The following is a 57199-nucleotide window of genomic DNA, read 5'->3' as shown; positions in this document are numbered from 1 at the left end:
TCGCAGCAATCAGAAATCATACACATTTTTGTTGGGAGTGTAAAATGAATGAGTCACTTTGGGGAAAGATCTGGAAGTTTCTTAAATAGTTAAATACACATCAAGCATTTCTTTCTTTCTCTCTCTCTCTTTTTTTTTTTTTTGAGGAAGATTAGCCCTGAGCTAACTGCTGCCGATCCTCCTCTTTTTGCTGAGGAAGACTGGCCCTGAGCTAACATCCATGCCCATCTTCCTCTACTTTATATATGGGATGCCTACCACAGCATGGCTTGACAAGTGGTGCCAGGTCCACACCTGGGATCCAAACCAGCAAACCCTCGGGCCACCAAAGCAGAACGTGCACACTTAACCGCTGTGCCACTAGGTTGGCCCCACATCAAGCATTTCTAAACCTAGGTACTTATTCCAGTAAAAAAGAAAGCGTATGCCCACAACAGGAGTTTTATGAGTATTTTACAGAAGCCTTATTCACAATAGCTAAAAAATGTAAACAGGTATCCATTGTGACTTATTCAAGCCGTCGAACATCACACAATAATAAAAAGGATCAGATGACTGATACGTGCATCAGCATGGATGGGTCTGAAAAACACTGTGCTCGGTTAAAGAGTCGCAATGCAAAAGAGTACTTACTATGTGCTTCCATATAATTGACGTTCTAAAATTAATGTACGGTGAAAAATATCAGAGCAGAGGTTGCTACTGGACAAAGGGGTAGAGATTGACTGGGAAGAGGAAACTTTCTGGGGTGATGTTAACATTCTGTATCTTAACATAGCTCAGAGTTGGACAAATAAGCGATAGGTAAGATGGCCAGGCGGATAGCTAAGAAATTAGTATTTCTAATTTTAGAATCTAGGCTGTGAGTATATGGGTGAACACTGCATAATTCTTCCAACTGTTCTTCACTTTAAAAAGTTTCATGTAAAATATTGGGGAAAAACAGCTTTGAGTGAAAAATTTTGAGTGAGTTTTTCAAGAAAAATTTCAAGAGTTCAAGATTGTATATATATATGCACATATATTCATATATATAAATTAATTATATATGCACAGAAAATTTCACACATTTTTCCAGAAACACATACAAACAAATGGCACAGAGAGAACACACCAGCATGGCTACCAGTGGGGCAAGAGAAAGAATAAGTGAATAGTAGGGGGTAGGATTGAATAAGTAAATTAAATGTTATTTTTATTTTCACATTTATTTGGCATTTCTATGTAATTAGGGTCTGTGGAAGCTCTGTCTGCTTTGTTGCCAGAGGCCTATAATATTTCTTGGAGAAAATTTTCCAAACACAATGTATAACTTAGGGTCCACTGAATAGATAGCAACCACACTAGTTATTTGAAAAAAGAGAATTATGACATTACAGAGTTGGTTGCTAAATCACTGAAAGGGCAGAAAGAGGTATGATGGAGGGAGAAACTACACCAAGCAGCCACCACCCCAAGGTCTGGGGAACAAAGTGGAGAGGTGGTGATTATTAAAACTTAGAAGCTTGGTGGAAGAGCCTCTGTCCCGGAACTCAGTCCTCTGAGGAGGGGGAGGTCCAGCTGGTTCTGGTGGCCCTGAGCTGGGAGGCAGGGCCCTGGAGCTCTAGGACTTGGACGTCTGAGGAACAGGCTTTGGGAAGCTGTTTGACAATGTCTCTGAGGAGCCGTGATGAAGCTGGTTATTCAAGCGTTGGAAAACCTGCAAATTAGATTGGGCCGCTGCTACAAGAAGGAAATGCCACTGCCCGGAAGCCCACAGGAAGTGGCAAGGCTCTTCCTCCTCCTCCAGCCGTGCAGAATCCCTCTACCCGCAGAGCCTAATGTAGAACCACATGGCAAAGCAGAAAGATGGGCTGCACATTTCCCATTCCAGCTCCATAAAGCTGAGCAAAGAAGGGTGGCTTCGGAGCAAAGAGATAATAATTTATTAAATGCACACACGGGAATCTTTAAAGTACCTTTTGGTTATTGATTTCTGGCTGAATTTCATTGTATTCATTAAAAAATGGTATTATTTCAGTATTTTGAAATTTGTGGTCATTGCATTATGGCCTACCATATGGTCCCTTTGTGTAAATATGTCAGGTGTGATTGAAAAGATGTGTATTTCATAGGTCTTGCCAGAACCTTTTGTTGCCCCAGCCTCACATGGGTACCAAGAGTGCTGCAAGCTTTTAGGCTTTCCAGCTTATTGACTAGACCATCACCCCCAGGAGAAAAGTCGCCCCAAATGCGTGACTCCCCCAACTTTGTCTGAATTTTAGCCCACTAATTCTCCCTTATCTTGTCTCTTGCTGCCTTCCTACACCTTTAAAAAATATGTCCATCTTTCATCTCCCAGATGTTTGTTCTAGAGTACCTCTTTTATTATTACCGGAAGCGGAAGCATACAAAACATTATTTTGTCTATTGTATATTTTAATTTTCCTGTCATTTTATCCAAAAACTCACCTATCATCAGATCTATCCTCTTTAAAATATAAACTATTAGATAATTATTTTTTAAAACATTTCCTTTTGGGAGGGGTTGTTAAAGAATCACATGGTGTAATTTCTTAAAATGGTTCCCTTCCTTTAAACCATTGACCATTTTCACATAATGGCTGTTATGTCATTTTTCTCTTACTCCTCAGTGAGGATACTTGGCCAGCATTTGAGGAGGTTTCAGTTGGACATTGTATGGGACCTTGTTCAGCTATTTTCAGCACCACATTTTCCTTATTCTTGCCAAAAAACTAGACTTTAACTTGTAGTTTACAGAAAATATTGAAGTTTCAGGATAATAAATGTCAGATCAAGAAAGCCATCAGACAGCTCCAGAAGGTGAGCAATCCTACATGACAACTGACCTAGTTACTTCAGCAGGTCAGGGACATGCAAAAAGGGGGAGGGGAACTGTTCTAGATTACAAGAGGCTCAAGTGACATAACATCAAATACAATGAATGTACCAGTATAAAGGAAAACAATATATATTTCTTCCCCAGGAGAAGAGTGGGCATTTAAACTTTCTCTTCTCTTCTCTCTTTCTGCTGAAGTTTTCTGGATTAAGCCATTACCTCCATCCCGCCACCTCCCTGAATCACCAAGTCCTCCAGAAGACAACTCGTAGTATTTATGATATCAAGAGCAGGGTGAAAATAGGTCATGTGGTACTAAAAGCTCAAAGAAGAAATTTCAAGATTTTATAAAGGGTTTATCCCTTCTTATAACGTTTTGTCTATCAAGACAGCTCCTTCCATTTGCCTTACAACCCACATTTCACAACCAGCGATCAAAGCCAAGGAAATGTGAGAACAATGTGCTGCTTTGGCTTTACGGCCCGATCAATGGTTGCCTTTGTTTCTTGTAGATTCTTGGCATCCACGTCCATTCCTGTGGACCTTGGAATGTACTGCTCATGGTAGGCAGCGCTGTCAGAGTTCTAGATGCGTTCACGCCCACATACAATAAAAAAGACAATCCAGTCAAAGTAAGGTTGAGGTCCTGGATTCCTTCCATTTGGTGCTCAGTGCAGGTCAGCACAATTTCCTTTCAGTATTTGCATTTTTTGCCCACACATCACTTCCTTTCTATAATCTGCTTTTTCTTCCTTCTTTCGCTTTCTTCAAGCTTCTCCAGCCTGTCTCTATGGGGCAGTTTCTTGGAATAAGTAGGTAGTCTGCTTTCATTTTTGTCACGTTGGGAAGAAAAGATTTCAAGAAGAAAAAAAGGAGGGGGAGGAGGTGGCCAAGCTCGATTAACAGTATAGAATTAATTCAGACCGACTATCCAATACTATCAGAACAAGACAGTAATGGATCTTTTTCCAATACTATCCAACTATCCAAATACTATGAGAAAGAGAAAGGGCTGCCTTGCAGAAAGGGCTGCCCGCAGGAGATTCTGGGAATTGTAGTCAGAAGATCCACAGCATCAAAAGACAGTGACGCTCCCGAAAAGGCGCCTGTAATGCAGGGTCTGCTGGAGAAAATGCAGAAGCATCCAATATAGCTGTCTGGTCGCACACACTTGGGCTCCAGGAAGGCGAGGTTACGGAATTCACTCCCAGACCCCTGCTACAACACACAATCCAGATTCTCCGGGTAGCAGAGGGCACTTCCGCCCCAGGAAGGCACCGAAGTGGCCTGGGAATTCTGGGAAGTGTAGTCCAGGAGCCCTGTAGTTGGATAACTTCCGCTACGGGAGGCTGCGGCTGTGTCCCCGCTCCCGGCGGGAATTCTGGGAAGCGTAGTCCAGGAGGTCTCTGCAGGCAGAGCGACTTCCGCTCCAGGTACGCGAGGCCGCGGCCTTCATTCTTCGTAGAAAGGTGAGCCGTGCCCTGCCCGGGGCCCTCTCCCCGCGTCCACACGGACCCTTCTTCGCTTTGCTGTGGGCCAGTAGCGACCAGGCCCTCGACCTGGGGGAAGAGGATCCGCCTGCGGCGAAGCGCGGGGTTTGCGTCCCCTGAATGAGCATCTGGAGCGCGGGGCGGTGGAGCATCCCGGCTCCGGGCCGGGCCGGGGTCGCGCGCCGCCGGGAGGGAGGGTCTCCCGGGGTCGGACCGTTCCAGCCCTCGCCCCGCCCACCGACCCCGCCGCCGCCCGGCGCTCCGGGATCCGGGGAGCATCCTCGCGTCCCTGCCTCCGTTTCCTCTTTAAGCTGGTTCCAGCGTGTACCTAATAGTTATTTGGAGAGTTCGATGAGAATGGAGAAGTCAGAGCTTTAGAACGGAGCCTGGCTGTGGTCAAAAATAGGTCTCCTGTTACTTCTACTTTTTTAATTTTCAGAGAAGCTCTCAATTCCCTGAAAGCTTCAGCGAACCCGGGATGGGGTCCCACCTCCTGTTGCAGGGTCCCTGCCCCTTCTGTGATCCCTGAAGGAAGCGGGGCTGTACCCAGATTCCTAGTATTTTCTTTTAATTTTAATTTTATTTCAAGGAGGGGATACTCCTGGGTGTTGTCTGAGATGTCCCCTGTAATTTATGCGGAGTTCTGTTAAATTCTGATTTTTCTCAACCTCTTTTTCCTTCCCCAGCCTTGACTTCCTGAGAAAGGCTGCGGGGAGGAGGGAGTGATCCTTTGGCTTCTGGCAGCAGAGCGGTCACCTGAATAGGACTTAGTATTTTTTTTCCTCTTATGTTCTCTCTTCTCGGGGAAAAAGATGTTTCATTCACTCATGGGCAAGTTCTTCTGCTGTGAAGATACCCTGATATTTGTTGAATAAATACGGGAAGGGATGGGGGAGGTACTTGGGCATCAGGAATAGCCGTCCTATTTAAACATTTAGTGCTGAACATTATTCTAGGCGTTTTATATGAATTAACATATTTAATCCTCACAGGAGCCCTCTGGGGGTTGAGGGTACTGTTATTCCCATATTGAAGATGAGGAATCTGAGACGAGAAGAGCAAAAGATCTTTATCCTAGGTCACACGGCTAGGAAGAGGCTGAGCTGACATTTGAGTTTAGGCCTTCAGTCTGTTGCCTTAGTTCTTAACGTGGTTAATGTCAGGTTGAGAAGGCACGTTTCGGATTTTTATGGAGGGCTGTGAAAGCCATCAGTGAGCTTCGGGTTTTTGATAAGATTTTTTTAGACATCTGCAATTTAATTGTGTTTTATTTGAAATAATTTTTGTAGTTCCTATTCCAATTATAGAAATAACGATTGCATATTGTAGAGAATGAAGAAAATATATGAGGTATAAAGAAAAAATTTCATCAGCCGTCACCACAGGATGTAGAGAGAACCATGTGAACATTTTAATGTTTTCTTGTTCGGTAGATTTATTTTTGGATTTTCTCTTCAATTTTATAAAATAGGTATCATAGGTTTTGTTTTCCCCTTAAGTTTTTACTATGGAAATTTACTATGTTTATGGAAATAAACATAGCCGAATGTAATAAGAATAAAATAATGACCCAGTGGAACCGTCATCCAACTTCAACTCTTGTTAACATTTGTCAGTCTTATATCAACCCCCTCTCCAATTTTCTTTGTTTTTGTATTTTAAAGCAAATCTCCAACATTGAGTGGGTATGATAGTGATTGGTTGGTTGTCATAATTGCCAAAATTTGATTATCAAACATCGTTCATATCCAAGGTGTTAGCAGCTACGGCAGGGTTTTCATTCTTTGCAGCTTGGAGAATGGGACTGACTTCGGCAAACTAGAGGCCACGAGAGCACAGCCCATTGGAGAGGGACGGCGGTGAATTTTGGTTTCCCACATAGCCTGACTTACCTATGTCTTGTAGCTCTTTGTTTCTTAGCGCTCTGTTTCCATACACTGAAACTTTTTGTTTCGCTGGGGCCATGTCATCTTTCTCTGTGTGCCCAGCACACCGTACAAGGTTGGTGAGGGTTTGTAGTTAGAGTAGCTCCTCAGCAGACAGCTGGCCTCAAGGGTTTGCAGTGCAGAATTCCTGAAACGGGAATTAAGGAGCAAAACAGGATAAAAATAACCCATGGAGATGTTCCTTAATCTCCCTTCATATCGGTGGGCTATTGAATCCACTGACTATTTCAGAGTATTATGAAAAGTTGTTGAGCAGTTATTTTGATGATCTAAAACAAATTTCCTAAGAAACACCTTGGGAGAAATGATCATAGCTAACATTTATAGGCTGTATGTTATGAGTGAGGCAGGGTTTCCCATGGTTTACAGATATTAACTTACTTCTCATAACAAACCTATTATTGCTGTCATTTTACAGAGCAGAAAACAGGTTTTTTTAAAAACAATTATCTTACAGTCAAATTGAGTCTGTTTTTCCTTTTGGGGTACAATTCTGTTAATTTTAACACAGGTATAGATGTGTATAATCACCACTGTCATCAGATAGAAAATTGTTCCATCACCCCAAAAACTCCCCTCCTGGTTACCCTTTACAATGACCCCTCAACACACCTCTAACCACCGGCAACCACTCTAACTCTATAGTTTTGTCTTTTTGAAAGTATATAAATGGACTTGTACATATATAACCTTTTGAGGCTGGATTCTCTCACTCAGCATAATCCGTTTGACATTCATCCAAGTTGTTGTATGTATCACTACATTATTTTTTATTGCTGGTTAATATTACATTTATGGATGTATTATAGTTGATCCCTTCCCCCATTGAAGCGTATTTGGGTTGTTTCCAGTTTTCGACAGTTATGAATAAGCTGCTATAAAAGTTTGTGAACAGGTTTTTGTGCTTATTTCTCTGGGGTACATAACCAGGAATGGGATTCCTGAGTCATATGGAAAGTGTATGTTTAACTTTATAAGAAACAGCCAAACTATTCCCCAGAGTGTCTACCATTTTACATCCTGCTAATGACCTATGAAAGTTCCAGTTGCTCCATGTCCTTGTCAGCATTTAGTATTGTCTGATTCTTTAATTTTAGCCATTCTAATAGGTGTGTATTGGTATCTCATTGGGACTTTAATTTACATTTCCCTAATGATTAATGATGTTCAATAGATATATCTTTTCTACAGCACATTTGACATTCTTATATCTTCTTTGCTAAAGTGTTTGTATGTTTTGCCCAGTTTTAAATTGGTAACTGGGTTGTGTTTTCCTTATTGATTTTTGAAAGTTATTTATATATTCTGAATACACTCTTTCGTCAGATATGTGATTTGCAAATATTTCTTTTCAACCTATAGCTTGTCTTTTCATTCACTTAACACTGCCTTTTGAAGAGCAAAAGTTTTTAATTTCGGTGAAGTCTGATTTATCAGTGTTTTCTTTTATGGATTGTGCTTTGTCATGTCTAAGAATTCTAGCTAACCCCAGGTCACAAAGATTCTCTCTCACATTTTCTTCTAAAAGTTTTATAGTTTTACGTTTGAATCTATGATCCATTTTGAGTTAACTTTTTTGTAATGTAGGGGTTAGGCTGAGATTCCTTTCTTTACATATGAATGACAGCTATCCCAACACCATTTGTTTGGGTTTATTTCCGAGCTATCTTCTGTCAAATTGATCTACACATATGTCCCTTCATCATTACCAAGCTGTCTTAGTTACTGTAGCTTCATCGTAAGTACTGAAATTGTATAGTTTGATTCCTCCAACTTTATTCTGCTTTTTCAAAATAGTTTTACCTTTTGTAGTTTCTTTGCCTTTCCATGTACACTTTAGAACAGCTTGACTATATCTACAAAACAATTCAGCTAGGGTTTTCATTTGCGTGATGTTAAATGTGTAGCCCTGTCTTTGCTATGTTGAGTCCTGCAGTCCCTGAATATGGTATGTCTCTCTGTTTATTGAAGTATTTGTTACTTTCTTACGTCAGCGTTTTGTAGTTTTGTGCATACAGATCCTAATACATGTTTTGTTTAGACTTATTCCTAAGTATATCATTTATTCTTTTGGAGCTCTTGTAAGTTGTATTGTTTTTAAATTTTGGTTTCTGACTGTACATTGCCAGCATATTAGAACAACACATGACTTTTGTGTGTTAACCTTGGATTCTGCGATTTGCTCAACTCACTAGACGTTTTGTTTTTTGGTGAATGCCTTAGGATTTTCCACGTAGACACACATTTTGTGTGTAAGTAGGGTCAGTTTTATTTCCTTTCTAATCTGTATACTTTTGTTTCTTTTTTCTTGCCTCATTGCATTGGCTGATTTTCAGAACAACGTCAAATAGAAGTGGTGAGAATGGACTTCTCTGCCTTGTTCCCAATTGAAGGGGGGACAGCATTGTATAAGTTCCCTTATATTTTCATTTCATGAAAGTTTTATCACAAATGGATGTTGTATTTTGTCAAATGCTTCTCTTTTTTGATATGATTTTGTTTTATTCTTTAGGCTGTTAACATGGTGGATTAGATTGGTTAATTTCCAAAGATTGAAGCAGCCTTTCATTCCCAGCATAAATCTCACTTGTCAGTGGTGTACTGTTCTTTTCCTGTATCATTTGATTTGATTTGCTGACGTTTTTGTTAAGGATTTTTGCAATTATGTTCATGAGGGATATTGGTCTGTAGTTTCATTTTTTGACCTGTCTTGGTCTAGTATCAATAATTCTGGCCTGATAAAATGAGTTGGAAAGTGTTCCCTTTTCTTCTGTATTCAGGAAGAGATTGTACAGAATTAGTGTTATTTCTTTGTTAAATGTTTGGTAGAATTAACTAGTGAAATCATTTGACTTGGGGATTATATATTTGGAAGGTTTTTAACTGAATTTAATTTAATAACTATTTATGTTGTCTATTTGATCTTCAGTATGTTTTGTAGTTTGTAATTTTCAAGAAATTGATCCATTTCATCTGAGTTTTCAAATTTAGGTGTGTAGAATTGTTCGTAGTATTCACTTAGTGTTCTTTTAATGTCTTCCAGGTCTATAGTGACATCTCCTCTTCATTCCTATATTGGTAATTTTTGTCATCTCTTTTATTCTTTGACATGCTAGAGTTTTTATTATTGTAAGAAAACTACAGGGTTTCATTGATTTTCTCTATTACATAGGTGTTTTCAGTTTTGTCGATTTCTACTTTTACCTTTATTATTTCCTTTCTTTTGCTTGATTTCGGTCTATTTTGCTTCTCTTTTGGTATCTTAAGTGTACTTTCTAGGTTTCTTTTAAGAAGTTGAGCAAATCCCAAACAGGATAGACTTTGAGCAGTCCAGGCCCATACAGATCACAATCAAACTGCTGAAAACTGGAGACGGGAGAGAAGCTTGAAAGCAGCCAGAGAAAAATAATATATTCCCGTTATGCCCAAGGGTCATATATAGCATGCGGCTACTTTGAAAACCCCACCATTGTTATCATTTTTGCTTCCAACAGTGAAACATATTGTAAAGAACTCAAGAGAAGAATCATGTATGATATTTTCCCAGAGATTTACCATTCTGTTGCTTGATGATCCATATTTCTTTCTCTCTCATTTCCTTTGAAGAGTTTCCTTTACCAGTCTTTTTAGAGCAAGTCTGCTGGCTGTGAATTTTCTTAGTTTCTCTGGGAACATCTTTATTTCGCCTTCATCCCTGAATATTTTTCTAAACTATATCCTGAGTATACATTTCTGCATTGACGGTTCTTTTCTCTCACTACTATAAAAGTATCGTGCCACTTCCTTCTGGCCTCCATGGTTTCTGATAAGAAATCTGGGTTCGTTCGAATCATTGTACTCCTGTAGGTGACACATTGTTTTTCTCTGGCTGCTTTCAAGCAGAATTATCACCCGGGAGCTCTATACAAAGACAGATCCTTGGGTCCAGTCCCAAACCCACTTATTTAGAATTTTGAGGGGGTGGGACCAAGGATCTTCATTTTCACAGAAACCTCAGGTGATTGGTATGCACTCTAAGGTTTGACAAGTGCTTGTCATTTAGTTTTTCAACAATTATTGTTTAACCTACACACAGTGGAGTTATTTTTGGTGTACAATTCTGTGAGTCTCGACAATTGCAATGTACTACAAATTTGGTGGGAATGGAGATCTTGCTTGTTTCAACTTTTGACAGCTTTGGAAATTTATAAAGCAGCTTGCCATTACTTGTGAATCAGACAAAATTAGCTGTCATTGAAATGGCTTGACTACAGTATACATACTGTTTTGCCTCCTACTTTTAGGTTGAATTCATTAAGAAACATCATCGAGCCTGCAGCTAAAACTGATTTCCAAAGCCATTCAATATTTGCGAATAGCAGTTGAGAGCAGTTTCTTCACTCAGAAATCCTGAGATTAAAAAAAAAAATTACAATAAAACTTTACTGCTGCTCAACCATTGACATGCCGTGTGGTGAGGCAAGTCAGGATATTCAGCTTCTGTTTCTGACTAAATTCAGGAAACTGATGATGGCTCAGTCCAGGAGAGTGAGTGGAGTTCATTATTGATGCTATTGGTCCAATAGCACATGATCTATTAAAATATTTTCTGCAGAGTATCTGCTGATGAATAGTACAATGAATAACCATAGGCTTTAAACACTTACATTTTTACAAGCTTTATAAATTTGTAATCAGTTTTCATGCATCCCAGCAGATCACACTTCATGTTATACTGAATTAGCATCTTTTCAACTTCTTTGAAAATATTTTCACCTGTAGTTGTTCCACTCAGACTATACCTAGAGGCCAGTTAAGTCACTTCCAACTTGGCGTTGATTCGTTTTATAAACAACTACTGACCAGCATCACTGACATATGTTGAGTTATCAAGAGCCAGATAAAATTTGTCAGAATCATTTCTCTTATATTTTAATTGACTATAATGTTGTTCCCATTGTGTTCAGCTCTTCAAGCAACTGTTCTTGCCCAAAGTCTAATAATCTTAAACAAATATATTTTCTCTGGACACCCTTCTTTGGCTGCTACAATCAAACATGATTTACCTAACTCATAATTGGTACCTTACTTTATTTGCTTGGGTCAGAAATAGAAGCTGAATATCTGAATATCCAAAACTTACTTTGGTTGCAACCTCGTTTTCATTTTTTTGTGTGTGAAGAAATTCTGCTCTGGCGAGACATTTGATTTCAGATTTTCTAATTTTTCTGACCATTGCTTTACTGTGAACTGAGGATATTTGTGGTAAGTGCTTAGCCTGATAAGGTTGACATATATTATATTCTTTTAGGTAGCTGTGTTGCCACCACATAGTAAGCAAAAGATTTTGCCATCTACTTCAATAACAAAATTATTTCACTTCCAGTGTGCCTTTTTGAAGTGTGTCACACTTCCAATGCGACATTTAAAGTCTGTTTTGCTCTTGTTTTGACATGATGAGTATGAACTGGTAATGAAAAATTAAAATGTTGTGGTACAGCAATACATGTGGTAGTTGAAGTGCTCTTCAGTCATAACTGGGTTGCTGTGATTTGTATGGTGTTTACTACCAGTGCAGTGAAATGAGAGGTGCACACATGCTGTCTGTTGCAGCTACACAGCTCTGCTGCTGTAGGACAAAATGACCCAAAGGCAGCACATAAACAGGAGCATTGGGGCCGGCCTGGTGGCGCAGCGGTTAAGTGCGCACATTCCAGTTTGGGCGGCCTGGGGTTCGCTGGTTTGGATCCTGGGTGTGGACATGGCGCTGCTTGGCAAGCCATGCTGTGGTAGGCGTCCCACATATAAAGTAGAGGAAGATGGGCACGGATGTTAGCTCAGGGCCAGTCTTCCTCAGCAAAAAGAGGAGGATTGGCAGCAGATGTTAGCTCAGGGCTAATCTTCCTCAAAAAAAATAAATAACTGCAGATTTCTCATGGGAAACCATGGAGTCCAGAAAATGTTGGAACAACACCTTTAAGATGCTTAAAGAAAGAAATCGCCAACTCAAAATTCTCTATCCAGTGAAAATTCCCTTCAGGAATGAAGCAGGGAAAATGTCACATATACGCTAAAAAGGAGGCTAAGGGAAGTTCTTTAGGCTGAATAGAAATGATACCAAATGGAAAGCAGAAACTTCAGAAATGAAGAAAGAGCAACAGAAATAGTAAGTTTTTCAGTAGATATAAAATACGGTTTTTCTCCTCTTAAAAATATACATGACTGTGCGAAGTAAAAATGATCACTTTCCTGGCTAGAGCATCGCATAGAGAGTAATACGTACAACAGCTGGAAGTTGAGGAGAGGAGGGTTGAGGGAACTATTTGATGGTAAGCCTTCTGCTTTTTTTTTTGTTGTTGTTAAGATTTTATGTTTTCCTTTTTCTCCCCAAAGCCCCCCGTACATAGTTGTATATTCTTCGTTGTGGGTCCTTCTGGCATGTGGGACGCTGCCTCAGTGTGGTTTGATGAGCAGTGCCATGTCCGGGCCCAGGATTCAAACCAGTGAAACACTGGGCTGCCTGCAGCGGAGCGCGCGAACTAAACCACTCGGTCACGGGGCCAGCCCCAAGCCTTCTGCTTTTTATAGGAAATCGTAAAATAGTGACACTAAGTACATTGTGAAAGATTAGAGCTGTATATATATCGCATCTGTAGAGGAAAAACAAAACAAAATAAAACAGGAGATAGAGCCAGAAGCTAATAGATGCATTAAAATAAATAGAATACTAAAAAAAAGTTTTTTTAAATAACCCAAAACAAGGCAGAAAAGGGGAATAGAGAAACAAAATCAGGGAGGACAAACAGGAAAAAACATAAAATGATAGACTTAAATCCAACCAGATCAAAAATTACATAAAATACTAATGGTCTGAATACATCAATTAGAAGAGATTGTGAGATTGGTTAAAAAATAAGAAGCAAGTATATGCTGCCTAGAAGAACCCCACTTTAGATACAAAAAAATGGATAGATTAAAATTTAAAAGGATAGGGGCCGGCCCCGTGGCCGAGTGGTTAAGTTCGCGCGCTCCGCTGCAGGCGGCCCAGTGTTTCCTTGGTCGAGTCCTGGGTGCGGACATGGCACTGCTCATCAAACCACGCTGAGGCAGCGTCCCACATGCCACAACTAGAAGGACCCACAACGAAGAATATACAACTATGTACCGGGGGGCTTTGGGGAGAAAAAGAAAAAAAATAAAATCTTTAAAAAAAAAAAAAGAAAAGTTAAATGGATTAAAAAAAAATGTATACGTGTAAACATCAACCAAAAGAAAACTAGAGTGGCTGTATTAATACCAGACAAAGTAGACCTCAGACCAAGGACTGTTACCAGGGATAAAGAGGGACACGACACCGAGGGTCTGTTCACCAAGTAGACATCACAGTGATCCTAAGTATGTGTTCACAAAGTGGTAGAGCTTCAAGCCATATGAAGAAAACCTGACAGAACTGAAAGAAGAAACAGAGAAATCCACAATTGCATATGGAGGTTTCGGTGCTCGTTTCTCCATAGTCAACAAAACAAGTAGACTGAAAATCAGTAAGAATACAAAAGACCTGGACAATACTGTTAACCAACTTGACCTCATTGTCACTTCTAGAACGTGCCGTGGAAATCAACACACTGCACATTATTTTCATGAGCTTCAGTTTCAATGCTTTCGGTTGACCTGTCTTTGAGTTCACCGATGTTTCTGCTCCGTCTCTCCCTCAGCGGCAGATTTCTGTGTAGTGGGGACTGTGTCGGTTTTCAGATGCCTGTTGCTGAGTATAAGGATTGGCAGAGAGGAGTTATCCCGTCCCTGTTTGTGGTCGGGGTAGCTTCCCAACAGGCCACAGGAAATAGGGTCCTTCAGCTCAGTGGGATTGTATTTGGATTTTCCAATAATGGATGTGGGAGAAATAAACGAAGTAAATATTCCCCATCCTTTATCTTAAGCAATTTTGGTTGGATGCATAAGCCACCAGCTTTTTCAGAATATCTGAAGGGTGATACACACTGATAATTACTGGCCTAAAATAAATATACTTAGAAGCAGACTGAGGCTGATGCATAGCTTCTGTATTTATCTCATGGTGACAATAATGAGGATGATACTAACAATAGCTAACATTTGTTGGGTGCTTATTATGAACCACACTGACTTGCTAATGTTTGATGTATTCACTCATTTATCCCTCGTAATAACCCTGCTTTTATCTCCATTTTACAGTTGAAGAAAGAGAGGCATCGGGAGGTTGATTAACTTGCACAAGTTTATTCTGCCCATGAGTGGCAGAATCAGGGTTGAAACCTGGCAGCCTCATTCGACAGCCTGGTCTCTTGGCCAAGGCACTCTGTTTTCATTAGACCAGCAAAGTGGGTTTAGGAGTTCGTGAGGCTGCTCAACCTGTTAAAAGGCACCCTGGACCGGGGGACGCAGAAGCTGAGTGTTAAAAGCTAAGAGGGTCTAGGACGCAGGTGGGCAAACCGCTGCCCACGGCTGGTCTAATCCCTTCTTCCTCCCCAGCTATGAACAGTTTTTACATTTCAAGGGTTGTAAAAAGAAAAAAAAAAAGAATAGTATTTGTCAGCGATTGTGTGTGGCCCGCAAAGCCCAAAATATTTGCTGTCTGTCCCTTTGTGAGAAACAGTTTGCCAGCCCCTGGTCTGGGTGAGAAGGGAAGGGGGACAGACAGAAGGAACAGCACATGCGAAAGCCTGCAGACTTTTCTGTGAGATCAAGTGATTGACACGCTGGAGATCACAGAGAAGAGGGGCTTTGGAGAAAAAATGAGCAAACAGACACAGATGATTCCTCTCTGTGTGGCTTGATAAGAATCTGGACTTCATCCCAAGGCACTGGGCAGCCATGCACTTGTTTTAACCAAGAAAGGAGCATAGTCAGACTTTAACTCTGTCAAACATATGAAGAAACAAGAACATTCTATAGGGCGACCGCCGTTTAAATGTGTATTTAACATGAAGTGCCTTATATTCCAAATTCTCAGAGTCCCTTGGATGATGAGTGACCCCTATTGCTCGATGAAGCTGACCGGGCAGGTCCAAACTGGAAGCCGGTCTTCATGCTGAGGATGGAGAGATAACCACAACTCACAGTGCTGCCCTTTCGTCCCAGAGACAGCCCCAGGAGCACCTGTAATGGGAGCGGTGGGGAGCTGGGAGTCAGAAGGCCTGAGGCCCAGGCCCTGCCCTGCTCCTGGCTTGCGTGTTCTCCAGTCATTTCCTTTACTCACTGAGAGGCTGAATGGCCTAGTGGTTAATTGCGTGGGCTCAGCTTACAGGCCGTCTGTATTCATCTCATAGTCTGTGGTTCACAACCCTCTGCAAACTGTCGTCACCTGGGGCGAGAGGGGTTTCATAAAAACTCTTCCTCACTGATGCTCATTTCTAGATCTCGGACTGGGATCTGGGCATTGGGATTGTTTTTTTAACCTTCCCAGTGATAGCAGGGAGCTGGCAGATAGAGAGCCCCTGTGCTAGTAACTAAGGACAGACTCCGGGCTTGTCACCCTGGCTGCTCTGCTGACTAAATGGATAATCACGAGCAAAGAATGTAAAAACCTTGATGCTTTAATGTTCTCAACTGTCAAAATTATCCCAACTTCTTGAGTTGTTGTGACAGTTAAACAAGGCAGTTACTCTAAAGAACGCCATTTGGCTGTTGACTTCCAGTCTGGGTTTGGGGCCCTTCCGTGTTCTCCTAAAGGACGCTGTTTAAACTCTGCTCTGGCATCTGTGTGTGTGTGTGGTATAATTGCGGATTTCCTAGTTGGTCTCCCATGCTGGGCTGTGAGCAACCGAGATCTGGGAACTGTCTCCTTTTTAGAAGATGATCCGTGAATGCGCGAGTGAAAGAGAACAGCTCTTCCACTGCTAATCATGCAGCTAGGTGAATGCTCGTTCCTGGTAGCTGGGCGTGCAGTCTGTGGAGTCCACAGCAGTGGCCCATGGGGACGGGCATTTGGGAAGAAGAGGGCAGAAGACCTCTCTAAGGGGGTCCTAAAAGGCTCTGCCTTATTCACAGCCCACAAATAGCCCTTTTTGAGTTCTTTCTCTTCCACAGATGACTGAAGTTGCTTGAGAATGGTAAATAAGGTAAATAACAGTAAATGGCTATTGAGAACAGTAAATAACCTTGAGGAGGGACCCAAGAAATTAAACTCCTGGTCTCCAGACCCTCCCAGGGGTCAAGCGCTGAGCCAACACTTGACAGAGATCTGAGCAATACGGTAGCATCGCAGGCTTCATGCATCGTTCATCGCATCCAGGCGGGAGGAGGGCGCTGCCGTTTGCGCCTCCTCCGGCTTCAGGAAGGATCTTCACCAGCCGTTCAACTTTCCAGAGTCTAAAATGGTGTCAGTGTCTAAACAAAAGTGATTACTGGGGCAGCACATTGTTAAGTAAGAAGCCATGATCCCTGCCACCAGATGTCTTACAAGACGCATTTCCAAGGACAGTTTTGTCATATAGAACAGTACCTGCTTCTCTGCAGCCACAAGATGATAGGAAACATTGGTGTATTTCCAGCAGTTCCATGCTACTCACATATATAATCCTAACAACAACCTTATAATGTCAGTACTCTTACAATCCTAATGTTGCAGATAATAGAAATGACGCATAGAGAGGTTTATGGACTTAACTATGGTTAAATATACATAGCAGATATATAGCCCTGCCAACCTATAGCAGAGGTACAGCACATATATAGCAATGCCAGGTTTTGAAAACAAATTTTGTCCCCAGAGTACGCTTTGAGCCAGTACACTCCATGCCTCTCCCTCCCTACGTTTCCTGGGATGAGAATGAGCACCTTGGGAGCAGGGAGCTGGGCCCTGCTGTGCAGGCGGTCCCTCCCACGCGTGCGGGCCGTCGTCCTGCGGGACACGTGGTGGAGCTGGAATCCGGCGGAGGGCTGTGTAGCCACGTCTGCCTGTGGGGAGGGACACCTTTTTCTAATTTCACAGAGATCCGTCTCCCTTTCTCTCATGGCTCTTTCTTATTCTGCCCCCTCAGGTCTCTGCCTTTCCCCAGGAAAAGGAGGAGAAAATGATCAAGGTTCAGGTGAGCTGGATTTTCGTTTCTGTCGCTTAACATGTTCTCTCATCTCAGTAAGTGGACGCCTGCTTTCTCTTCCTTGACAAGGGTGAAGAGTGACAGCAGACATTTAATACCATTTATGTGCCATGCTCGTTTATTTCCTTTTTAAAATTTCCTTTCAGTTTTTATTTATTATCACTTCATTTTATAAATAGTAGTGTAAAAGAGAATAGAAATCAAAAACATGAAAAAACCCGCACATTATTACCCTGCTTGCAAATCGCCTGTTTTTTCCAGAGTTATTTTTAATATGTATTCACAGCTATACTTGCAATAATACATAGAATTTTGATTTGGTTTTATTTTTCACTTAAAAGTATAGCACAATTTTTTTTCTTTTTTTACTGAGGAAGATGGGCCCTGAGCTAACATCTGTTGCCAATCTTCCTCTCTCTTTTTTTCTTTTGTGCTTGAGGAAGATTAGGCCTGAGCTAACATCTTATTGTGCTTAATTTTTGTCATCTATTGTTATTTCAGTGAGTCATACCTCCTTCCCTTTTTAACTCTACCTCATTTACAAGCTTTTGAGTTCTTGAGGATTTTTTTTTCCTAAGTGGTGCCTCAGGGCCTTTATAAAAAGAATATCTAAAAGATGGTCTTATCTGACAGGATCACAGTGAAGCTGAACTTGGAGAAAAATAGCATTAGACATTGTCGTACAAAAAGCGCTCGATTCTTTCTGCCCAGTATCTGAAGCTTCCTATGTGTGTATCCGTGTGCCTTCGTGTGTTTCACTCTTCATGTATTAATTTATTTTATTAATGGGGCCAGCCCGGTGGCATAGTGGTTAAGTTCGCATGCACTGCTTCGGCGGCCCGGGGTTCATGGGTTCAGATCCCAGGTGTGGACCTACATACTGCTTGTCAAGCCATGCTGTGGTGGCGTCCCACATACAAAAGAGAGGAAGATTGGCACAGATGTTAGCTCAGGGCCAGTCTTGCTCAGCAAAAAACAAAACAAAACAAAACAATACAGGTACTTAAAGATTTTAGTCCTGCTCCCAGACAAGCAGGCGCTTTCTATCTGTCACTTTTCTCGCTGCTCAGAAGGAACTTAGAATCATCACATGAAGATGAGTGGTTCCTGTAAGTTCAAGTCCTACTGAGGTTCCTATAGAAGACAAGCGTCCTGCCGACTCCACAGCCTTTGCCTTCTGGATCAGGAGGATGGGAGAGAGGCAGAAAGACCGCACTCCAAGCCAGGGTTGTCGCTCAGAGACCAGGGCCTGAGGCGTGATGTTTGGAGCTCCAGCCAGAACAAGTGCAATGTTGCACAGCCTTCATATGAAAATTTAGATTTCCCTGCAGCCAAAAGTTACAAGATAAACAGCAAAGGGGAATGAAAAATATTTACCACATATGTGGAAGAAAAGGCCCGAATGTCCCCCAAATGAATATTATTATAAAACAGGAAGTAGAGGTGACCAGCCAATATGAAGAGTGATCATTACTAATCAGCTGTGAAAGTTTTTCTAAATAACTGGCTTTTGCTTCCAAAATTTACTTCTGAAATTATCAAAGATTAAAAAAAACTCTTCATATCCAGGGGCTGGCCGAGTGGCGCAGCGGTTAAGTTTGCACGTTCCGCTTCAGCGGCCCGGGGTTCATCAGTTCGGATCCCGGGTGCGGACACGGCACCACTTGGCAAGCCATGCTGTGGCAGGCATCCCACATATAGTGGAGGAAGATGGGCATGGATGTTAGCTCAGGGCCAGTCTTCCTCAGGAAAAAAAAAATGTATTCATGTCCAGTGTTGGCCAGGTATAGAGGTTTAGGGGGTTATGCTTTCTTGGAAGAAGAAGTTGGAAATTTTTTTTGGAGAAACACCTGCCATTATGATTTCAAAAACTTTAAAGGTTATTATTCTTCCACATTTCCTTTTCTACTCTTTGGAAGTTATTTTAAGAAGATAATCAGCAGAGTTCCAGGGACTAAGGTCTATGTGAAAGGATTTTTTTGCAACATTGTTTGTAATAGATAAACTAAGTAAGCGTGCATTATCTGGATCAGCTCACTATAGTCTAGATCATCAGTTCCTCGAATTACTGTGCAGCCCTGAAGTAGGATGACAGAGAGGATGATGATGATAATCATAATAGCAGCTGTCACTCATCAGGTACTTACTGTGCTGCAGGCACCGTTCCTCAGAACTTTACATATAGTCACTCATTTTCTGACTGGTACCCTATGGTAGAGGCATCAGCATGCACATGAGGACAGGGTGAGGGACTTGTCCAAGGTCACACAGCCAGCCTGGGGCAGAGCGTTCCAACGTGAACACGGGCAGCCAGGCTCCGAGCTGTGCCCGGACCACGCCACCACAGACGCCGCAGTCCAGATGGGGCACGGACGGTGATGCACGTGCTTCAACAGCAAGGGGGCCCGATAGCCTGTACATTTGACAAATCAAACAAGTGGGACGTGTGTGTGAAACAGGGGACACAGACTCCATCCCACACTGTTGGAAGTAAAGCTTTTCTGGGGTAAATGACGTTGTTAATGATTAAAAAATATTGGCAGTCCGTGATGCAGCAGAGCTCTGGGACTTAGCTGTGGGCGTGCTAACGGAAGGCAGCCATTGAAGGCACAAGCATTTCTGTTCCTGCTGCCCTGTGGGTGGGTGGAATTAGCAGTGTGAAGGCAAGCAGAAGGCAGTTCCTTGAATCTGACTCGGGCGCCTTAGAATCCAGAGGAACGTCCCATCCTTTACGCTGTCCCAGGACCGCCCCTCTTCCATAACCAGAGTCTGCGTGTGCTTGGTGTTGCAGGAGCCGGTGACCTTCGAGGACGTGGCTGTGGCCTTCACGGAGGAGGAGCTGGGGCTGCTGGATGCCACCCAGAGGCAGCTGTACCGGGACGTGATGCTGGAGAACTTCCGGAACCTGCTCTCTGTGGGTGAGGACAGGCGCCCTCTGTGCTCAGTGTCAGCCTCCCGGGGTGTCTGTGTGCTCGGTTGTCGGAAGCCCTGGGACTCCCAAAATCATTCTCTGAGCTTGGGCACCAAAGAGACCTAATAATCCCTGTGCAACACAGACGAGATGCTCCTGATGTTTCCGTCCAGATGAAAATCTGTCCTTGAACTATAAATGGGCACATTGTGGTCCTGCCCCACTGGTTTGTCATCAGATCCATTGAGTGGGTCACTCCAGCTTCTTTGTTTTTAGGGTGCCAGTAACTGTGACTGTTGTTACCTCGATTTTTGGAGGTATTTTATTTTTTGCTTTAAAGATGTATTTGTAAATGACTCTAAACTTACAGAAAGTTTATGAAAATAAAAATACAGAACAAGAACGCCCATGGAGCTTTAACCTTGATTCACCTATAGTGACATTTTACCCCATTTGCTTTATCATTTATGCTCATGTTCTTTCTCTCTCCATATATACTTGTGTGTGTGTCTATATATACACACATATATATATATGAACACGTATGTATATTCATAGTATTTTTTTCCGAACCATTTGCAGGTAATTTACATACACCACAACCCTTTGTCTCTCAGTGTATATGCAGAGTTCGGGGGTCCCTAAGATTATCCTCACTCTGACGCTTTTTGCAAGTTCGGGGCTCCCCAAGACGGACCTCAGGCTTGATAACTTGCTAGAAGGAGTCTCAGAGCTCACTGAAAGCTGTTATCCTCCTGGTTACAGTGTATTACATGGAAAGGATACAGATTAACATCATCCAAGGGAAGAGGCGCCTGGGGCAGAGTCAGGAGAGTTTCCAGCGCAGACTTCCAGTTGCACTCTCCCAGTGGAGTTCTGAACAGCTCTCACTCTTCCCAGCAGAGATGTGTGACAGTACACATGGAGTATTACAACCCAATCCTTGGTTTCCAGAGCTTTTCTTTTGGTGAGGAAGATTGGCCCTGAGCTAACATCTGTGCAGGCTTCCTCTATTTTGTATGTGGGACGCCACCACAGCATGGCTTGATGTTGGTGTGTAGGTCTGCGCCTGGGATCCAAACTCATGGACCCCAGGCCACTCAAGCAGAGCATGTGAACTTAACTGCTATGCCACTGGGCTGGCCCCTGTCCAGAGCTTTACTGGGGCTCAGTCATGTGGATGTGGTTGGACACCTGTGTGGCTGACCTTAGTTTCCAGCCCTCCTGAAAATCAAACCGATAGCACGTGGTCCAAAGCACCTGCCCCCCGCATCACTCACATTGTTAAGCTGTCTGGTGTGGCCCAGGGCCTCAGGCACAAAAAGACTCTTATAAGGCCAACATTCCAGGGGCTTAGCGATCACTGCCAGGACAGGGGGGCCAGAGCGACCTCTCTTTGGGCCAGGCTAATTCTTTGCTGAACAGTGCATTTTGTAGGAATAGGAACGTGCTCTCACATATCCCCAGCGCAGGTATAACGCTTTCATCCAATCTGTCATTTATGCTCTAATTTTGTGAAGAGAGCCAATTAGATTCCTTCAAGCGTATGTTCCTCCCTCCAGGGCAAGGTCTAGTCTAGCCTCTAGTCCAGCTGTCATGTCTCTTTAACTTCCTTTAATTGGGAACTCTTCCACAGTGTCTTTCTCTTTTAAGACAGTGACATTTTTGAAGAGTAGTCTTAGCCCCTCCCCCATTTTTCATAGAACATTCCTAGTATTTCCTCATAATTAGATTCAGATGATCCGTTACGCTGGAACCTTCCTTTCAGCAGGTAATGGTGTGTCCTTTTGAGATGTCACATCTAGTGGCACACCGTCTGTCCCTCATGGGTGATGTTAACTTTGATCACCCAGTCAAGGTGTTGTCCAGTTTCTCCACTATGAAATGACTGCCATTTTCCTCTTGCCGTCATAGGGCGACACTTTCAGAACACACAGATATTCTGCTAGATGTAGCAACCAACGATGATTCTTGCCTTATCCACTCCTTCTCAGGATAGTTTGTAGGGACTTGTGAATTCTTTTTAAAAATAGTTTATAATTTACTACTGTAATTATTTTGGCGCTAAAGTTATCCTGAATCTGGCCCCTTTGACTGACTCCTGTGCCTGTGACGTGCCCCCAGCGTTCTTTTGAGCACTTCCTCACTTATGGCAAAGCATGATGTTCTGTGCTCACCTTTTACTTGGACCCAGCTCTGGAATCATCCATTTCTTTTACTGGGGAGCGGCATTCACACCAAGGTCTGGATGCTAAGTATTGTCATTGCCACTGTGATATCTGTTTCTTGTCTCAGGACAGAGCTAGGAGGCAGGCGTGTGTGTGTGCATGTATGTGGATACACACATACGTTCATATACATGCATGCACATATAAGTACATATTTATATGTGAATATAAATATATTCACATATACACATGAATAGATGTTCAGTTTCATTCAAAATAAGATGTTAACTAAAATTATACTGAAAGACCATTTCTCACCCGTGAGATTGGCAAAAATTTAAAAACTGAACACTACTTTTTTGGGCCAAGCTGTGGGGAATAAGGCACTTTCCAGCATTGAAAGTAGGAATGCAGAATGATACAACCCTTCAGGAGGGGAGTTTGCCTGTATCTCACAAAACGGTGCATTTACCCTTTGCCAGCAGTTCACCTCTAGGAAGTTTCCCTAAAGATAGCAAGGTGACAACGAGCATTAATAGTATACTGCAATTTGTGTAAGAAAGAGGGGAAAATAACTCAATATATGTGTATCTGCTTGTCCTTAGAAGAAGAAAGACTAGAAGGGTTAATCAGAAAATCACGAAGTCACTTTCTCACAGTGGGTGGGAGGTGACAGTGTGGGAAGGATGTGCAAGAGAGTGACACTAGTCCCAGGACACCTTTAGTCTAGTTTGGACTTTTGAGAATACGTTCGTTCAACACATAAAAATTCAATCCAGTAAGAATGCAAAGGGCTGATAATCTAAAACTCAAAGAAAGCTGCAGCGAAGGAGTGAATTATAATCGAAGTGAATACTGTAACCACATGGAAGAGAGCAAACACAGGACTCCCGGGAGGAGCTCAGGAGCACAGTGTGTGTCGATGTACCCTTAGTTTGAGGTGCCGTCGGTGGGGGTGGGAGAATGAAGTGCAATCCTGAATACTTTTTGGTGGGTGTGTTTATGGTTGTCACAGGGGAGAAGCAATTCTGAAACTATTTCAGACATGTCACAGGGGCCAGGGCGACTCAGTGAGAAGGAAGACTCTTCAACAGATGGTGCTGAGACACCGGACTCCAGGAGGCATCGAATGCCTCCCTCAAACCTCAGAAAAAATGGGCTCAAAATGGATAAGAAATCGAGTGTGAGATATAAGTGTAGAAACTTGTAAAAGGAAACATAGGAAAAATCTTCGTGATGTTGGGTTAGGCAAAGAGTTCTTAGATGTCACACCGAAAGCATGATTCATAAAAGAAAAAGAAAAGTTGGACTTTGTCAGAATTTAAAACTTCTGCTCTCCCTGGTTTTTTTTACAGGGAATCAGCCCTTCAAACCAGAGCTCATATTCCAGTTGGAGAGAGAAGAAAAGCTTTCGATGATGGAGACAGAAACCTGGAGAGATGGGTGTTCAGGTGAGAAGCGTGCAGCAGTGACCCAGCAGCCAGGAGACCCTCCTGAAGCACGGGTCAGAGCGGGTCACGTCTCTGTCCCAGCTCCCCCAGCCCTTCCTGTTTCACACACAGTAAAATCGGAAGTACGTAGGCTGGCCTCTTAGGCCCTAAGGGGTCTGTCTCCTCAAGCCCCTCTAGCTTTCCTTATTCTTAGCTGTTTTTTATTTTTGTTCATTTATTCTGTTCTAGCCGCACTGCCTCATTGCTGCCCGTCAGACCTGTCATTTATGCTCCTGCTTCAGACCTGCTTGCTTTTCTCTCTGCCTCGAGTGAATGAATTGGTTAATAGATGCCTGGTGTTCGTTGTTGCCAGTCCTCCTTCAGACAGCTAATAGATGTAGAATAAATCCGTGTAATCGAAGGATACTCCACAGTGGTGTTTGTCATCTGATGAATGCCTGTCCTGATTCTTGACTGTTTAGGTGTCCTTGAGGATTCATCTATTACTAAAAGATGAAGAATAGCCAATCAGGGGGCCAGCCCGGTGGCATAGTGGTTCAGTTCGGGTGCTCTGCTTCAGTGGCCCAGGGTTCACTGGTTCGAACCCTATACACCACTCATCAAGCCACACTGTGGTGGCATCCCACATAGAAGAATTAGAAGGACTTAAAATTAGGATATGCAACTATGTACTGGGGCTTTGGGGAGACAAGAAAAAAGGGAGGGAAGATTGGCAATAGATGTTAGCTCAGGGCCAATCTTCCTCACCAAAAAAAAAAAAAGCCAATCAACTAGATTAAGTATCAGAATTGATCAGTGCCAGCATAATTGACCATTCCCATGCAGCAATTTCAAGTGAGACACTCTTGTGTTAATTTTCTCATTTCTATTCCCAGCTCTGTATCTGCCCATTCTATCCTCTCCTCTCTCCTCCCCATCCTCCAACACCTAAACCTTGACCCGGCTACAGTTTTGAAGGAGAATTATCAGGTTGGACATTTACGTGAGTCTAAACACTTGGGTAATGTTTCTTGAGTCCTTGAGACTCTGACATCAAAAGCCACTGTCACATCTGTGTAGATAAGGATGCTCCTGGGTAGGAAAAAGAGTCAATAGAAAATTTCAGAACAAATTATTTCACTTCTATAATTTTTTGTTGCCCTCTCAGTTAAGATTCAGGATCGTACATCACACAATACAGTCTTTAGAGCAGGGGTCAGCAAACTTTTTCTCTAAAGTAGTAGTAAATATTGTAGGCTTTGCCCGCCACATGAGGTCTCTGTCACATTCTTCTTTGTCTTTTTTTTACACCGTTTAAGGAAATATGTAAAAACTATCCTTAGCTCCGGCGCTGAACAAAAACTGGCCTAGGGCCATAGTGCGCCAGTCCCCCTGCATTATAGCATCTGTAGGAACAGGTGTCACATTTTAAAACATCTTCTTGTTTTGTTACATGCTTATATACCTAACATGTTTATATACCTTTCATTAATGCAAAAATTTGATAATATATGTTCTTATTTTTTTTTTTTTTTAAAGATTTTATTTTTTCCTTTTTCTCCCCAAAGCCCCTCTGGGACATAGTTGCATATTCTTCGCTGTGGATCCTTCTAGCTGTGGCATGTGGGACGCCGCCTCAGCGTGGTCCGATGATTAGTGTCATGTCCGCACCCAGGATTCGAACCAATGAAACACTGGGCCGCCGGCAGCGGAGCGCGTGAACTTAACCACTCGGCCACGGGGCCAGCCCCTATACATTCTTATTTTTAATATACCAATTTTTCTTCTTCATGATACTTTGGGGAAATCCTTCCCAGTTCAAGATTACAACTCTTCTAAAAAATTTTTTTATCATGGCTGCATAATATTCCAACATGTGGCTATAGCATGTATCATTTAGCTATTCTCCAATTGATGGGCATTAACTTATTTCTTTACCTTTTTTTTTTTTTTAAACTAATACGGAAAGTTCAGCAGTAAAACCCCCAATGCAAATGTCCTTGGGTACTAGTGATTTTATTTCTCTGCCATAATTACCTGTTGACTCAGAGATTCAAAGTGGAAAGCCATTCCTTGCTGAGCTTTAACTGGACTTGTGACCAAGAGACAGGGTTATTCCCCATGGGCTTTCCTGCAGCCTGTGGGGGCTGACTTAATTGACTTGGGCAAAGAAACATTTTCAAATTCAGGATTTTTACAGGCTGGCCCAGTGGTGCAGTGGTTAAGTTCACACATTCTGCTTCAGTGGCCCTGGGTTCGCCGGTTCAGATCCCGGGTGTAGACATGGCACCGCATGGCACGCCACACTGTGGTAGGCGTCCCACGTGTAAAGTAGAGGAAGATGGGCACGGATGTTAGCTCAGGACCAGTCTTCCTCAGCAAAAAGAGGAGGATTGGCAGTAGTTAGCTCAGGGCTAATCTCCCTCAAAAAAATAAAATAATAAAATAAATTTTAAAAAATGAGGATTCTTATAACCACTCTCTTGGCAGAGCTGCTATAGAAGAAATACCTCTGTTTCCATTTACACTAGGAAAGAGAAAGTTGTCAACAAGTAATGGCTTCTAAACTATCCATTTCCTCGCAGGATTTCCCAAGTTGCAGCCCATCCATCTCTTCCAAAGTCAGCATCCACACAGATTCCCTACGTGCCCTTTTCCATGCCAGGCAAGGAAGAGTCAAGGTCAGAGAAACAAGAGTTAAGAAGAGTAGCATCTTTGTTTTTATTCCCTTTCAGAAAATGAGAGTGTATTAAGATTAAGTGTATTAATGGGTATCAGTAAGATCTAGTGTATAAGCTTCAACTGGTGAAGGTTAGAACCTAGAAATGAGGAAGTTGCAGTCTCATACATCCTGAGGGAGAGAAAGGGTATTTTTCAAGTGGAAATTGGCTCCTTCTATTTTGAACCTTCATGTAGGCGTGAAACCAAGAGATGCAAACCTACCTACTGGTATTTTTCCAAGTTTCTATAAATGAACTTTGCATTTGAACGTTGTGATTGGTATGAATTTTATGCCTTCCTCAGCTATTTAGACCGGTGGTTTTCGTACTATTTGGGGCACGACCCTCAGTATGTAATGTAACCTTACAGACCTGTGTATGTTTACATGTCAGATGTATGCACATCTGAAACATTCCATGCAGTGATATCTGACACGCAATGCACCTCTGATATTGTCTGTCCTTTTTCAAATTATTTTATTTTATTTTTGTGTGTGTGAGGAAGACTGGCCCTGAGCTAACATCCATGCCAATCTTCCTCTATTTTTCATGTGGGACACTGCCACAGCATGGCTTGATGAGCGGTGTGTAGGTCCGCTCCTGGGATCCAAACTGGGAACCCCAGGCCGCCGAAGTAGAGTGCGTGAACTTGACCACTACGTCACCAGGCCAGCCCCTTTGTAGCTTCTTTTTTTAATTGCATGTCACGATCTACTAAGTTGATTTCAAACCTCACTAATGGTGGTGAACCATTAGTATTATAGGCTGTACGTTCCAAATTCCTACATACAACGACAATATTCCATAATCTGTTTTCAAAAGTACAGCCTTCCCATGGGCTGGCCCTGTGGCCTAGTGGTTCAGTTCAGTGCCCAGGCGTAGTTCCCAGGTGCGGACCTATGCCACTCATTGGTGGCCATGTGATGGCAGTAACCCACATACAAAATAGAGAAAGATTGGCACAGAGGTAAACTCAGGGTGAATCTTCCTCAGCAAAAAAAAAGAAAAAAGAAAGTACAACTTTCCATGCCAGCCATTAAATTTTGTCTTCTTTTTGGAAAGTGATAAGAAAAATAGTTGTACTGATAGTCAAACAGATGATTTGTAATCCATGTCTACATAAAGTCAACTAGTCAATCCACATAAGCAAACAAAATCTGTTTTCATGGAATTGTCTGGTCAATTCCATCAGAAGTGCAGGATCAGCAACCTGTTAGAGCCAACTGTGGCTGTTGCTGACACGACACATCGCGGTCCCCAGAGGCTCTGAAAGGTGATCCTTGACCTCAACCCTGCTGCTTGCTTCTGCTGCAGTCTGAAACTCCCAGCAGGGATGGAAAGAGACGTTTCTGGTCCATACGGCCAGGCCAGCATCTCTACACTGGTGAAAACATCATTGCTCTGCAAACCAAGGGCTTCGGGGCTTTTCTTTTTTTCCCCATCGCAAATTCTTTCTTTTTTCTTTTCCAATGTCATCTCTAATTCTACAAAACCATCCATGGTATTAACCAGGAGATCCCTACTTTTAATAGTCTCCATCTCTCAATGAGCACCTTATTGCTTACTCTTTCTTCTGTTTCCTTTTGGTAATTTGCTGGTTCCAGCTAGATATGAATCCACTCAACTTTGCAGGAAAGTATTTGGCAGTTTTGATTTGCTCCACAGGAAGAGACTAGAAAGCAGAGCTCTGTGCCTCAGTGAGCACACGGGACAGCCTTTGGCAACCTGCCACGCTGCCTCCCCAGAGAGAGAGTGCTCCCCCTCACCAGGGATGCACTTTCATGTTTTTGTTAGCAAATCCTTGTTGCCCAAGATTTCTTCTTTCTGAAGAAGCATACCTGTCTTTCCCTGTGGATATTTCTGTCTAGTGTCCAGGCTCTTAGAAAGTCTGGGGACAGGATGACAGACTCTAGAGCAGATGGCAAGCTCATGACCTGAGACTTCAAATCCACCAGGAGGTGTGTTGTGAGATTTTTATGTCTCTCAGCTACTAGAGAAAAACATCCACATGCTCATTACCAGGAGCAACGTGGGCACTCACACACGCGCACACGCACACACACTCCCCACCATGGCACAGTTCATCTGGTCCTGATGGCTCTGAGGCTGACCACCATTTGGGCACCTTTCAGAAACCCAGAAGAGGAACTTTCCGTTTAGTTAAGACCAGAGTATTTCCAGAGTGTGTATTAAGCTCTTTCAGCACTGAAGCTTTCCTAGTTTCAGAGCACTCATCCATTTTTTTTTAATGCCATGAGTCTCTTGGTGGGCCAGGTTTCTCCAGCGTTATCTTTAAACGATCTCTCACAGATGCTGTTTTCTTCTAACCTCCTTCTCTGCCCCAAGTTGACTGTCACTCCCCACAGTGAAAAAAACAATAGCCGAGAAGTGGGTGTTTTTCTAAGAGGCAGTCCCCGAGAATTCCTCACGTTTCATTCTGCTTCCTTTAGGGAATAATTATCCGGCACCGAACAGAGAACTTGCTGTTCCTGTCAGCGGGTCTCAGGGCAGCTGCTCTCAGCTGGTTCCTTCAATAATTTTAATTCTTTTATGGCTTAAGTAGAATATAAAACGTCACTGTGTTAAGAGTTGCTGCAACTGTGCTGTAACTTTATATGTTAGCCTTAACTAAACCTTAGGTTTTAATGCCAGCTTTCGTAAATATTTTGTGATATCGTACATGTGCCAAACAGATGTGGATCTAGCATTATGATTCCTTGCCAGAATTTCCTTTTTCATAGGAAACTGACTGCATTTGCATTAACTAACTGCCGACATAAAGAACAAATGGGCAAAATGGCGTGTTGCTAATAAAATACAACAAATCTGTTTTTTAAATTACACATATGTATAATCACTGTTTTCCTATAATTTTTAGGTGACTTTTTTGATCGTTGTTGTGGTTCTGACATCTGATCTCAGTCTGTGATAGGCTGGCTGATTTTATGCTATAATTTTAAAGGGAACTGGAAAATTTCAAAATATATGGAGATTAAACAACACACTTCTAACCCATGGGGCAAAAAAGAAGTCTCAAGAGAAATTTAGAAATATTTTGAACTAAATGAAAATGACAACACAACTTATCAAAATATGTGGGATGCAGTGAAAGCAGTGCTTAGAGGAAAATTTATAGCATTGAATGCATATGTTAGAAAAGAAGAAAGATCCAAAATCAATCAGTGAAGCTTCCACCTCAGGAAACTAGAAAAAGAAAAGCAAATTAAAGCCAAAGTAGAAGAAAGTAAGAATTGGAATAGAAATCAGTAAGATTGAAAATAGGAAATCAATAGAGAAAAATCAATGAAACCAAAAGCTAGTTCTTTGGAAAGATGAGTAAAATTGATAAGCTTCTAGCCAGGCTAACTAAGAAAAAAGAGAGAGGACATAAGTCACTCATATCAGGAATGAAAGAGGGGACATGACTACAGACCTTATGGGCATTAAAAGGACAATAAGGGAATACTATGAACAATGTCCTTGCCCACAAATGGGATAACCTAGATGAAATGGACCGATTCCTTGAAAGACACAATTTGCCAAAACTCACACGAGAAGAAATAGACAATCTGAATAGGCCTATAGCTGTTAAAGAAATTGAATCAACAATTAATAACCTTCCAAAACAGAAAGACAGAACTCATTCTGTTGTGAGGAAAAGAAGCAGAGGCAGACGGGAAGTCCTTTAAAGGTTAAATATACTCTGTTAGAGAGAGGTGAACCTCAGGTGTGGTGGAGAGAGTGGCCAGCAGAGCGCTCAAGCATTAGTCTGTAATCAAAATGTTGTCCTTACTGTATCGTCTACTGTCCAGAAGATGCCTTAGTTTCTCCTTACTATCTAAAAGTGTAGTAAGGATGCAGGGTATTGTCAGTCTGATTTGCCTGAGTTGATATTCTTGAGTAGCTTCTGTTGAAGGAGAAGAGAAAAAGAAAAAATAAACGGAGATTTTTTTTTTCCTCTTCATTCATTATGGCTAACTGTGAAAGGAATTATTTGGTACTTATGATAAGTATAACATCTTTGTTATTGATTAATTGATGTAGATGCTGGAATGCTTGACTTTCTCAAACTCTAAAGCACGATTACTAAGAAGATGAAGCAAATTCTCATCCTCGTCACTTCAAGTGAGGTCTTTCTTTGCACTGCTTATTTTCTCCATCAGTAATGTTCCCTTATAAATTTGACAGCGCAATTTCTCATCAGCGCTCTACCGTTGATATTAAAATAGAACTTAAATTTGAGATATGGAAAAGAAATGACAAATAAGGTGTTTCAGTATGCACTGTTGACTAAAGGAAATTAAAGTTAATGTTGTTAAATGTGTGATCTTTTCCACAAGAGGCTGAAACTAAGTGAAATGACCTTTTTTCTTCTTCTTCTCTCCTTCTGACAGTAAACCACTGGTCAGAAAGAAACTTGAATCTCCTATGTATTTGAGAGATTCTTATGTCATAAATTATGTACAAATTTGTCTTGAAACAGTTGCTTTGTAAGAAACTGGGCTTTGACTAGCAAGCTGCTTTCATGTCCTTAAGCCACCACATCCGTCCCAAAGATGTGACACATTAAACTGTATCTTTATGGATGTGTAGTCAGTGTTTTGATGATTCCTAAACAACCCTATAAGCATTGTGATTAACTCTAACTGGAAGCCCGAACTTCTCACATATAAGCTGTTTACTTTATCTGACGTGCCTCTTATAATATGTCCCTTCATTTCAGCTTTAGGTAATGAAATATTAACGTGATCACTGAAAGCATTGCTTTTGAGAAACCAGAGTCATCTCTAAGCGTTGTTTGCAGCACCGGGATGAGTGCGTATGGCTATGCCATGAAGTGTCACCTGCAGTCCATGCATGGCCCCCGGGCCTAGTGCCACGCAGTCATCAGTGTGGCCTTTTATTTTTCCCTTTTTTTTTAAATTGGCGATAGGGTGGGACTACGGGGAAGATTCTATACAAGAAAAAATACACTATTTTAAAGGTTATTTCAAAAATTGGAAAGGCACAATCCACAAGAGATTCCTGTGAGCTTTGCCTTTCTCATCAGCAGGTGACACCCTGAGTAGAGCCCCACCTCTCACATGGCCTTCCAGCTTCGCAGCAGAATTGCCATCACCAGTTCCCTTCCCGTGAAAAACAGCACACACGTACACGCCCTCCTGGTCTTGTAAGTGAGAGTGACTCCCTGTGGTCTGCTCGTTACATGCTCAGTGTGCAGCTCCTCTTGGCTAGGAATGTTCTAGGCAGTGAGGGTAATGCAGTGCGCAAAACAGAGTCCTTGTCCTTGTGACTGACACATTCCAGTGTGGAGAGACAAACACAATTAGGTAAGGAAGAATTATCCTGTTGAGGATTATATTCATGTTACGGAAACAAATCCTCCTTTACTGCTGTCTATTCTGGATGCTGTAGAGGATTAATGTACCACCAGGTGTCGGAAGCTCATACGTCATTTCTTCAACCCTGTTGAACCAGGTGTCCTCAGGGAGGATGCTGCTCCGCAGGATATGAGGATCTGCTGTCTGCTTAGAATCGGAGCTTTAGTAGCTAAGTGACAAGCCATTTCCACCCAGACATGTCTGTCTTCAGCTCTTCTGTTGCCTCAAATTCCCTGAACAGGAAAGTAATTTTCCAGTCAAATGAGGCAAGCCAAAGTCAGTGTTCACTGAGTTTGGTTTGTTTAATGAGTTGCCTCAAAGGACGCCTATAGGTGCCGGGAACGTTGGCTGTGCTTGCCTCCCTCAGCCGCCATGTTTTTCTTCTGTCTTTGGAGTTGAATTCTGTCACAGTGTTTCACGTTCTGACCTGCACCGGGGCCCTTGATAATTGTGAAATATCTTTTTTTGTTGTTTTTAAAGATTGGCACCTGAGCTAACAACTGTTGCCAATCTTCCTTTTTTTTCCCCCCCTGCTTTTTCTCCCCCAATCCCCCAGTACATAGTTGTATATTTTTAGTTGTGGGTCCTTCTAGTTGTGGCATGTGGGACGCCACCTCAGCATGGCCTGATGAGCGGTGCCATGTCCGCACCCAGGATCCGAACTAGTGAAACCCTGGGCCACTGGAGCAGAGCATGTGAACTTAACCACTTGGCCGCAGGGCCAGCCCCCAAAATATCTTTCGAAAAGAGTTAAAACTGATAACGGCTTACAGTAACTTGGAAGAGTTTCTTATTCTCATGAAGATAAATAGCTCCTTAGAGACAGGCTCAACCATAGATTAAATGTCTGTGTTTACCTTTATCTGCCTAGCGTTTACACACAATCTCCTTACAAACGAACAAACAATCAACATTACGATGCCCATGTGCTGGAGAAAAAAGAAAAGCTACCAGGACATAAAGCATTTGTCCACTTGAAATTATGTTCTTTCCAATTTGAGACTCTCCCCTTTTGTTTTATTTTTGGGATCTCCAGGCAACCTATGATGAACCCGTGATAACCTGTGTGTGGTTTCACTAGGCCCTTTGAACAGGGCCATCATGTTTGATGTCCAGGTTGTGTTGCAAAGCCCTGATTTTAAGGCATATAGATAGCCTGAATTATGTGGAGCCAACTAATATTCCTGGTGTAGCCAAAGAAGAGCCATTTCTAAGTACTCTTAGAAATAGTAACATAAATCTTCCTCTAGTTCATTAAGTTTTATGTCATGACCTAAGTGCAAAATCGTGAAGTCTCTGAATAAAAGCCTTCACTTGCACATATGTCTAAATTCTCTTTATCCTTATAGGAACCAAGAATGAACATCATATGGAGAGTATTCGAGAAGTGGGATTAAGCTGCCCTTCCCCCAAAGAGCTTTCCTCCTGGCAGAACTGGCAGCAAGGTGCAGGCGGGTTAATGAGGTGTCAAGATTCCATGAACAATTTTCAAGGGAATATTTCTCAGGTGCCAAAACAAGGTGATTCCGCCTGCCAGGTTTGGGCAGAAATACCCATTCAGATTCCTGAAGATGAGAACTATGTATTGACTCATGCAGAGGATGGTTCCACTTACATAACAAACCAAGACTTTCCATCTTGGAGAGCCCAGCATTCTTGGAGGAAAACATATCTGACAGAGTCATGTAATTATCAGTGTAGATGTCAGCAAATTTCCAGGAAAAATAATTTCTGTAAGTGTGACAGCGTCAGTTGGATGTCACATCACAATGATAATCTGAGACTACACCGAACAGAGAAAAACTACAGCTGCCACGACTGTGGAGAAGACATCATGAAGGTTTCATTGCGCAATCAAGACTTTCTTCAAACAGGGCAAAAACCCTATCCCCCTAATGAGTACAGAGAATCCTTCAGTGATGACGCCAGCTCTGAAATCCATCAGCAGTTCCCCTCAGAAGGGAAGCCCCACACATACAGTCCACGTGGAAAGGGCTGTAGTTATAGTTCAGTCCTTCGTATTCATCAAAGTGTTCCTAGAGGAGATGGCTGTGTCTCTGAGAGTTCGCATCTCCAATCCCATCGGAGAGTCCATACAGAGGAGAAGCCATGTAAATGTGAATATGGTGAGGACTTCAGTCAGTGCTCGCCTCTCGACACTTACGAACTTCACACAGGAGAGACATCCTACAGACGCACCATTTATGAGAAAGCCTTCAGTCATAGCTTAGACCTTAATAGTATTTTTAGGGTCCGTACTGGGGGGGAACCCCACGAATATGAGGAGAATGGGACTGTCTTTAATGAGAGTTCCTGTCTTCAAGTCCATCAGAGAATGCACGCTGAAGAGAAACTATACACAGGTGTGGAGTGTGAGAAGGGTTTCATTTGTGCCTCAAATCTTAACCTTCAGCATAGAGTTCACATGGAAGAGATTCCCTATAATTCTGAGGAGTGTGGGAATGGCTTCAGTCTGGCCTCACGTCTTCAGGACCTTCAGATAGTCCACACCAGGGAAGAACCATATAAATATTATGTTTGTGGTAACAAATTCAGCCAAAATGCCTATCTTCAAGGCCATCAGAAAATTCACCTTGCAGAGAAACCTTATAAGGAGTTTAGGAATGGCTTCAATTGGAGTTCAAAACTTAAAGATCATCAGAGAGTCCACGGTGGAGAGAAGCCGTACAAATGCAATGCCTGTGGTAAAGGCTTCAGTCATAGATCAGTTCTTACTGTTCACCAGAGGGTCCACACGGGAGAGAAACCTTATAAATGTGAAGAGTGTGATAAGGGCTTCAGTCGGAGCTCATACCTTCAAGCCCATCAGAGGGTCCACACTGGAGAGAAACCCTACAAATGTGAGGAGTGTGGGAAGGGCTTCAGTCGCAATTCATACCTTCAAGGCCACCAGAGAGTCCACACTGGAGAGAAACCCTACAAGTGTGAGGAGTGTGGCAAGGGCTTCAGTCGGAGTTCCCACCTTCAGGGCCACCAGAGAGTCCACACTGGAGAAAAGCCATTCAAATGTGAGGAGTGTGGGAAGGGCTTCAGTTGGAGCTTTAATCTTCAAATTCATCAGAGAGTCCACACTGGAGAGAAACCCTATAAATGTGGAGAATGTGGGAAGGGCTTCAGTAAGGCCTCAACGCTTCTGGCCCATCAGAGAGTCCACACAGGAGAGAAGCCCTACCAGTGTGACGAGTGCGGGAAGAGCTTCAGCCAGAGATCGTACCTTCAGAGTCATCAGAGTGTCCACACTGGAGAGAGACCCTACATATGTGAGGTCTGTGGGAAGGGCTTCAGTCAGAGGGCATACCTTCAGGGTCATCAGAGGGTCCACACTAGAGTGAAACCATACAAATGTGAGATGTGTGGGAAGGGCTTCAGCCAGAGTTCACGCCTCGAAGCACATCGGAGGGTCCACACGGGAGGGAAACCCTACAAGTGTGAGGTGTGCACAAAGGGCTTCAGTGAGAGTTCACGCCTTCAAGCTCATCAGAGGGTCCATGCAGAGGGGAGGCCCTATAAATGTGAACAATGTGGGAAGGGGTTCAGTGGGTTTTCCAGTCTTCAAGCCCATCACAGAGTCCACACTGGAGAGAAACCCTACAAGTGTGAGGTGTGCGGAAAGGGCTTCAGCCAGAGATCAAACCTTCAGGCCCATCAGAGAGTCCACACAGGAGAGAAACCCTACAAATGCGATGCGTGTGGGAAGGGTTTCCGTTGGAGCTCAGGTCTTCTGATTCATCAGAGAGTGCACAGTGATGCTAAGTTCTATAAAAGCGAAGAGGATGGCAAGGGCTATCCTTCATCTGAGAACCCTTACAGACATGAAGTTCTGTGAAGTGCTGTTCCGTTTCGCTGTGAAGTCCTCAAATGGGAGCTGAAATTTTCCATTCACTAGAGTTCTTAGAGTAGAAAAATAATTTCTTTAATGAAAATGCCATGTTTCTGCCCGTCCTCGATGTTCACAATGGTCAGGAGACTACACAGCAGAGACATCTAACGAGAGGGGTTCTGCCAGAACTCGAACCTCAGTCATTGCACGTGACTCTAGCTGGTCGCTGCACTAGGGCTCATAGAAGATAAGACTATGGTCAGGACGCGCGAGCCTGTGCACATCCACGTCCGCTAGAACGTACACTTAACGAGAGCAGGGGCTTCCTTCACTGCTAAGTCTACAGAACCGTGACATTCCATACCTCAGGGTAGGTGCTCCGTACTTGTGCTAAATGAGTAAAAGCCTGTAAAGGTATCATGTTTGAAAATTTTATTAAGCTCATTTCCCTCCCGCCCAAAATAATTTAAAAATGTGTTTGGGGTGCGGGGGGGCGGGGGGTGGGAATCCTGCAAGTAGCCTTAATATAAGTACTTCAAGTAGATAAATAGTATTTGAAATGTCGAACATCAAGCAAGGTTGCAGTCTGAAATTACATGAATTTGGTTGTGACCCTGTTGGGATTGGTTCCCATCCTTTGTCCCTTCTTAAGCAAGGATGAGCTGAATTTCTCACCATTTGGTCTCTTTCTATACAGTATACTATCAGTTTAAGTTTAGCTTTGTGTGTGTGTTTGTGTGCATGTATGTGCACTTTAAATGACAGTACAAACTGATAAACAATGTTTTTGGTTAACTTTACAAAAATGGAACACTGCATTTTTCATAATTGAATTTTTATCCCTGCCCTGTGTGGTAAAGCAGAGTTTTACTGTAATATTTGGAAAGAGTCAGAAATGGTTGCTAATGAGAAGTACTTTCTTAATAAATGTCAAAATTACAATGCTTGGTTTTTTAGTCTCCCTGTTTCCATCAAAGTCCTTTTGATCCGACTGATTTCTGGGAGTTAGAGCCTTTGTTCAAGTCTAACCTCCTCAGACAGGATGTGTGACAAGTTTAGAGGACTTTAATTTTGTCAAGTTCTCTGTCCCCACACTTCTCCCATTCACACAAGGAAAGGACAACTCTTGACTTTTTCTAAACATTTTATCAAATGTACTGATTATTAGAATAGGATTTTCTTATCCTTGGTTGTCTTTATCTTCAAGAACAATGCGTGGGGGCTGGCCTGGTGGTGTAGTGGTTAAGTTTGCATACTCCACTTCAGCAGCCCAGGGTTCGCAGGTTTGGGTCCCGGGTGTGGACCTACATACCGCTCATCAAGCCGTGCTGTGGAGGCGTCCCACACAGAAGAACCAGAATGACCTACAACTAGGATATGCAACTATGCACTGGGGCTTTGAGGAGGAAAAAGAAAAAGAGGAAGATTGGCAACATCTGTTGCCAATAAATAAAAAAGAACAATGCATTTTGTTGGTGGGAGTGAAAAATACAACCTTCTTAGAGAAGAGTGATAGAATATACATGAAAATGTAAGTTGTGCTTACCCATCTGGAAATCATGGGATAATAATTTATGATAAAGCAATTTTAACAGTGAGAAAGCGTGTGTACTACGAGGTAGTCCAGTATTTTTCAACTGGAAATAGATAAGAGTTTGGATAAATTTCTCTATGTTCCTATAATATGGAGCTACAGAAAGTATGGAATTGACCTAAAATGACAGGAAAGGAAACATTGTTTAGTGAAAATGTGGGCTGTACCTTCCTAATACTAAGTTAACGTCTGTATACCTGTGTGTTCAAATGCGTACTCAATAGATAATGTATGAAAGATCGCTCACCATCATGTGTACAGTGGTTTTCTCTGGAAAACTTTGGCTTAGTCTTTTTTCTTTTGTGTACTTAAGTTTTAAAAAATGTACAGTTAACATTTACCAATTTTACTAAAGTAATAAACTGCTGAGATATTATCTCTTAGAGGTAAAAACTCATAATATGATTGCTCCATTTCACTAGATGGCATTATGGCCAAAATTAAAGAATAAAACCCCTGAAGTTAATTTTCAAAATTCTCTAGATTTTTGAGGATATAGGTAAAGTGTCAGCAACTTTATCGTTCTGTGAAATGTCTTTAGGTCTCAAAGCCCTTGCAGCCTAGAATGTGCTAGTGCAATTCAAGAGTACCATAAACTGGCACATCGTAGTTGTTCGGTTAGACTTCCCCCTGTTGGATGGATGGGTGGTGACCAAGGCACTCGCTTAGCCTGGCTTTCAGGGTGCTAATTCAAGTTACACAGTATCATCAGAAATCCAGGACTTCGAATGTATTTCTTTACTATCGTCACTTCCAAAGGAAGATCATGAGGGCTCATGGTGGCTTTATCAGTTAGGATGCTTTTAGTTATAAGTAAGAGAAAATGTAATTCAGAGTCGCTGAAACCAAAAATTTTTCTCAGTTCACATAAATGAAAAGATAACAGACAGGGTAAGACTTGGGTCTGAGTCGGTCAAGGGGACTTTATATTGCTTTTCTTTAATTCTCTCGCCTCTGTCCATTTGTGTGAACCCTTGTCCTCAGGTTGCTCACACGGTGGCAGTATCACCTGCTTTTTTGGTTATAGCCGATGAAAGAGAGCTGCTGTTTTTAATGCTGTGTAGTCCTAGCTCCCCAGAATGCGTAAGATCTCTGACCTCTACAGTCCTCACTCAAGACTGAGACTGAACCAAAGCAATTAAGAACATCCCTGGTCCCATAAATAGGCTAGCTTGCTCCTAGTGACAAGCAATAGCAGGCTGCATTGGGAAAACAGCAAGAACGTGGAATGCATTTCTTGCATTTCTGTGCAAGAGAATCCTTCTGTGGCACAGGTGCACAGGGATGCCAGAAGCTGAGGGTGTAGTAGGGACATTGAGAAACACCCCCCAGCACTTCAGCCCGGACCCCAAGCACAAGGTAACATTAGAAAAATTTCAAGTGGTGCCCTGAAGATAACTATTGTAACAACAGAATCCAACTCCTGACCAGGTGGATTCAACACCCTCCCCCAACTCCAACATCCTAACAGAACAGGTGTGCCCGGTTCCAGGCAAAAATGCTATTTATTTCACTCTCCACTGTTTGACACATGTTATCTGACATTCAATAAAAAATTACAAGATTAAAAAAAAGAACAAACAACCCTCTGCCAAGAGACAGCTGACTAATGAATAAAACCACACTTAGAAATGACCATATTTTGGAAATATCAGAGAATTTTATATGACCGATTGATGTGTTAAATGCTCTCTTGAAAAGGGCAGACAATATACGTGAACAGATGGGGGAGTTTCAGTGGAAATTAATAAAGAATCAAATGGGAAATGCTAGAAAGTAAAATTTATCACAAACGATGCTTTTGGGGAACTCATAAGCAGGCTCAACACAGCTGAGAAAAGTGGCAGAGAACTTGGATATAGGTCAATCAGAATCACAAACTGAAACACAAAAAGAGTGTGAAGAAAACAGAGTATCCAAGAACTGTGAGGAAACTTTTTATGGTCGAATATATGTATAACTGGAAATCCAGGGGGAGAGGAGAGAAAATGAGAAGACAAATAATGATAATGGCTGAGAATTTTCCAGAAATAACAAAAGACCTCACCCAGATCCAAGAACGTCAGAATCCCTAAGCAGGATCTAAAAAAACGAAAATAAAAACAAAAACCACACATTATTGCCAAACAGCTGAAAATGAACAGTGCAGAGGAACTATCGATGGCAGACAGAGAAAAAGGATATGATGCCTACAGGGAACAGAGATGAGAAAAAGACGATAAAAAACATGCAAGCCAGAAGACAATGGAGTGACATCTTTTAACGTTCTGAAACAAAATGCCGTTAATAAAAAATTCCAAGACAATGATGGACTGGCCCAGTGGCATAGTGGTTAAGTTCCCGCACTCCATTTCAGCGGCCCAGGGTTCACAGGTTTGGATCCCAGGCATGGACCTACCACCACTTGTCAAGCCATGCTGTCACAGCACCCCACATAAAATAGAGGAAGATTGTCACAGATGTTAGCTCAGTGCCAATTTTCCTCAAGCAAAAAGAGGAAGATTGGCAACAGATGTTAGCTCAGGGCCAATATTCCTCATTAAGAAAATTCCAAGCACAATGAAAAAAATCTTTCAAAAAAGTATACAAAATAAAGACATCTTCAGGTGAAGAAAGGCTAATAGGATTCACCACCAGAAGATCTGCATACAAGAAATATTAAAGGAATTTCTACAGGCAGAAAGAATATCATACCAAAAATAGACTTGGATCTACTAAAAGAAAGAACTTTGAAAATGGTTAAAATGGAGGTAAATTTAAAATAATCACTTGAAAATAGAACTCACTAAAGTAAAAATAGGAGCCAGGTTTTGTGAGTTTATAGCATATATAAAAGTAAAATGTAACAAGAGCTCTAACAGGACAGAGAGAAATTGGAAGTATGCTGTCATACACTACAAGAATTGGCCTAATATTATTAGAAGGTAGACTGAAAAATTATAGACACATATTATAAACCCTAGGGCAACCATTTAAAAAATTTAAGTGGGATATAACTAATAAGCCAGTAGTGAAGATAAAATGGAATCATAAAAATTACTCAATTCAAAAGCAGACAGGATGGGGCCAGCCTGGTGGTGTAGTGGTTAAGGTTTGCACGCTCTGCTTTGGTGGCCCAGGGTTCGCCAGTTCAGATCCCAGGTGCAGACCTACACAAGCCATGCTGTGGTGGCATCCCACACAGAAGAACTAGACGGACCTAGAACTAGAATATGCAACTATGTCCTGGGGCTTTGGTGGGGTTGGAAGAGGAAGATTGGCAACAGGTGTTAGCTCAGGGCCAATCTTCTTCTTCAAAAAAACCCCAAAATTGAACAAATAACACATGGTACAAATAGGAAACAGTAAACGTGATGGCGGGTTCAAATCCAGTGATAACTAATTACATTAAATGTAAATGTTCTGAGCACATCACTTAAAACAGAGATTGTGAGATTGGATAACAAGGGAAGATCCAACTACAGTCATGTGTTGCTTAACAACAGGGATACAGTCTGAGAAATGCATCATTAGGCGATTTCGTTGTTATGCAGACATCAGAGTGCACTTACACAAACCTAGATGGTATAGCCTACTACACACCTAGGCTCTATGGTACCAGTCTTAGGGAACCACTGTCATATATGTGGTTTATTGTTGACCGAAATATCACTATGCAGCACATGACTGTATATGCCATATGTTTTCTACAAGAAACCCTTTTTAAATATAAAGAGGCAAGTAGGTTAGAAGACTAAGGATGGAAAAAAGTATGCTATGCTAAAACTGGTCAAAAGAAAGCTGGCCTATCTATATTAGTATCAGCAAAGAATTCATAGAAGGAATATTACCAGGGGTACACCAGGAAGACACGCGATCCTAAATGTGTACACACCTAACAATGGAGCTTCAGGATTCATGAAGCAAAAACTGCTGGAAAGTCACAAGTATAGTTGGAGAACTCAGTAGCTCTCTTCGTAATTGATCCAACAAGATGACAGAAAATCAAAAAGAAAATAGAAGACTGGAACAACACCATCACCCAACTTGACTTATTTGCAATTTACAGAACAACAGTGGTTGAATACACATTCGTTTCAAGTGCATTTTCTCTGCAAAGCCCCAGTACATAGTTGTATGTCCTGGTTGTAGGTCACTGTAGTTCCTTTATGTGGGACGCCACCACAGCATGGCCTGATGAGCAGTGTGTAGGTCTGCACCCAGGATCCGAACTGGCATACCCCAGGCCAGTGAAGCTGAGCGCGTGAACTTAATCACCCGGCCATGGGGCCAGGCCCCTGGTCAACTGATTCTTGACAAAGGTGCCAAAGCAATTCAGTGGGAGAGATAACCTTTCCACAAAGTGTGCAGGAATAATTAAATATCCATGTCTGGGGCCAGCCCCATGGTGCAGCAGTTAAGTGTGCACGTTCTGCTTCAGCGGCCCAGGGTTCGCCGGTTCGGATCCCGGGTGCGAACATGGCACCGCTTGGCATGCCATGCTGTGGTAGGCGTCCTACATATAACGTCGAGGGAGATGGGCATGGATGGTAGCTCAGGGCCAGTCTTCCTCAGCAAAAGGAGGGGGATTGGCAGCAGATGTTAGCTCAGGGCTAATCTTCCTCAAAAAAAAAAAAAAGAAATATCCATGTGCACAGAAATAAATCACAACCTACAGATCACACCATACAAAAAATTAACTCAAAATGGGTCGTAGACCTAAGTGTAAATCCTAAACAGTAAGAGTTCTAGAAGAAAACATGGGATAGTTTTGTGACCTTGCCTTAGGCAAGGAGTTCTTAGTATGATCCATATAAGAAAATTTGATAAATTGGACTTCACCAAAATGTAAAACTTCTGCTTTTCAAAAGACACATGAAAATAGAAAGAGAAGCTACAGACTGGGAGAAAATATTTGCAAAACATCTGTTATAAAGGACTCGTATTCAGAATATATAAAGAACTTCCAAAATTCAATACTAAGAAAACAACCCATTTAAAAAAAAAAAAATAGGCGAAAGTTTTGAAGAGGCACTTTGCCAAAGAACATATATGGATGTCAAATAAGCACGTGATATTGTGATCAACATCACCTGTCATCAGGGAAATTCAAATTAAAACCACAGTGAAATAGAACTACACACCTATTAGAATGACTCACATGAAAAACTGGACAATACCAAGTGCAGAAAAGGGTGGGGAACAGCTGGAGCTCTCAGACCTAGCTGTAAAAATGCCAAGTACTACGGCCGCTCTGAAACACGATGTGGCAGTTTCTTATAAAGACCATACACATAGCATACATCACAGCAATCCCATGGAAACAGGTTTATGCAAAGACCCGTATCCAGAAGTTCATAGCAGCATTATTAAAATTGCAACACTTCACAATAACCCAAATGTCTTTTAACTGGAGAATGGAAAAACAAGCCATGTTATGTCCATACGATGGAGTACCGCTCAGCAATAAAAGAAGAAACTACTGATATAACGACATGAATGAATCTCAAAATGCACTGTGTTCAGGGAAAGAGGCCAGACTCACAAGGCTGCGTGCTGTGTGATTCCATTTATAAGACATTCTAGAAAAGGCAAAATTACAGGGGCAGGTAACAGGTCACTGTTTGCCTGGGGATAGCGGAGAGAGTGATCACAAAGGGCGTGAGAGAACATTGTGGCGTGGTGGAAGTGTTCTGTATCTTGATTTTGGCAGTGTATATGTTAGAATCCATAAAACTGCACACTAAAAAGAGTGAATATTACCCTATGTCATTTACACCCCAGGAAACTGACTTGAAATTAATGCATGAACATTGCAAATAAAATTGTACAGAAAAACTCAATGTGTAAGTGAAAATCTTTGAAAATTAAAACTCACCACTCAGATCCATACTGTGAATACTTTGGTCTCCTATGCCTCATGTTCCGTAGCCAAATACCGCTGTGTAATATTTTTCAAAAGTAGGATTACACCTACTTTTTTTTTTGTAGTAGGTGATTACACCTACTACATTCTCAGTATTTGCTAACTTTTGATTTTACTCATCAATATGTTAAAAACATTTACCCTATCAACAAATTCATCTGCTACATCCTTTTAATGGCTGCAGAGCATTCTGCTATGTTTATGTATTAATTTTTACTTACTTCCTGCTAACGGTCTTCACTCTCCTAAAAAGTCAATGAAAAATTGAGAACCATGAAATTTATATTCTCTCAATTCTCCTGTTAACTCCTGTGGTAACACACAAAGTAATCAATTATCGTAGACTCCCATGAATCATAATTCTTATGGAACATATATTATTAATGATTCAAAGGATATAAACAAAAATTATACACAGGTGTAGCTTTCCTTTCATGAGGGCCTCAAAACCATTAAAAACACACCTTGCTCCCTGTCCCATTTCCTGCCCTGGAATGCTTTTTTGGGAATTACAGATGAAGGTTAAAAATGTGTGTCAATATTGTCCCAATCAGGCCCAGATGTAGCATTCCTTTTTTGAGAGGCCTGAAGTGATGAAACAAAGCTTCGTAATTATGCACTGGGAAGCATTTTGGCTTCAGAGGGACAGAAGGACATCAACAGTGTGTGGGGTGCCTGTCGCCTCAGAGGAAGCTATTTGGTTCTGGAACTCTTAGATTTTGTATTTGATTAGTCATTCGTGTAAGGATAAAGAGATCGCGTGACCGACTTTATGGCCCCAGCAAACCATATTCCATATATATGTAAATTCCAAGTTTAATTGCAGTTGCCAATTTGGCCAAACTAGATATACTCAGTTAAAAGCCCATTTTTAAGTTAGAATTTCTTGATTATCTTCATGCCAGCAGATACTGTCAGCATGTTTATATGGTCGTCTCACTGATGTCACCCTCCTTAGACATCTCCAGGGAGAGAGGGGATGACTTACAGAGCCGATATTCATTATTTTCTTCCCATTTCTGTAGGAGAAATTTTCAGAATGAAATGTATTTTAAATTTGATGTTTACTGAACACTTCCCTTCCGAGAAGTATATAAGAGCATCCACATTTCCCACATCCTCGTGAACAATGGCTAGCCATCCTCCCTCAGATAAAGGTGGTCCGCCTTACTCTACCTGCCTGCCCCCAGAAAGTTAAATCCTTTATGGAACACGATAAAATCATCCAGAACCTTCACAATTTTTCATATATAATATCTGACATTCAGAAATTATCAGGTTTGCTAGAAATCAGGACCAAAGGGAACAAAAACAGACCCGGGATGAAGTACATACCAGAGTTATCTGACAGACTTTAAAATAATATTGATTAAACCATTAAGAAAACAGAGGGAAAGTTTCACCAGAGAATTTGGACTCATAGAAACCCTGGGACCAAAAAATACAATAACTAAAATTAATGGATGTTATCTAGACTTATTGTGGTGATCATTTTGCAATATATACAAATATCAAATCATCATGTCGTACGCTTGAAACTAATATTATATGTCAGTTATACCTCAACTAAAGTGGTTCCCCATCACGCAAAGCATTTCTTCATCTGGAGCCCAAGGACCATCTAAATCTCCACGTATGGGGTTCAGAGAGTCAGAGAGTCTTCTGAAATGATCTGTAAAATTCTTTGACTATGTGTATTTGGGGATGGAGAGGATATATAACTTTCATCAGCTGCCAGAAAGGGGTCTTTGACTCCAAACTCCCCGAAAGATTAAGAGTCACTGAAAGTCCTTGCTCTCTTAGCATGGCCTCTGCCACCCTCATGATCTAGCCCTTTCCTACCTCTGGTCATCTTCCAAAAATAAAATTAAAAGCAAAAGCAAACAAAAAGCCACCCTCCTTTTTTATCTGCTGTATTACTGGAGAGAAGCCAAGTGCTGTAAATCAACCCCCACATCTCAGGGGTTTAACACAACAGAACTTGATTTGTGGCTCATTGTCCAGTGGGGAGCTCCCGGTTAATGGCAGCTTCCACATGATCAGTCAGGGACCCAGGCTCCGTCCACCCTGTGGCTCTGGCCTCCTCAGTGTCCTTCCCATTCCACTGGCAAAAAGGGAAAGGCAAGAGGATCAAATATTGGACGTTTCCCTGGGCCAGGCTTGCAAATTGTGCCCAAGCCCTCCCTCCACGTTCCATGGGCCTGAACCCAGTCAGGTGGCCACACCTAACAGTAAGAGGAGCTTGGCACTGGAGTCCAGCCCCAAAGGAAGAAGTGGGTTTGAAGAGCAGCCAGCCAATCTCTGCCACACTTGGCTAAAAAAAAATAAAAAAAGAAAGAATTAAATAGGTGCACTTAGTGCATTGAGTACAGTTCACACTCTCTCGTCGCTGTGACTCACATTTCTAGGGAGTTAATAACTTAGTAACTTGAGCTTCTTCTCCAAGCTAGACAGCATGCCTTAAATGCAGCCCAAATGGGCAACCCGAGTATTGAATTTGGGGTGGAGACTTTTGAAAGCCGAGATTTAAGACTTCAGGTAACTTAAAGCGTCTCCTCAGGCTGTAGAACTGATTTGGCTATGATTACTTTTGAGCTTGTGCTGTCAAATTTTCAAACACTCAAAGAGAGTAGTAAAACGGACTTCCCCGTTCCCATCAGATTCCACAACAATAAAGGTTTTGCCACATTTGCTTAATTTATCCCTTAATTTTAAAAATTTTGTTTATTTATTTTTGCTGAGGTACTTTAAGTTCCTTTTCCAGCTCCCTCCTCTCTGAAATCCTTCTCCCACTCTCTAGCATGGGGTAGGTTGTTGCCTCTTTGCTGACATTCATTCAGTGCAGGGGACCAGGATGGTCAACATGTCCCCGCGCAAAGGACACCATCTGCTCTCTGCAAGACAAAAGCCAATACGTCAAGAGGCAACATGGTAGTAGAGAAAGGACTTTTATTATGTGAAGAGCCAGCTAATCGTAAGATGGTGGACTCATGTCCTAGAGAACCATCTTAAAGAAAATACAAAATCTTGAAGCAATTATACAGGGCTAGTGGGCTATAGGGGAGGGGGTCCAGAATGTTGACCATATGGTACTGCCGACTGGGGTCGCCACACCTTCTGGCGCTATACATTGAGGGGACGCCACATCAGACCCTTCAGCTGTCACTGATGACGTATGCCACTATAGAATCTCTCTCTGGGGGTTGTTGGAGGAGAGGGTCCAGAAGGTTGTGCATCTAGTGCCATAGACTGGGGGTTACTACATTTCTAGGGAACTCAACAGAACGCAGTTACCGTCTTATCACAGCTGGGAGGTATAAAGCTAAGCAGGGGTCATAAGTCATAATGCTTGCAGTTTTCTTTATGTTTCAGTTATTTATTACCTAGGCTACATGCAAGCCAGAGCACATCCAGCTGGGTTAACTACTTAGAGGTTATCCATAGTTACAATATGGCTCCCTTTCTACAAAAATGGCTTCCCTTATGTCAAGCTTGTGTTGAGCTGGTATCAAACAGGGGTCCACTTCACAGTCTCCAAAGCTCCTGGAAGGGAGGGAGGAGGGGGCCTCTCATGAGTGCAAGGCAGGAATGGGCAACAGGGCTCTGCCCACAGTCTCCTGGACGTCAGGGCTGAGTGACGAGGGGAAGGAGTGTGGCTTTTTTGTGGTATTACCTGAAAGAGGATGTATTTAGTCAAAATGGTCCTGCCCTGAAAGGCACACAAACACCCACACCAAGGAACTCACCTTCAGATTATTCCTCAAGTCCCAATGTCCCTAGTCAGTCTGCCATCTTCCTCCCTCCATTCAGACTTTTATTAGTTTTCCTATTTGTGTGTGTGTGTGTGTGTACGCACGTGCGTGTGTAGGGGTTTTATTTGTAAATAGCAGGAGGAATAGGGTAGACTGTGCTTAGTCCATCTTGTTCGGAATTGGAAATCCACCACTATCCTTTTTAAACTTCTTGAGATGGATGTGTCCCTTACTGGTTTTCAGCATTTATTTTTCCAATACATGTATTTAATGATTTTTATTTCCCTTGAAGTATGCCTTTGGTCGCATCTCATAAATGTTGAAATGTGTTATTTTTATTACCATTCAGTATAAAATATATTCCAGATTCCACTGAGCCCATCCATTGAGCTCTCACGGATCAAGAATCCATGGTTAAGATTGATTTTCTTAATTTACAGACGTACTACAATTATCTAGTAAGGATTTCATTACTGATTTCTAGCTTAGTTGCATTTTGGTCAGAGAATATACTTTCTATTATTAAAATGTTTTGAACTTTGCTGTTATTGCTTTATGGTTCAGCATATGATCAAATTTTGTAAACATTCCCTGTGTCCTCAGATGTGTATTCTACATATAATTATTAGATCAGATTTCCTGATAGGGTCAAATCTTCCTTATATTTATTGTTTTTTTACTGTTTTTCTGCATGTGTGTATTCTATTAGGTAATCAGGGAGTATTTCTCCTTGTAGTTCTGCCAATTTTTAGAAAATATATTTGAAGATATATATTACATGCGTATGTGTATATATATATTTGCTTTATGTTCTTGGAGAACTTAATCTTTTTATCATTATGCTGTATCCCTCAGTAGTCCTAGCATAGTGTTTTTGCCTTCCTTGCTCATTATTTATGTAATTTTTAATGTAGTAATATTTTGTAGCCAGGGATGATAATGTCTTTCCTCCACAGAAAGTTATATTTGCTTCTGCCAGTTGGCTGCAAGGCCAGCAGCAATTCAGGATCGCCTTCATACACTCTCGGGGACAGAGATGACTTGGAGCCGGGCTGAATGTCTACTTTGCTTTCCACTCTTGGTCTCAGTGTGCGTTTCTTTGGAGACCTCCACATAAAACAGCAGTTGAGGAAAAAGTCAAGACAGGTCCAGGAAGCTGTCAGACAAATCCTGTACATAGGAATCCTACTACTGATACTGTTTCTTCCAGCAGATCAAGGGGATGACTAAAAGAGGGAAAGAGGCTGGTTCTAGATTACAGCAGACTCACAAGAGTTATGCAGTAATCACGCAACGAATGGACATGTTTTGCTATTGATTCAAACAAACCAAGTCTAAAAGACTTTTGAGAGAATTTGGAACTTCAAATAAGGATGGAGTAAATTAATATTAAGAAAGTATTGTTCATTTTGTTCAGTATGATAATGGTATTGTGGTGGTGCAAATAAATGTTCTTATGCTTTTGAGAAATATAGGAAAATATTTTGGGGAGAAGTGACAAGATGTCATGGATTTGTATTTATTTCAGTAATAAAAAAGGAAGAAAATAAAGTTGGATGAAATAAGTGGGGCGACATGCCAATAATTGTTGAATCTGGAAGCTGAGTTTATGGATGTCTAACTCTTTTCTCCAGTGTGTGTGTTTTTAAAGCTTTCGTAATAGAATATTTCATTCTTGCTCAAGAGAAAAGTAGGCAGGACAACTTTCTTATTCTGGGGGAGGGGTTTTTTTTGTTTGCATTTTGTTTGTGGTAGTGGTTATTCTACAATTTTTTGGACTTGAGCCCATATCTCACAGAATAAATTATGGCCTCTCTGATTTCAACTGGCTTATGGAAAAAGGCACGTGATTGATTTATTGGATTTGATATCAAGAGCAGATTGGAAGTAGGTACTGTGACAGCTGAAGATGAACTCATAGAAGAAACATTTCCAAGATTTTATATAGGATTTACCCCCTTCAACATTGCAATATTTTCTCCACTTCCCTGCCAGTGCAGCTTTTATTCACTGAGAGACCACATTTTTTTTAAGTGAGCAATTACAACCAAGGAAATGCAGGAAGCTTTTGCTGCTTCTGCATTATGATCTGATCAGCACTTGCCTTTCTGTGATTTCTTGGTACCTTGGAATCAACAGCTCATGCCAGCTGACACTGTTCTAGATGCATCCAGGTACACATGGAACAAAGGAGGCAGTCCAGTCAAGGTAAGACTGACGTCTTGTGGTCCTTAAATTTCTTGTCCCATGCAGTTCAGGCCAATCCTCTTTCAAGATCTCCATTTCTAACCCACACATCACTTCCACTCTATGATGGTTTTTATTTTCTTTCCGTATTCCAAGCTTCATTTTTCTCTCCTTTATGAGATATTTTCTTGACAATTGCTTATTAGTATAGTTACATGTGTAAGAAAAAAAAAGTGAGAAAAAAATGTAAAAGATGATGTGAGTGGAGCCATATTAAAATAGAGCCAGAGCAGCCATTTCAGAGGAATTGCCTTGCACGTCTTAATTTCTTTATTCTCCAAACTGGACCAAACCACCAGCATTCCAAGAAGTCAGTAAGGACAAGAATATCCTGTCTGTAAGGACTGATGAAACTGGACTTTGCTGATGACTGAATCACTAACCCATCAGTGGGGTACAAGCCTAGACTTTTGCCTGATGACGGAATCTCAAGCCAATCTACGAAGGGCAAACCTAGCCTCACCTCAACCCCGCACCGATGAACTCTTCTGTAACACAGCTCACCTCATCCTCGCTTTTCCTCACAGAAACCCTGGGCCCCTCTTCTGTAATTCAGACACTATTTGCGTTTCTACCTGACTCTGTGCTCCTGGAATTGCAATTCTTTGACCACAAATAAGCGCTTTGCCTCTTAAACAAGTTTGTTTTTGTAGGTTAACCAGAAAAAAAGGAGGAAGACTGGGCTTGACCAGCGGCACAGAATTCATCCAAACTCAACCCGATTACTCAAAACACCAAAGGGCTGCCTGGCGGGAAGCATGCAGCACATCCTGGAAGCTAGTCTAGAAGACCCACGTAGTGGAAGAAGTTTCTGGGCCAGGCAAGCTGTCAGTGGTGCTCAGTCCACCAGAAGTCTGGTTTTTTTGGAGCATTTTGGCTCCACAACACTCTGTCTATGGAATATTTTCCCCTCCAGGACTCTGGGAAATTTGATCCAGGTACTTAGTGTAGCAATCCATGTTTCCTAGGGCTTTGTAGCAAGGGTAGCCGAGGGCTTCCTGCGGGGGCAAGCACTTTTGCCCCAAGAGGGCAGGGCATTCTGGGAAGTGTAGTCCAGTAACTCCCGCAGTCTCAGGCACTTCCGTTCCCACAGGGCCGTGCTGAGGAATTCTGGGAAACCTTGATCCAGAGCTCCTGGGCGTAGCCGGCACTTCCGGCCCAGGTGGGAGAGGTTGTGACGTTCTTTTCCCTCGCGGTGGTTGTCGCTTGTTCCTCCCGCAACCCATCCAAACTTCCTCCACGTGCTCTGGAAGCAGCAACAACCCAGTTGTCGGGTTGTGGGGGGGGGGCGGGGAGTGGCAAACGGATGTTTGAGGTGTAGGGACGGCAGTTCTAGGTCACTGAGGCGGGGTCGTCTCGCGTTTGAGAGAGTCTCGCGTTCCCGGCTTGGGGGCGGCCCGGGTTGAGTCTCTCCGGCGCTGGGCTCCCCAGCTCATCTCCCCGCCCATCATCCACGTCCTGACACTACAACATTGGGCGAGTCGCTTAACGTCCCTGTGCCTCTCTTTGCTCATCTGTGAAAGAGGCGATAGCAGTGTCTTCCTAACGGCGTCGCAGTGTGCAAGGTGGCTCGTTAGCAGTGATGGTGCTTCACAGCATCCTTTCCTCCCCAGCCTGACTCAAGAAAGACTGCAGGAAGGAGGAGGGAGGCAGCGCCCCGTGGCTCCTGCAGGAAGGAGGAGGGGGCCGGTGCCCCGTGGGTCCTGCAGGAAGGAGGAGGGGGCCGGTGCCCCGTGGCTCCTGCAGGAAGGAGGAGGGAGGCGGTGCCCCGTGGCTCCTGCAGGAAGGAGGAGGGGGCCGGTGCCCCGTGGGTCCTGCAGGAAGGAGGAGGGAGGCGGTGCCCCGTGGCTCCTGCAGGAAGGAGGAGGGAGGCGGTGCCCCGTGGCTCCTGCAGGAAGGAGGAGGGGGCCGGTGCCCCGTGGCTCCTGCAGGAAGGAGGAGGGAGGCGGTGCCCCGTGGGTCCTGCAGGAAGGAGGAGGGCGCCGGTGCCCCGTGGGTCCTGCAGGAAGGAGGAGGGGGCCGGTGCCCCGTGGGTCCTGCAGGAAGGAGGAGGGGGCCGGTGCCCCGTGGCTCCTGCAGGAAGGAGGAGGGAGGCGGTGCCCCGTGGCTCCTGCAGGAAGGAGGAGGGGGCCGGTGCCCCGTGGCTCCTGCAGGAAGGAGGAGGGGGCCGGTGCCCCGTGGCTCCTGCAGGAAGGAGGAGGGAGGCGGTGCCCCGTGGGTCCTGCAGGAAGGAGGAGGGCGCCGGTGCCCCGTGGGTCCTGCAGGAAGGAGGAGGGGGCCGGTGCCCCGTGGGTCCTGCAGGAAGGAGGAGGGGGCCGGTGCCCCGTGGCTCCTGCAGGAAGGAGGAGGGGGCCGGTGCCCCGTGGCTCCTGCAGGAAGGAGGAGGGGGGCGGTGCCCCGTGGCTCCTGGCAGCAGGGCCCTCAAGAGAGGGAATAGCTGCCTCTGCAAAGATATTCAGATAAATCGGAGGACACGTGGGATGTGTACTTGGTCGTGAGCAATGTCAGTAATTAAGCCTTAGTAGTTAAATTCCAGTCTAAAGGTTTTATACGGACTACGCTTAGAGTGGCCCTGTGAAACTTGTATTTGCTTTTTAGGAATTAATACTTAAGAACAATTTTATTAACCTATTTTGTAAATAAACCTATAACAAGATAATATAGGTATGAGCTTTCATGAGAAAACTATATTTCCAAAAACAAATTTAATGAGAAGGGCGGCAATGTTTTACATTTTTGCAAATCTCTTTGATTCCTGACTTTTTATAAGAAAAATAGCTAAATTTTCCTATCTTCTTCTGCATTCTGTCTATGGTGATGTATTGTTTTGGTTGAAGAAATGAAGAAAATCCAGCCTCCCACAGTTATAGGTGGAAAAGAAAGGATTACTTTAATAGACTTTGCAGATAATATTCTCCTTTGATCCTGCACAAAAGTTCGACAAGTGATAGTTGCTTAACGTTATTGCAGTGAAACCATATCGGAGTACTTTTTGTGCTCTGTTACTTTAAAACCCTATGATCTACCTTCTATTTTGAGTCTTTTACCCATTCATGGTTTTGTGAAATTATGCATTGCTCATTTGGAAAATATTAAAGGACTGAGTTTTGCAGATCTTTCAAATATTGACGCGTTTGATTTTAAAATAGTTTTAAAAATCACTTTTGTCAATATCACCACCCATCTCATCAAAAAAAGTTCTGTCTCTAAAGTCTTTAAGTCTTTAACTATTGGGAAACTGTCCAGCTCTCACTTCCTACCACTATAGGAATTCTCCAAAATTCCATTACTTGTTTGAAAGCATAAATTTTGTCATTGGCAACAGATGCTGTCGGTAATTTACTTTGACGTGACTGGCTTGTTTTGCTCATTTCCAAAAGTTCTGCCAAATACATAGGTCTGAGCAACCACTGTTTCTCAGTCTTTTGAGAAAGAGACGTTCTATGGGGGAAAATGCCTACTTCACCTCATAACTCAACCCAAATGACGCAACTGCATTCCTTCGGACAACCTTTGTATGTGGCCGTGCTGACTGCTTACTTGACAAGGAAGCATAAGTTTTACCACAGAATGTTGTGAGGACGTAGACTCAAGAGTTGAGATGCAATAAAATTAATAATTTTTACTGCTTCTTCAAGTGCATTCTTAAGTGGAACTCTAACTTTTTAAAATTTGTTTTTACTGTAAGTGCATGGCAATAAATACAGTAGGGGCCGGCCTGGGGGCACACTGGTTAAGTTTGCATACTCCACTTTGGCGGCCCAGGGTTTGACAGTTCGGATCCCGGGTGCGGACATGGCACCACTTGTCAAGCCATGCTGTGGCAGGCGTCCCACATATAAAGTAGGGGAAGATGGGCACGGATGTTAGCTCAGGGCCAGTCTTCCTCAGTGAAAAGAGGAGGATTGGCAGCAGTTAGCTCGGGGTCAATCTTCCTCAAAAACAAAACAAAACAAAGCAGAACTCAGATAAGATGCTTTCCAAGTACATTTGGGGCTGGCCCAGTGGTGTAGTGGTTACGTTTGCACACTCTGGTTCAATGGCCCCGGGGTTTGCAGGTTCACACCCGAGGCACAGACCTAGCAGCACTCATCAAGCCATGCTGAGGTGTGTCCCACGTAAAGTAGAGGAGGACTGGCACAGATGTTAGCTCAGGGACAATCTTCCCCCACACACACACACAAAGAGAAGCAGGCTCTAAACAACTAGAAATGTGTTTATTTGGGCTACATACAAACAATTGGATGTGTAAAGATTTGAGTTTGGCACCAGCGATAGTCCCAGCCTGCTATGAAGAAGTAAACACACAGGGCTAATACGCAGGGGCCATCATTGGCTAATTTATAAAACAGTTCTCAAGGTGGGTTCTGATTTGGGACTCTTTGCAGTATTTCATTGCTTATATACAATATGAGTGGAACTATCATTTGTGATTTTTGTGACAGTCCAGCCTGACTCAAAATTATTTTTGTTAACATTTCAGTAACAGGATGCTACGTAACACTTGAATCTTTTGACCCCATTACAGTGTTAAAGTCGAATTTTACTGTAATACTTAGAAAGTGTCGAAAGTAGTTATTCATGACAAAAATTTTCCTAGTAAACCCTGATTGATCATTGCTTTTTTAATTCTCTCTATTGTCATCAGGGCGTTGATATGATTGTAGAATGCTGTAGCATTTCTTCTATTAACATTTCTTAGGTAGGGCTATGTTGAATTAATTTTTTCAAGTTCCCTATCCAATGTTCTCCCAATCCTCGAGGGAATTATTTTTAAAAAAAATTTTGTCATTTGGTCATTTAATTTTCAAATGTATTCATTATTTGGGGCAGGGCTGACATTTTTACACATATATAGGGGAAATGGGCAAACAAGGGAAGTTTCAGAATGTCGACCGTCTGGTGTGACACACTTCAAGGCATCACATTATCTCTTTCTTCTGTCATTCGTGATGGGTACCAATGTAGGAATTTTCTTCCTGGAGGTCATCACGTCCCTGGGGATCTCAGAGAATAAAGTTATTGTCTTATTGCAGCTGGGAAATATATGCAAGCAAGAGTCGTAAAACTAGCAGAGCAAAAGCGAGAGGTGCTTGATCCTTTAGGCTACATGCGGGCTAGAACATATTCACAGAGACTAGCGAGTCAGGGTCATATATATTTACAATGTTTCCCTAAGATGTTTCCTTTCCCTAATATGGCTTCCCTCATGCTAACTTAAGATCCAACTGTTACAAAGTGAGTTCTCATAATGGTGATGAACAGATGTGTTCTTAATTTTAATAGGGTCTAACATATCAGGCTTTCCTTTTATGATCAGTAGATTTTATGTACTTACTAAGAAAACTTTTCCTGCCCTGAGATCATAAAGGCATTCCCGCGTACTATTTGGTGGTGCAAAGACTCCTGACACCAACTACCCAGAGTTAGGTCAAACTTCACAGTTTAAGGGCACACTCTTCACAAGACTCCACTTCAAGCTGCAAGTTCAGGGGTTCCGATGCCACCCTCACTTCTGACCATCTGACCACTTCTGACCACTAACCCCTGAGGTTCAATAATTCACTAGAACAACTCACAGAACTCAGAAAAGCACTGTATTTATAAATTACAATTTTATTATAGCAAAAGGATATAAATCAGAACCAGCCAAAGGGAGAGGCACATAGGTCGAGGTCTGGGAGGGTTCCAGATGCAGAGCTTTCATTGTCCTCTCACGATGGAGTCAAGACACATTACCCTCCCAGCACCCATATGTGTGACGATACACAGAGTATTGCCAACTAGGGGAATGTCATCCAAGCTTCACTGTCCATGGACTTCATTGGGGCTTTATTATCTAGGCATGATTGATTGAATCATTGACCATGTGACTCAGTCACCAGCCTTCCTCCCCTCCACAGACTGCTATTACCTGGCTCAAAGTCCCAACCTTCAAATCACCTGCTTGGTCTGTCTGGTATGATCAGATCCTGAGTCATCTCATTATCATAAACTCTCTAGGGACCCACCATAAGTCACCTCTGTAGCATAAGCAATCAGGTGTAGCCTGAGGGGCTCACCATGAACAACCAAGACGCTTCTTTCACTCAGGAGATCCTAAGGGTTTAGAGGGTACGTCCCAGCAACTGGGGACAAAGGCCAGCCAAATTATTTATTATACAGGTGCATACAAATTTAGAATTGTTGTATGTTATTGATGAGCTTAACATTTTATCCGTATGAAGGGCATCTCTAGCCATGCTTTCTTTGAAAACAGCTTTATTGACATATAAGTCACACACTACAAATTCACCCTTTGAAACTGTACGATTCAATGGGTTTAGTATAGTCACAGAGTTGTGCAACCATCACCATTATCTAATTTCAGAACAGTTTCATCACCCGAAAATGAAACACTATACCCATTCGCAGTGACTCCCTCTACCTTTCCCCAAAGCCCCTGGCAACCACTAATCTACTTTTGTCTCTAGAGATTTGCCTATTCTGGACATTTCATGTAAACGGAATCACACAGTAGCTGGCCAGCCCCTTCATTCTTTTATTTTATGACCAAATTATATTCTATTGTATGGATACACCACATTTTGTTTACCCACTCATCAGTTGGTGGACATTTGGAGAGTTTCCACTTTTTGGCTATTATGAATAATGGGCTATCAACATCCACGTACAACTTTCTGTATGGTCTAGCAATGCTTTTTTAAAAAATAGCTTTTTACTGGGGCTGGCCCCGTGGCCGAGTGGTTAAGTTCACAAGCTCCGCTGCAGGCGGCCCAGTGTTTCGTTGGTTCGAATCCTGGGTGCGGACATGGCACTGCTCATCAGACCACGCTGAGGCAGTGTCCCACATGCCACAACTAGAAGGACCCACAATGAAGAATATACAACTATGTACCGGGGGGCTTTGGGGAGAAAAAGGAAAAAAATAAAATCTTTAAAAAAATAGCTTTTTAAAAATATATTTTGTCTGATAATATTATATTTGAAAATTTGTCAAAATGATTTCAGGCTTATGGTAATATTATCTTTTTTCCAAAGAGGGCTTTCTTTTGACTCTGTCTGATGCCTGAGAGCATTAGCAATTAGGGACTACTTTTATACAACTTCAAAGATACAGCTGATTTGGGGCCGTGCTTCAGACCCTGTGAGGGCAGATCTGTATCCTTGACACCTTTACCTCCAGGGTGCAGAGGCTGCTGGCGTCCAACACAAATGTAGGAGTTCTACCAGTTTCCCACTCTTGGCAGGCCCTTGACTCCAACTTTCATAACCCTAGCCCCATGACAGTGTCAAAGACAAGTGTCTTACTTCTCAGCCTTACAGTTTCCAGAACTGGCCAGTGCCCCTCAGGGCAAAAGTGGCTTCAAGTAACTAAGCTCTCCTCTTTAGATGTCCCTATTCTTCTGAATTTTGGACTGCTAATTCATTCTCCACATGTTGTTTTCTTGCCGATAGACTTCACGTGTGTGTATGCATGTATATGTCGTGTGTGTCTAGTTAATGAGAATTACCTATTTTGCCATTACGCAAAGCCTCCATCCTATTTTTTATTTTGGCAGTCATTTTTATCTGAAAACTATCTTTTCTGTTATCAGATAATCCTGTTTAATATATGAAACTACAAAACAATTACTACCAAAAGTTTTTACTGTGGGGCAGAATCCTTTCATCTTATTCCTTAAGATTTTTTTTTCTTGAAAACCACTATTTTTCACATATTTACTGGGGTTTTTTCCCTATCCATAGGTGCTTTGCCCAGGATTTGAACTGACTTCAGTTTGTCTTTATTCGGATATTTCCAGCAGCACCTATGGAGTGGTCTTTTTGTCAAGGGTTGAACTTAAATCTAATCAGGACTTCAGATTTGAATTTCACTTTATAGGAAACACATAGGATAGAGGAAGAAATTATT

The 57199-nt window shown here is 42.4% G+C and overlaps 1 protein-coding gene across 3 annotated transcripts; it reads left to right on the top strand.

Moving 5' to 3' along the window:
• Positions 1-4169: 4169 nt before the first annotated feature.
• ZNF112 (zinc finger protein 112) lies at positions 4170-47983 on the top strand. Of its 3 annotated transcripts, none has more exons than XM_044758934.2 (5): positions 4170-4308; positions 17276-17323; positions 20127-20249; positions 23770-23865; positions 33295-47983. In XM_044758934.2, the coding sequence occupies exons 4-5, from the start codon at positions 23829-23831 to the stop codon at positions 35790-35792; spliced, it is 2535 nt and encodes an 844-aa protein (XP_044614869.2). In that variant the 5' UTR covers positions 4170-4308; positions 17276-17323; positions 20127-20249; positions 23770-23828; the 3' UTR covers positions 35793-47983. The 3 variants fall into 3 exon arrangements, with proteins under 3 accessions (XP_044614869.2, XP_014687206.3, XP_070354647.1); XM_014831720.3 differs by having other exon boundaries at positions 4172-4308; positions 20127-20253; XM_070498546.1 differs by lacking the exons at positions 4170-4308; positions 17276-17323; positions 20127-20249 and adding an exon at positions 31618-31734 and having other exon boundaries at positions 23849-23865.
• Positions 47984-57199: the final 9216 nt, after the last annotated feature.

The sequence above is a fragment of the Equus asinus genome, chromosome 26 (assembly GCF_041296235.1).
Source record: "Equus asinus isolate D_3611 breed Donkey chromosome 26, EquAss-T2T_v2, whole genome shotgun sequence".
In the NCBI taxonomy this organism is placed as follows: Eukaryota; Metazoa; Chordata; class Mammalia; order Perissodactyla; family Equidae; genus Equus; species Equus asinus.
The sequence above is the reverse complement of the archived record's forward strand: the minus strand, read 5'-3'. Positions and strand labels throughout refer to the sequence as shown.

Coding starts and splice junctions, on each gene's coding strand:
- ZNF112 (XM_014831720.3), top strand. Junction 20,254..23,769: donor CCGGAACCTGCTCTCTGTGG/GTGAGGACAGGC, acceptor TTTTTTTTACAG/GGAATCAGCCCTTCAAACCA. Junction 23,866..33,294: donor CTGGAGAGATGGGTGTTCAG/GTGAGAAGCGTG, acceptor TTATCCTTATAG/GAACCAAGAATGAACATCAT.